The sequence below is a fragment of the Somniosus microcephalus genome, unplaced genomic scaffold, assembly GCF_052327205.1.
Source record: "Somniosus microcephalus isolate GS21.2 unplaced genomic scaffold, FLI_Smic_1.0 unresolved_chr1, whole genome shotgun sequence".
In the NCBI taxonomy this organism is placed as follows: domain Eukaryota; kingdom Metazoa; phylum Chordata; class Chondrichthyes; order Squaliformes; family Somniosidae; genus Somniosus; species Somniosus microcephalus.
This window is the reverse complement of record NW_028225179.1, coordinates 81,865,359-81,937,447: the sequence shown is the minus strand read 5'-3', so window position 1 is coordinate 81,937,447 and position 72,089 is coordinate 81,865,359. Positions and strand designations below refer to the sequence as shown.

Sequence of the window (72,089 nt, the reverse complement as noted above, 5' to 3'; positions counted from 1 at the left end):
CGGGACAGTCCGGGAGAGAGGCCGGGCGAGGTGAATGGACCGGGATACCCCGGGAGAGAGGCCGGGCGAGGTGAATGGACCGGGACAGCCCGGGAGAGAGGCCGGGCGAGGTGAATGGACTGGGACAGTCCGGGAGAGAGGCCGGGCGAGGTGAATGGACTGGGACAGTCCGGGAGAGAGGCCGGGCGAGGTGAATGGACCGGGACAGTCCGGGAGAGAGGCCGGGCGAGGTGAATGGACTCGGGACAGTCCGGGAGAGAGGCCGGGCGAGGTGAATGGACCGGGACACCCCGGGAGAGAGGCCGGGCGAGGTGAATGGACTGAGACAGTCCGGGAGAGAGGCCAGGCGAGGTGAATGGACTGGGACAGTCCGGGAGAGAGGCCGGGCGAGGTGAATGGACTGGGACAGTCCGGGAGAGAGGCCGGGCGAGGTGAATGGACCCGGGACACCCCGGGAGAGAGGCCGGGCGAGGTGAATGGACCCGGGACAGTCCGGGAGAGAGGCCGGGCGAGGTGAATGGACCCGGGACAGTCCGGGAGAGAGGCCGGGCGAGGTGAATGGACCGGGACACCCCGGGTGAGAGGCCGGGCGAGGTGAATGGACTGGGACAGTCCGGGAGAGAGGCCGGGCGAGGTGAATGGACTGGGACAGTCCGGGAGAGAGGCCGGGCGAGGTGAATGGACCGGGACAGTCCGGGAGAGAGGCCGGGCGAGGTGAATGGACTCGGGACAGTCCGGGAGAGAGGCCGGGTGAGGTGAATGGACCGGGACACCCCGGGACAGAGGCCGGGCGAGGTGAATGGACTGGGACAGTCCGGGAGAGAGGCCGGGCGAGGTGAATGGACCCGGGACACCCCGGGAGAGAGGCCGGGCGAGGTGAATGGACCCGGGACAGTTCGAGAGAGGGGCCAGGCCAGGTGAATGGAACTGGGACAGTCCAGGATGGGATGGGCGAGGTGAATGGACCCGGGACAGTCCGGGAGAGGAGCCGGGCGAGGTGAATGGACCGGGAGAGGGGCCAGGTGAGGTGAATGGACCGGGATAGCCCGGGAGAGGGGCCAGGCGAGGTGAATGGACCCGGTACAGTCCGGGAGAGGAGCCGGGCGAGGTGAATGGACCCGGGACAGTCCGGGGGGAGCCGGGCGAGGTGAATGGACCCGGGACAGTCCGGGAGAGAGGCCGGGCGAGGTGAATGGACCCGGGACAGTCCGGGAGAGGAGCCGGGTGAGGTGAATGGACCGGGATAGCCCGGGAGAGGGGCTAGGCGAGGTGAATGGACCGGGATAGCCCGGGAGAGGGGCCAGGCGAGGTGAATGGACCCGGGACAGTCCGGGAGAGGGGCTGGTTGAGGTGAATTGACCGGGATAGCACGGGAGAGAGGCTGGGCCAGGTGAATGGACCCGGGACAGTCCGGGAGAGGAGCTGCGCCAGGTGAATGGACCTGGGACAGTCCGGGAGAGGGGCCGAGCCAGGTGAATGGATCTGGGAGACGGGCCGGGCAGGTGCCCCTCGCTGCTGTGCACGTGCTGACCCACCACAGCACATCGTTTCTGCCGTGGGAACTGAGACACCAGCTGCAAGAAGTGAGCTTTTATTCAGGTGGGACAGTGACAAGTTTAAATACCCACCTGAACTGGGTCAAAGTCAGCTCTGATTCCCTGGGCAGTTTCCCGAGCCCCAGGAAACCCCTGCTGCTCATTAAAAGCTGGAGCCAATTTAAAAGCAATTAAAAAATACCTCATTAACATATCCTAAGGCGTTAAGTGCACCAATAAGCACCTGCCTGCATCCAATTCGGAAATCTCTGACTTCGGCGAGTAGTTTCTCGCCGGCATCCCAGCGCGCCTCCATTAAACTCGGAATTGGAGCCGGGTTGCCTCTCACTCTTAAAAAAATCATTCTTAAGCCCCACCCGCTACCAACCCACCCGTTCTTGCGGGGTTAAAATGCCCCTCAATGTGTGGCTGGGCCAGGAGACAGTCAATGGGAGAGTGAATCGGGCCCCACCTGGCCAGCATTTACCCTGCTGCAGCTTTAAGGGTTTCGCAGTGGCTGGTTCTGATCATTAAAAGTGTTCACTGTGGGAAGAGGAAGCCCTGCTCCCACCTCTGGGATTGGCTGAGCAGCCAATGACATGCTCAGTGTGGGTGGGGATTCAATGTATTGCAGCCCCTGATTGGCTGAGAGAGACGTCAGTCAGGGAGCCCACCCTCTCTGCCCATTCTCTCCTCCTCTTCCGCAGCTGGTTCATTTCCTGCTAGTGTCTGAAAACCAAGTGAGGAGACGGTGAGTGAGAAGGAGCAGGGTTTGTGCAGAGTGCATCCCATAATATCCACACTGATGTTCAGCTCTGAATATCCAGTCAGTGATGGAGCAGAGTTTGTGCAGAGTGCATCCCATAATATCCACACTGATGTTCAGCTCTGAATATCCAGTGAGGGAGCAGGGTTTGTGCAGAGTGCATCCCATAATACCCACACTGATGTTCAGCTCTGAATATCCAGTCAGTGAGGGAGCAGGGTTTGTGCAGAGTGAATCCTATAATATCCACACTGATGTTCAGCTCTGAATATCCAGTCAGTGAGGGAGCAGGGTTTGTGCAGAGTGCATCCCATAATACCCACACTGATGTTCAGCTCTGAATATCCAGTCAGTGAGGGAGCAGGGTTTGTGCAGAGTGTATCCCATAATATCCACACTGATGTTCAGCTCTGAATATCCAGTCAGTGAGGGAGCAGGGTTTGTGCAGAGTGTATCCCATAATATCCACACTGATGTTCAGCTCTGAATATCCAGTCAGTGAGGGAGCAGGGTTTGTGCAGAGTGCATCCCATAATATCCACACTGATGTTCAGCTCTGAATATCCAGTCAGTGAGGGAGCAGGGTTTGTGCAGAGTGCATCCCATAATACCCACACTGATGTTCAGCTCTGAATATCCAGTGAGAAGGAGCAGGGTTTGTGCAGAGTGCATCCCATAATATCCACACTGATGTTCAGCTCTGAATATCCAGTCAGTGATGGAGCAGAGTTTGTGCAGAGTGCATCCCATAATATCCACACTGATGTTCAGCTCTGAATATCCAGTGAGAAGGAGCAGGGTTTGTGCAGAGTGCATCCCATAATACCCACACTGATGTTCAGCTCTGAATATCCAGTCAGTGAGGGAGCAGGGTTTGTGCAGAGTGAATCCTATAATATCCACACTGATGTTCAGCTCTGAATATCCAGTCAGTGAGGGAGCAGGGTTTGTGCAGAGTGCATCCCATAATACCCACACTGATGTTCAGCTCTGAATATCCAGTCAGTGAGGGAGCAGGGTTTGTGCAGAGTGTATCCCATAATATCCACACTGATGTTCAGCTCTGAATATCCAGTCAGTGAGGGAGCAGGGTTTGTGCAGAGTGTATCCCATAATATCCACACTGATGTTCAGCTCTGAATATCCAGTCAGTGAGGGAGCAGGGTTTGTGCAGAGTGCATCCCATAATATCCACACTGATGTTCAGCTCTGAATATCCAGTCAGTGAGGGAGCAGGGTTTGTGCAGAGTGCATCCCATAATACCCACACTGATGTTCAGCTCTGAATATCCAGTGAGAAGGAGCAGGGTTTGTGCAGAGTGCATCCCATAATATCCACACTGATGTTCAGCTCTGAATATCCAGTGAGTGAGGGAGCAGGGTTTGTGCAGAGTGCATCCCATAATATCCACACTGATGTTCAGCTCTGAATATCCAGTCAGTGAGGGAGCAGGGTTTGTGCAGAGTGCATCCCATAATATCCACACTGATGTTCAGCTCTGAATATCCATGAGTGAGGGAGCAGGGTTTGTGCAGAGCGCATCCCATAATATCCACACTGATGTTCAGGAGAGTCTAAATATCCTTCCGCCCTACACAGACTTGAGCTCATCCTAAACTCTGCTGTCCGTATCCTAACTCGCACCAAGTCCCACTGGCTCCAGATCTGCCAACGCCTCAATTTTAAAATTCTCATCCTTGTTTTCAAATCCTTCCACAACCTCGCACGTCCCAATCTGTGCAACCATCCGAGATCTCTGCGCTTTTCCAATTCCAAATCCCTGATTTTAATCGCTCCACCATTGGCAGCCGAGCCTTCAGCTGCCTGGGTCCTCAGCTCTGGAATTTCCTCCCTAAACCTGTCCGCCTCTCTACCTCACTCTCCTTTAAGATGCCCCTTAAAACCTCTCCACAACCAATCTTTTGTTTATCTGTCCTAATATCTCCTTGTGGCTCGGTGTCAAATTTTGATTGATAACGCTCCTGTGAAGCACCTTGGGATATTTTATGATGTTAAAGGTGCTAGATCAATGCAAGTTGTTGTTGTGGGGATATCTGACCGTTACAGCAATATCAAGGAGCATAGAATCATACAGCACAGACGGAGGCCATTCAGCCCATTGTTCCTGTGTACTGGTGTCCCTGGTAAGCTCAGTGATACTGGTCACCAGGTGTGTACAGGTGTCCCTGGTACCCTCAGTGATACTGGTCACCAGGTGTGTACAGGTGTCCCTGGTACCCTCAGTGATACTGGTCACCAGGTGTGTAAAGATGTTCCTGGTACCCTCAGTGATACTGGTCACCAGGTGTGTACAGATGTTGTTGGTACCTTCAGTGATACTGGTCACTAGGTGTGTACAGGTGTCCCTGGTACCCTCAGTGATACCGGTCACCAGGTGTGTACAGGTGTTCTTGGTACCCTCAATGATACTGGTCACCAGGTGTGTACAGGTGTTCTTGGTACCCTCAGTGATACTGGTCACCAGGTGTGTACAGGTGTACCTGGTACCCTCAGTGATACTGGTCACCAGGTGTGTACAGATGTTGCTGGTACCTTCAGTGATACTGGTCACCAGGTGTGTACAGGTGTCCCTGGTACCCTCCGTGATACTGGTCACCAGGTGTGTACAGGTGTACCTGGTACCCTCCGTGATACTGGTCACCAGGTGTGTACAGGTGTACCTGGGACCCTCAGTGATACTGATCACCAGGTGTGTACAGGTGTCCCTGGTACCCTCAGTGATACTGGTCACCAGGTGTGTACAGGTGTTCCTGGTACTCCTCAGTGATAATGGTCACCAGGTGTGTACAGGTGTCCCTGGTACCCTCAGTGATACTGGTCACCAGGTGTGTAAAGATGTTCCTGGTACCCTCAGTGATACTGGTCACCAGGTGTGTACAAATGTTCCTGGTACCTTCAGAGATACTGGTCACCAGCTGTGTACAGGTGTCCCTGGTACCCTCAGTGATACTGGTCACCAGGTGTTTACAGATGTTCCTGGTACCCTCAGTGATACTGGTCACCAGGTGTTGCTGGTACGCTCAGTGATACTGGTCACCAGGTGTGTACAGGTGTTCCTGGTACCCTCAGTGATACTGGTCACCAGGTGTTTACAGGTGTTCCTGGCACCCTCAGTGATAATGGTCACCAGGTGTGTACAGGTTTTCCTGGTACCCTCAGTGATACTGGTCACCAGGTGTGTACACGTGTTCCTGGTACCTCTGAGTGATACTGGTCACCAGGTGTTTACAGTTGTTCCTGGTACCCTCAGTGATACTGTTCACCAGGTGTGTACAGGTGTTCCTGGTAACCTCAGTGATACTGGTCACCAGGTGTATACAGGGGAGTCTGGTAACCTCAGTGATACTGGTCACCAGGTGTGTACAGGAGTTCCTGGTACCCTCGGAGATACTGGTCACCAGGTGTGTACAGCTGTTCTTGGTACCCTCAGTGATACTGGTTCACCAGGTGTGTACAGGTGTCCCTGGTACCCTATGATACAGGTCACCAGGTGTGTACAGCTGTTCCTGGTACCCTCAGTGATGATTAGTCCAGAGTTTCCTGGGTGAATTTTACTGCTTTAAAGGACTTGCAACATCTGCCTTTCTCCTTTCCTCCAGCAGTTCTCCAGTAATGCGTGCGTTCTGGAAGATTTGTGCCAGAATTTGTGGAATTTTTTGAGGATGTAACTGGTAAAATAGATAAGGGAGAACCAGTGTATTTGGACTTTCAAAAGGCTTTCGATAAGGTCCCGCATAAGAGATTAGCGTGTGTTATGTTCATTAATAAATAGACATTCTTATTATGAACACAGCTAGCTTTTGCTAGTTACTTTATTGAGCACATGTGGACTTGTCCAGCATCTTGTAGAGGCTTCCATCTTGACTGCTGCCTTGTGGGTAGCCTAGCCTCATGGGTAATGTAATATATAGCTGGGTAGTGTAGTCTTATACATACAGCTATATACAGCTCTACGGCTCCACCTAGTGTCCACTATAGAATGACATGCTATTGATCACTACATCCCCCTTTCTTTGAGGTTTAACAAAATCAATATCAATCAACTTTCAAGAAAACAATAAAGATAATATCAGTAACACTTTTGTTAGTGCTCTATAAACATAAACATTTTCAAAACAGTCAACACATTTTCAAAGCTTTACATTGTACTCAAAGATTAAGTCTATCAGGCTCTTTTACTTCACGTGTGGATCTTCTCAACACGGGTAAGTCTGATGTTTCTTCATGAGATTGTTCTGGCGGTGAATGACAAGATGCAGTTGCGGCATTGTCATCAATCTGCTCTTGTATAGATCGAGGTCTCCTTGCGATCTTTGCTTGGAGAGGGTTTCAGTGTTTCCTTCACTCTTCATGCCATAACTCTCAATGTAGTCAATGCACTCTCGAAAAACTGCTGGCAGCTGGATCCCATCATACAGCATAGTCCTCTCTGCAGCCTCGGCTAATGGAACACCAAAGATTGGCCTGAGGGAAGAAGGAGTATCCACCGGAACTGCTTCCTGCTCTGGTGCAGGCTTCTTCTTTTTCTTTTTCTCTTTCCACTGCTTAACAACATCTGCTGCGGTTATATCTTTGGACTTTTTCTCCTTGTGTTTTTCCTCTTTGTGCTTTTCTTCCTTTGGCTTCTCTTCGACCTTAAAGTCTTTTTCTTTCTTCTTGGAGAAACTAGGCTTTTTGAAGACATGGATACCCTTTGGCCTTTTCATCCTTGAAGGGCTCTCTGCTTCATCACCTGAGTCATCTGGTCTGCTTATGGCACAGTTTATACAGTAGACTCTCTTGACCAGTTCTAAGTCTTCACAAGCTTTGTCACCTAGTATCGAATCAAGTCTTTCAGCCACAACAGAAAACATGAGATGATGCACTTTGTCTTTGACTGTCACTTTAAGTCTGCATACACCTAAGCTATCTATTTTCTGTCCATTATAGCTCTTCAGTAGTACTGACTTTTTCTGTATTTTGGGCTTTTCTTTCATATTGTTAATGTCACTCATACTGATTAAGTTTGCTTTTGCCCCAGTGTCCAGTTTCAATGTAACTAATGCTCCATTTATCTGCAGTGGGATCATCCATTTGTCCACTTTTACTGCATTGACTTTATGTTCAGCATTGTCCATTTCTGAGGGCTTCACATTTTCTGTATCTTTTTTGATATTGTCACATGACACCATTCCTACAAAAAATGTCTCACTTAAATCAGTGTCCTCAATCACATTAACTTGTTGCCCTTTCGTTGTTTTTACTTTCGAAAAGCATTGTTTGGCAAAGTGATTCTTTCCATTACACTTTGTGCACATTTTTCCAAACGCTGGGCATTGTCTTAACTGGTGTTTGTAACCACAGCGTTTACAATTAAAAATTTCATCCTCCGATTGCTTTTCATTTCTGTTCTGCCCACGTTTCTTCCCCTTGTAGGACACAGCACCGACAGCAGCATTTTCACTCATTATAATCGCATCATTATTGATTTCACTGAAAGTCTTCGCGTGCTTTCGAGCTAGCTCGCTGGCTTGGCATATTTTCACTGCATTTTCCAAATTTAGTTCGGTTTCTCTCAACAGACGTTCCCTGACTTTTTTATCATGAATACCAAACACAATCTGGCCACGAATCATGGATGCTTTGAGCTCAGAGAAATTACATGTCTGTGCTTTCAGTTTCAGATCAGTTATAAAGCTATCAAAAGTCTCATTTTGTTGCTGTGTCCGAGAACAGAAGATGTATCTTTCATACATCTCATTCTTTTTGGGAGAACAATGTGCATCAAACTTCTGTAGCACATCGTCTAATTTGTCTCTGTTCTCCGCTGGATTAAATACAAATGTATTAAATACCTCTATCGCCTGTGGGTCTGCAACCGTAAGCAGCAACGCTATCTTCCTTGCATCTGGCTTCGTACCGAACCCGATGGCTGCAATGTAGAGTTCGAATTGCTGTTTAAAAGTCTGCCAATTGTAGTCGATTTTTTCTGTAAGTTTCAAACGCTCTGGTGTCTTCAAATTCTCCATGTCGCTTTTCACAATTTTCAGCAGATCTTCACCACCCTGGTACCATGTTATGTTCATTAATAAATAGACATTCTTATTATGAGCACAGCTAGCTTTTGCTAGTTACTTTATTGAGCACATGTGGACTTGTCCAGCATCTTGTAGAGGCTTCCATCTTGACTGCTGCCTTGTGGGTAGCCTAGCCTCATGGGTAATGTAGTCTTAATATAATATATAGCTGGGTAGTGTAGTCTTATACATACAGCTATATACAGCTCTACAGCTCCACCTAGTGTCCACTATAGAATGACATGCTATTGATCACTACAGCGTGTAAAGTTAAGGCACATGGGATTGGGGGCAAGGTATTGACTTGGATAGAGAACTGGTTCGCAAACAGGAAGCAAAGAGTTGGAATAAACGGGTCTTTTTCCGAGTGGCAGGCAGTGACTAGTAGGGTACCGCAGGGATCGGTCCTTGGACCCCAGCTATTCACAATATATATTAATGATCTAGACAAGGGAACTAGATGTAATATCTCCAAGTTTGTAGACGACACAAAGCTGGGTGGGCGTGTGTGTTGTGAGGAGAATGCGGAGAAACTCCAGTATGATTTGGACAGGTTGGGTGATTGGGCAGAAGCATGGCAGATGCAATATAACGTGGCTAAATGCAAGGTTATCCACTTTGGTGTCAAAAACAGGAAGGCAGATTATTATCTGAATGGCAATAGATTGGGAGAAGGGGAAGTGCAACGAGACCTGGGTGTCCTTGTGCACCAGTCGCTGAAGGTAAGCATGCAGGTGCAGCAGGCAGTTAAGAAGGCAAATGGTATTTTGGCCTTCGTAGCGAGAGGGTTTGAGTACAGGAACAAGGATGTCTTGCTGCAGTCGTACAGGGCCTTGGTGAGACCACATCTTGAGTATTGTGTGCAGTTTTGGTCGCCTTATCCGAGGAAGGATGTTCTTGCCATGGAGGGAATGCAGCGAAGATTCACCAAGCTGATACCTGGGATGGCAGGAATGACGTATGAGGAGAGATTGTGTCGATTGGGCTTATACTCGCTGGAGTTTAGAAGAATGAGAGGGGATCACATTGAAACATAAAATTCTATCAGGACTAGACAGACTAGATGCAGGAAGGATGTTCCCGATGGTCGGGGAGGCCAGAACCAGGGGTCACAGTCTAAGGATAAGGGGTAAGCCATTTAGGACAGAGATGAGGAGGAATTTCTTCACCCAGAGAGTGGTGAACCTGTGGAATTCTCTACCACAGAAGGCAGTAGAGGCCAATTCATTAAATATATTCAAGAAGGAGTTGGATATATTTCTTAAGGCTAAAGGGATCAAGAGAGAAGGCAGAAACGTAGTACTGAATTTGGATGATCAGCCATGATCTCATTGGGGCAGAAATTCGAATCGGGGGCTTGCCGCGCATGCAAGCCCCCGATCTGCACTTACCCGACGCGCTGGCCGTTGAGCTTCAGGGACGCCTGGAATTCCTGTTTTAAAATGCTGACTCCCGGGCAGCGTCTGACATCACGCCGCCCAGGAGTGCAGCCAGCGCGAAGCCTGGAGCACGCAGTGCAAGTGAGACACGCCCCTTGAGGTCTCATTTTAAAAGGACACGCCCCCAATGTTTCTCAGAAGCTGCAAAGCATTTTTACATGTAGAGCAGCATTTTAAATAGGTTTTTGGTATTTTTAAGAAGCTTTTGGTAACTTTTATAAACTTTTAAAGACGTTTACATTATTTTGAAGAATCTGAAGTAGTTTTAAACAGAATTAAAGCGATTTAAAGACTTTTAAAAGCCCTGAAAGCATTTTTTTCATTCCATTTATTTAATTAGCAACGTCGTCGTCGTACGTGTCTTCACACTGTTCCCTTTTGGGAACTGTATGAAGTGGTGGAAGGATTTCTGGCCGTGATTAACGCTCCTTCCGTGACCGTAACCATCTTTGTACCAGCCATTAGGGTGGTTACTCCTATGGCGGGACGGTTTTACGGGCTCCCACAACCTATACGAGGGGGGGGCCACCCACACCCACAGACGCAAATATCCCACTGGATGTCTACCCAGAATTTAGAGCCGAAGCTCCGACTCCACTTGCCGGGACTGTCTGGAGCGGGGTTAGAAACCCTACGCCGTGTGGCCCAGCGGCGGGGATGCTACCGCTATGCCAAAGGCCCACTCAGATTAGCAACGTGAAATGGCTGGAATGAGCACAATTCACGGCATTAAAAGAACTCACAATTGAACTGATGATGACCTCAGCAATCTCCTCAACGAGGTGGAGGCGCAGCGCCTGCTCATCATTGGTAATGAGAAGTCCAAGGCGCCACAAAAAGGACAGATGATAGCTTGGTCTTTCAAGTGGCAGCATAGGGCTCCAGTCACGGGGAGGGAAAAGGCGCAGGAAACGTATGGGTATCACCTTTTGCGCGGAGTGGGCCTTTTGCGTAGCGGTAAGCATCCCCGCTGCTGGGCCAGAAGGAGTAGGGTTTCGAATCCCACTCCAGACAGTCCCGGCAAGTGGAGTCGGAGCTCCAACTATAAATTCTGGGTGGACATCCAGCAGGATACTTGCATCCGCGGGTGTGGGTGGCCCCCCCCGTCAGATGGGTTGTGGGAGCCCGTAAAACCCTCACGCCATAGGACTAACCACCCTAATGGCTGGTATGAAGATGGTTATGGTCACGGAAGGAGCGTTAACATGGCCAGAAATCCTTCCACCACTTCATACAGTTCCCGAAAGGGAACAGTGTGAGGATACGTACGACGATGACCTCTTGCGCAATGCACCTCCTTGGACCCTCAGTCGCAGATGCGAGGGGGCAAATTGTGCAATTGTTAAATTTTTCATTTTATTGACATGTAAAATGTTGGCCCAGTAATTCCGTTCCAAACGCGTGAGTACGGTCGGGGTACTCATGCGTCTGGCCGGAGGAAATGCCGGTTTTCAGCATGCACAGCGCATGCAGGGAAAACCGGCATTTCCTGTCCTCTGAACGAAAGGGTTCAGAGGCAGAATGCGTGCGACTGCACAGGCAGCGCGTGTGCAGTAAAATTCGCCGGTTTCATTCATGCTTTCAGTGAGGTTAAGTCCTTACAACTTACACATGAAAAAAGCATGAGTACAGTTGCTCCAGAGGCTGCGGAGGAAGATATATTTTATCGTGGAACTTCTGAAAGGCAATATTTTTGTTTGGGAAAGGGAGGAAAGTTATTTTAAGAAATGCTGAGGTAAGTTTTAAAGTTTATTTTTGTTTTTTAAAACGGGTTTTCAGTACTGTAGGTAGAAGGAGCAATTGTGGCTATGTGAATTGAATTTGCTGTGTTTATTAAATGTGAAAATGCCTCCAACATTTTTAAGAAAGAAACTTTTCATCAGTAATATATTCTTTTAAGTAATTATGTATGTATGTCTGTATATATTCCTTTGCGTATATGTATGTAATGTATATATTCCTTTACTTATGTGTATGAATGTATGTATTTAATTATGACTTTCAGAGAAAGTAACTTATTGGAAAATCATAATTAAATACATACATTCATACATATAAGTAAAGGAATATATACATATACGTAAAGGAATATATACAGACATACATATATAATTACTCAAAAGAATATATTACTGATGAAATGTTTCTTTCTTAAAAATGTTGGAAATGTTACATTACTCATTTTAGAACAGTCATTTTCACATTTAATAAACACAGCAAATTCAATTCACACAGCCACAATTGCTCCTTCTACCTACAGTACTGAAAACCCGTTTAAAAAAAAAAATTAAACTTTAAAACTTACCTCATCATTTCTTAAAATAACTTTCCTCCCTTTCCCAAACAAAAATATTGCCTTTCAGAAGCTCCACGATAAAATATATCTTCCTCCGCAGCCTCTGGAGCAACTTTACACATGCTTTTTTCATGTGTAAGTTGTAAAGACTTAACCTCAGTGAATCCATGAATGAAATCGACGAAGTTCACTGCGCACGCGCTGCCTGTGCAGTCGCACGTGCTGTGCCTCTGAACCCCTTCGCTCAGAGGACAGGAAATGCTGGTTTTCTCCGCATGCGCTGTGCATGCTGAAAACCAGCATTTCCTCCGGCCAGACGCGTGAGTACCCCGACCGTACTCACGCGTTTGTAACGGAATTACTGGGCCAATGAATGGCGGAGCAGGTTCAAGGGGCCGAATGGCCTACTCCTGCTCCTATCTTCTATGTTTCTATGAAATATTGACCTTAAATTTGCACCGCTGTTTGGTAACCATGCTGGTTGCAATGTGTGCACTCTCTCAAGTCACCTTTGCAACACCCTCGAGTTCACTTTCCACATCAAATAAGCCCCCTCCCTGGTAAAAACTGAGGATAATAACATATTTAGCATGTTTGCAGCCTGTGTACTATCAGTTGTCATGCCCTTACCCGATCCCAGTTTCAGTGGGCCCACTCCGTTTCCCAAGTCAGTTTTTCTCTCAATATAACCAAACTGCTTTCCTCACACATCTCCTGCTGTGTCGATCGGGGTCTGTTTGTTTGTGTGGTGTAGTGACCCATCAAGGGTTAACCAGCAGAAGTCTGCTCAGTATTTCACCCTGGAGTGGGGGAGGGGGGAGTGAGCTGGCTCTTCGCTTCGGCTCATTGGCTTAGAATGTGCTCAGCCTGTGTATGGTTTGCTTCTCTGTATGGCTGTGAGAGACGTCAGTCAGGGAGCCCACCCTCTCTGCCCATTCTCTCCTCCTCTTCCGCAGCTGGTTCATTTCCTGCCAGTGTCTGAAAACCAAGTGAGGAGACGGTGAGTGAGAAGGAGCAGGGTTTGTGCAGAGTGCATCCCATAATATCCACACTGATGTTCAGCTCTGAATATCCAGTCAGTGAGGGAGCAGGGTTTGTGCAGAGTGCATCCCATAATATCCACACTGATGTTCAGCTCTGAATATCCAGTGAGTGAGGGAGCAGGGTTTGTGCAGAGTGCATCCCATAATATCCACACAGATCTTCAGCTCTGAATATCCAGTCAGTGAGGGAGCAGGGTTTGGACAGAGTGCATCCCATAATATCCACACTGATTTTCAGCTCTGAATATCCAGTCAGTGAGGGAGCAGGGTTTGTGCAGAGGGAATCCCATAATATCCACACTGATGTTCAGCTCTGAATATCCAGTCAGTGAGGGAGCAGGGTTTGTACAGAGTGCATCCCATAATATCCACACTGATGTTCAGCTCTGAATATCCAGTCAGTGAGGGAGCAGGGTTTGTGCAGAGGGTATCCCATAATATCCACACTGATGTTCAGCTCTGAATATCCAGTCAGTGAGGTAGCAGGGTTTGTGCAGAGTGTATCCCATGATAGCCACACAAATGTTCAGCTCTGAATATCCAGTGAGGGAGCAGGGTTTGTGCAGAGTGCATCCCATAATATGCACACTGATGTTCAGCTCTGAATATCCAGTGAGAAGGAGCAGGGTTTGTGCAGAGTGCATCCCATAATACCCACACTGATGTTCAGCTCTGAATATCCAGTCAGTGACGGAGCAGGGTTTGTGCAGAGTGTATCCCATAACATCCACACTGATGTTCAGCTCTGAATATCCAGTCAGTGAGGGAGCAGGGTTTGTGCAGATTGCATCCCATAATATCCACACTGATGTTCAGCTCTGAATATCCAGTGAGAAGAAGCAGGGTTTGTGCAGAGTGCATCCCATAATATCCACACTGATGTTCAGCTCTGAATATCCAGTCAGTGAGAAGGAGCAGGGTTTGTGCAGAGTGCATCCCATAATACCCACACTGATGTTCAGCTCTGAATATCCAGGCAGTGAGGGAGCAGGGTTTGTGCAGTGTATCCCATAATATCCACACTGATGTTCAGCTCTGAATATCCAGTGAGAAGGAGCAGGGTTTGTACAGAGTGTATCCCATAATATCCACACTGATGTTCAGCTCTGAATATCCAGTCAGTGAGGGAGCAGGGTTTGTGCAGAGTGCATCCCATAATATCCACACTGATGTTCAGCTCTGAATATCCAGTGAGTGAGGGAGCAGGGTTTGTGCAGAGTGCATCCCATAATATCCACACAGATCTTCAGCTCTGAATATCCAGTCAGTGAGGGAGCAGGGTTTGGACAGAGTGCATCCCATAATATCCACACTGATTTTCAGCTCTGAATATCCAGTCAGTGAGGGAGCAGGGTTTGTGCAGAGGGAATCCCATAATATCCACACTGATGTTCAGCTCTGAATATCCAGTCAGTGAGGGAGCAGGGTTTGTACAGAGTGCATCCCATAATATCCACACTGATGTTCAGCTCTGAATATCCAGTCAGTGAGTGAGCAGGGTTTGTGCAGAGGGTATCCCATAATATCCACACTGATGTTCAGCTCTGAATATCCAGTGAGTGAGGGAGCAGGGTTTGTGCAGAGTGCATCCCATAATATCCACACAGATCTTCAGCTCTGAATATCCAGTCAGTGAGGGAGCAGGGTTTGGACAGAGTGCATCCCATAATATCCACACTGATTGTCAGCTCTGAATATCCAGTCAGTGAGGGAGCAGGGTTTGTGCAGAGGGAATCCCATAATATCCACACTGATGTTCAGCTCTGAATATCCAGTCAGTGAGGGAGCAGGGTTTGTACAGAGTGCATCCCATAATATCCACACTGATGTTCAGCTCTGAATATCCAGTCAGTGAGGGAGCAGGGTTTGTGCAGAGGGTATCCCATAATATCCACACTGATGTTCAGCTCTGAATATCCAGTCAGTGAGGTAGCAGGGTTTGTGCAGAGTGTATCCCATGATAGCCACACAAATGTTCAGCTCTGAATATCCAGTGAGGGAGCAGGGTTTGTGCAGAGTGCATCCCATAATATGCACACTGATGTTCAGCTCTGAATATCCAGTGAGAAGGAGCAGGGTTTGTGCAGAGTGCATCCCATAATACCCACACTGATGTTCAGCTCTGAATATCCAGTCAGTGACGGAGCAGGGTTTGTGCAGAGTGTATCCCATAACATCCACACTGATGTTCAGCTCTGAATATCCAGTCAGTGAGGGAGCAGGGTTTGTGCAGATTGCATCCCATAATATCCACACTGATGTTCAGCTCTGAATATCCAGTGAGAAGAAGCAGGGTTTGTGCAGAGTGCATCCCATAATATCCACACTGATGTTCAGCTCTGAATATCCAGTCAGTGAGAAGGAGCAGGGTTTGTGCAGAGTGCATCCCATAATACCCACACTGATGTTCAGCTCTGAATATCCAGGCAGTGAGGGAGCAGGGTTTGTGCAGAGTGTATCCCATAATATCCACACTGATGTTCAGCTCTGAATATCCAGTGAGAAGGAGCAGGGTTTGTACAGAGTGTATCCCATAATATCCACACTGATGTTCAGCTCTGAATATCCAGTCAGTGAGGGAGCAGGGTTTGTGCAGAGTGCATCCCATAATATCCACACTGATGTTCAGCTCTGAATATCCAGTGAGAAGGAGCAGGGTTTGTACAGAGTGTATCCCATAATATCCACACTGATGTTCAGCTCTGAATATCCAGTCAGTGAGGGAGCAGGGTTTGTGCAGAGTGCATCCCATAATATCCACACTGATGTTCAGCTCTGAATATCCAGTCAGTGAGGGAGCAGGGTTTGTGCAGAGTGCATCCCATAATATCCACACAGATCTTCAGCTCTGAATATCCAGTCAGTGAGGGAGCAGGGTTTGGACAGAGTGCATCCCATAATATCCACACTGATTTTCAGCTCTGAATATCCAGTCAGTGAGGGAGCAGGGTTTGTGCAGAGGGAATCCCATAATATCCACACTGATGTTCAGCTCTGAATATCCAGTCAGTGAGGGAGCAGGGTTTGTACAGAGTGCATCCCATAATATCCACACTGATGTTCAGCTCTGAATATCCAGTCAGTGAGGGAGCAGGGTTTGTGCAGAGGGTATCCCATAATATCCACACTGATGTTCAGCTCTGAATATCCAGTGAGTGAGGGAGCAGGGTTTGTGCAGAGTGCATCCCATAATATCCACACTGATGTTCAGCTCTGAATATCCAGTGAGTGAGGGAGCAGGGTTTGTGCAGAGTGCATCCCATAATATCCACACAGATCTTCAGCTCTGAATATCCAGTCAGTGAGGGAGCAGGGTTTGGACAGAGTGCATCCCATAATATCCACACTGATTTTCAGCTCTGAATATCCAGTCAGTGAGGGAGCAGGGTTTGTGCAGAGGGAATCCCATAATATCCACACTGATGTTCAGCTCTGAATATCCAGTCAGTGAGGGAGCAGGGTTTGTACAGAGTGCATCCCATAATATCCACACTGATGTTCAGCTCTGAATATCCAGTCAGTGAGGGAGCAGGGTTTGTGCAGAGGGTATCCCATAATATCCACACTGATGTTCAGCTCTGAATATCCAGTCAGTGAGGTAGCAGGGTTTGTGCAGAGTGTATCCCATGATAGCCACACAAATGTTCAGCTCTGAATATCCAGTGAGGGAGCAGGGTTTGTGCAGAGTGCATCCCATAATATGCACACTGATGTTCAGCTCTGAATATCCAGTGAGAAGGAGCAGGGTTTGTGCAGAGTGCATCCCATAATACCCACACTGATGTTCAGCTCTGAATATCCAGTCAGTGACGGAGCAGGGTTTGTGCAGAGTGTATCCCATAACATCCACACTGATGTTCAGCTCTGAATATCCAGTCAGTGAGGGAGCAGGGTTTGTGCAGATTGCATCCCATAATATCCACACTGATGTTCAGCTCTGAATATCCAGTGAGAAGAAGCAGGGTTTGTGCAGAGTGCATCCCATAATATCCACACTGATGTTCAGCTCTGAATATCCAGTCAGTGAGAAGGAGCAGGGTTTGTGCAGAGTGCATCCCATAATACCCACACTGATGTTCAGCTCTGAATATCCAGGCAGTGAGGGAGCAGGGTTTGTGCAGAGTGTATCCCATAATATCCACACTGATGTTCAGCTCTGAATATCCAGTGAGAAGGAGCAGGGTTTGTACAGAGTGTATCCCATAATATCCACACTGATGTTCAGCTCTGAATATCCAGTCAGTGAGGGAGCAGGGTTTGTGCAGAGTGTATCCCATAATATCCACACTGATGTTCAGCTCTGAATATCCAGTCAGTGAGAAGCAGCAGGGTTTGTGCAGAGTGCATCCCATAATACCCACACTGATGTTCAGCTCTGAATATCCAGTGAGTGAGGGAGCACGGTTTGTGCAGAGTGCATCCCATAATATCCACACTGATGTTCAGCTCTGAATATCCAGTCAGTGAGAAGCAGCAGGGTTTGTGCAGAGTGCATCCCATAATACCCACACTGATGTTCAGCTCTGAATATCCAGTGAGTGAGGGAGCACGGTTTGTGCAGAGTGCATCCCATAATATCCACACTGATGTTCAGCTCTGAATATCCAGTCAGTGAGGGAGCAGGGTTTGTGCAGAGTGTGCATCCAATAATATCCACACTGATGTTCAGCTCTGAATATCCAGTGAGTGAGGGAGCAGGGTTTATGCAGAGTGCATCCCATAATATCCACACTGATGTTCAGCTCTGAATATCCAGTGAGTGAGGGAGCAGGGTTTATGCAGAGTGCATCCCATAATATCCACACTGATGTTCAGCTCTGAATATCCAGTCAGTGAGGGAGCAGGGTTTGTGCAGAGTGCATCCCATAATATCCACACTGATGTTCAGCTCTGAATATCCAGTGAGAAGGAGCAGGGTTTGTACAGAGTGTATCCCATAATATCCACACTGATGTTCAGCTCTGAATATCCAGTCAGTGAGGGAGCAGGGTTTGTGCAGAGTGCATCCCATAATATCCACACTGATGTTCAGCTCTGAATATCCAGTCAGTGAGGGAGCAGGGTTTGTGCAGAGTGCATCCCATAATATCCACACAGATCTTCAGCTCTGAATATCCAGTCAGTGAGGGAGCAGGGTTTGGACAGAGTGCATCCCATAATATCCACACTGATTTTCAGCTCTGAATATCCAGTCAGTGAGGGAGCAGGGTTTGTGCAGAGGGAATCCCATAATATCCACACTGATGTTCAGCTCTGAATATCCAGTCAGTGAGGGAGCAGGGTTTGTACAGAGTGCATCCCATAATATCCACACTGATGTTCAGCTCTGAATATCCAGTCAGTGAGGGAGCAGGGTTTGTGCAGAGGGTATCCCATAATATCCACACTGATGTTCAGCTCTGAATATCCAGTGAGTGAGGGAGCAGGGTTTGTGCAGAGTGCATCCCATAATATCCACACTGATGTTCAGCTCTGAATATCCAGTGAGTGAGGGAGCAGGGTTTGTGCAGAGTGCATCCCATAATATCCACACAGATCTTCAGCTCTGAATATCCAGTCAGTGAGGGAGCAGGGTTTGGACAGAGTGCATCCCATAATATCCACACTGATTTTCAGCTCTGAATATCCAGTCAGTGAGGGAGCAGGGTTTGTGCAGAGGGAATCCCATAATATCCACACTGATGTTCAGCTCTGAATATCCAGTCAGTGAGGGAGCAGGGTTTGTACAGAGTGCATCCCATAATATCCACACTGATGTTCAGCTCTGAATATCCAGTCAGTGAGGGAGCAGGGTTTGTGCAGAGGGTATCCCATAATATCCACACTGATGTTCAGCTCTGAATATCCAGTCAGTGAGGTAGCAGGGTTTGTGCAGAGTGTATCCCATGATAGCCACACAAATGTTCAGCTCTGAATATCCAGTGAGGGAGCAGGGTTTGTGCAGAGTGCATCCCATAATATGCACACTGATGTTCAGCCCTGAATATCCAGTGAGAAGGAGCAGGGTTTGTGCAGAGTGCATCCCATAATACCCACACTGATGTTCAGCTCTGAATATCCAGTCAGTGACGGAGCAGGGTTTGTGCAGAGTGTATCCCATAACATCCACACTGATGTTCAGCTCTGAATATCCAGTCAGTGAGGGAGCAGGGTTTGTGCAGATTGCATCCCATAATATCCACACTGATGTTCAGCTCTGAATATCCAGTGAGAAGAAGCAGGGTTTGTGCAGAGTGCATCCCATAATATCCACACTGATGTTCAGCTCTGAATATCCAGTCAGTGAGAAGGAGCAGGGTTTGTGCAGAGTGCATCCCATAATACCCACACTGATGTTCAGCTCTGAATATCCAGGCAGTGAGGGAGCAGGGTTTGTGCAGAGTGTATCCCATAATATCCACACTGATGTTCAGCTCTGAATATCCAGTGAGAAGGAGCAGGGTTTGTACAGAGTGTATCCCATAATATCCACACTGATGTTCAGCTCTGAATATCCAGTCAGTGAGGGAGCAGGGTTTGTGCAGAGTGTATCCCATAATATCCACACTGATGTTCAGCTCTGAATATCCAGTCAGTGAGAAGCAGCAGGGTTTGTGCAGAGTGCATCCCATAATACCCACACTGATGTTCAGCTCTGAATATCCAGTGAGTGAGGGAGCACGGTTTGTGCAGAGTGCATCCCATAATATCCACACTGATGTTCAGCTCTGAATATCCAGTCAGTGAGAAGCAGCAGGGTTTGTGCAGAGTGCATCCCATAATACCCACACTGATGTTCAGCTCTGAATATCCAGTGAGTGAGGGAGCACGGTTTGTGCAGAGTGCATCCCATAATATCCACACTGATGTTCAGCTCTGAATATCCAGTCAGTGAGGGAGCAGGGTTTGTGCAGAGTGTGCATCCCATAATATCCACACTGATGTTCAGCTCTGAATATGCAGTGAGTGAGGGAGCAGGGTTTATGCAGAGTGCATCCCATAATATCCACACTGATGTTCAGCTCTGAATATCCAGTCAGTGAGGGAGCAGGGTTTGCACAGAGTGTATCCCATAATACCCCCACTGATGTTGAGCTCTGAATATCCAGTCAGTGAGGGAGCAGGGTTTATGCAGAGTGCATCCCATAATATCCACACTGATGTTCAGCTCTGAATATCCAGTCAGTGAGGGAGCAGGGTTTGTACAGATTGTATCCCATAATACCCACACTGATGTTCAGCTCTGAATATCCAGTCAGTGAGAAGGAGCAGGGTTTGTACAGAGTGCATCGCATAATACCCACACTGGTGTTCAGCTCTGAATATCCAGTCAGTGAGGTAGCAGGGATTGTGCAGAGTGTATCCCATAATATCCACACTGATATTCAGCTCTGAATATCCAGTCAGTGAGGGAGCAGGGTTTGTACAGAGTGCATCCCATAATATCCACACTGATGTTCAACTCTGAATATCCAGTCAGTGAGGGAGCAGGGTTTGTGCAGAGTGTATCCCATAATACCCACACTGATGTTCAGCTCTGAATATCCAGTCAGTGAGGGAGCAGGGTTTGTGCAGAGTGTATCCCATAATATCCACACTGATATTCAGCTCTGAATATCCAGTCAGTGAGGGAGCAGGGTTTGTACAGAGTGCATCCCATAATATCCACACTGATGTTCAACTCTGAATATCCAGTCAGTGAGGGAGCAGGGTTTGTACAGAGTGCATCCCATAATACCCACACTGATGTTCAGCTCTGAATATCCAGTCAGTGAGGGAGCAGGGTTTGTGCAGAGGGTATCCCATAATATCCACACTGATGTTCAGCTCTGAATATCCAGTCAGTGAAGTAGCAGGGTTTGTGCAGAGCGTATCCCATGATATCCACACAAATGTTCAGCTCTGAATATCCAGTGAGGGAGCAGGGTTTGTGCAGAGTGCATCCCATAATATGCACACTGATGTTCAGCTCTGAATATCCAGTGAGAAGGAGCAGGGTTTGTGCAGAGTGCATCCCATAATATCCACACTGATGTTCAGCTCTGAATATCCAGTCAGTGACGGAGCAGGGTTTGTGCAGAGTGTATCCCATAACATCCACACTGATGTTCAGCTCTGAATATCCAGTCAGTGAGGGAGCAGGGTTTGTGCAGATTGCATCCCATAATATCCACACTGATGTTCAGCTCTGAATATCCAGTGAGAAGAAGCAGGGTTTGTGCAGAGTGCATCCCATAATATCCACACTGATGTTCAGCTCTGAATATCCAGTCAGTGAGAAGGAGCAGGGTTTGTGCAGAGTGCATCCCATAATACCCACACTGATGTTCAGCTCTGAATATCCAGGCAGTGAGGGAGCAGGGTTTGTGCAGAGTGTATCCCATAATAACCACACTGATGTTCAGCTCTGAATATCCAGTGAGAAGGAGCAGGGTTTGTACAGAGTGTATCCCATAATATCCACACTGATGTTCAGCTCTGAATATCCAGTCAGTGAGGGAGCAGGGTTTGTGCAGAGTGTATCCCATAATATCCACACTGATGTTCAGCTCTGAATATCCAGTCAGTGAGAAGCAGCAGGGTTTGTGCAGAGTGCATCCCATAATATCCACACTGATGTTCAGCTCTGAATATCCAGTCAGTGAGAAGCAGCAGGGTTTGTGCAGAGTGCATCCCATAATACCCACACTGATGTTCAGCTCTGAATATCCAGTGAGTGAGGGAGCACGGTTTGTGCAGAGTGCATCCCATAATATCCACACTGATGTTCAGCTCTGAATATCCAGTCAGTGAGGGAGCAGGGTTTGTGCAGAGTGCATCCCATAATATCCACACTGATGTTCAGCTCTGAATATCCAGTGAGTGAGAAGAAGCAGGGTTTGTGCAGAGTGCATCCCATAATATCCACACTGATGTTCAGCTCTGAATATCCAGTCAGTGAGAAGGAGCAGGGTTTGTGCAGAGTGCATCCCATAATACCCACACTGATGTTCAGCTCTCAATATCCAGTCAGTGAGGGAGCAGGGTTTGTGCAGAGGGTATCCCATAATATCCACACTGATGTTCAGCTCTGAATATCCAGTCAGTGAGGTAGCAGGGTTTGTGCAGAGTGTATCCCATGATATCCACACAAATGTTCAGCTCTGAATATCCAGTGAGGGAGCAGGGTTTGTGCAGAGTGCATCCCATAATATGCACACTAATGTTCAGCTCTGAATATCCAGTGAGAAGCAGCAGGGTTTGTGCAGAGTGCATCCCATAATATCCACACTGATGTTCAGCTCTGAATATCCAGTCAGTGACGGAGCAGGGTTTGTGCAGAGTGTATCCCATAACATCCACACTGATGTTCAGCTCTGAATATCCAGTCAGTGAGGGAGCAGGGTTTGTGCAGAGTGTATCCCATAATATCCACACTGATGTTCAGCTCTGAATATCCAGTCAGTGAGGGAGCAGGGTTTGTGCAGAGTGTATCCCATAATATCCACACTGATGTTCAGCTCTGAATATCCAGTCAGTGAGAAGCAGCAGGGTTTGTGCAGAGTGCATCCCATAATATCCACACTGATGTTCAGCTCTGAATATCCAGTCAGTGAGAAGCAGCAGGGTTTGTGCAGAGTGCATCCCATAATACCCACACTGATGTTCAGCTCTGAATATCCAGTGAGTGAGGGAGCACGGTTTGTGCAGAGTGCATCCCATAATATCCACACTGATGTTCAGCTCTGAATATCCAGTCAGTGAGGGAGCAGGGTTTGTGCAGAGTGCATCCCATAATATCCACACTGATGTTCAGCTCTGAATATCCAGTGAGTGAGGGAGCAGGGTTTTTGCAGAGTGCATCCCATAATATCCACACTGATGTTCAGCTCTGAATATCCAGTCAGTGAGGGAGCAGGGTTTGTACAGAGTGTATCCCATAATACCCACACTGATGATCAGCTCTGAATATCCAGTGAGAAGGAGCAGGGTTTGTACAGAGTGTATCCCATAATATCCACACTGATGTTCAGCTCTGAATATCCAGTCAGTGAGGGAGCAGGGTTTGTGCAGAGTGTATCCCATAATATCCACACTGATGTTCAGCTCTGAATATCCAGTCAGTGAGAAGCAGCAGGGTTTGTGCAGAGTGCATCCCATAATACCCACACTGATGTTCAGCTCTGAATATCCAGTGAGTGAGGGAGCACGGTTTGTGCAGAGTGCATCCCATAATATCCACACTGATGTTCAGCTCTGAATATCCAGTCAGTGAGAAGCAGCAGGGTTTGTGCAGAGTGCATCCCATAATACCCACACTGATGTTCAGCTCTGAATATCCAGTGAGTGAGGGAGCACAGTTTGTGCAGAGTGCATCCCATAATATCCACACTGATGTTCAGCTCTGAATATCCAGTCAGTGAGGGAGCAGGGTTTGTGCAGAGAGTGCATCCCATAATATCCACACTGATGTTCAGCTCTGAATATCCAGTGAGTGAGGGAGCAGGGTTCATGCAGAGTGCATCCCATAATATCCACACTGTTGTTCAGCTCTGAATATCCAGTCAGTGAGGGAGCAGGGTTTGCACAGAGTGTATCCCATAATACCCACACTGATGTTGAGCTCTGAATATCCAGTCAGTGAGGGAGCAGGGTTTATGCAGAGTGCATCCCATAATATCCACACTGATGTTCAGCTCTGAATATCCAGTCAGTGAGGGAGCAGGGTTTGTACAGATTGCATCCCATAATATCCACACTGATGTTCAGCTCTGAATATCCAGTGAGAAGAAGCAGGGTTTGTGCAGAGTGCATCCCATAATATCCACACTGATGTTCAGCTCTGAATATCCAGTCAGTGAGAAGGAGCAGGGTTTGTGCAGAGTGCATCCCATAATACCCACACTGATGTTCAGCTCTGAATATCCAGGCAGTGAGGGAGCAGGGTTTGTGCAGAGTGTATCCCATAATAACCACACTGATGTTCAGCTCTGAATATCCAGTGAGAAGGAGCAGGGTTTGTACAGAGTGTATCCCATAATATCCACACTGATGTTCAGCTCTGAATATCCAGTCAGTGAGGGAGCAGGGTTTGTGCAGAGTGTATCCCATAATATCCACACTGATGTTCAGCTCTGAATATCCAGTCAGTGAGAAGCAGCAGGGTTTGTGCAGAGTGCATCCCATAATATCCACACTGATGTTCAGCTCTGAATATCCAGTCAGTGAGAAGCAGCAGGGTTTGTGCAGAGTGCATCCCATAATACCCACACTGATGTTCAGCTCTGAATATCCAGTGAGTGAGGGAGCACGGTTTGTGCAGAGTGCATCCCATAATATCCACACTGATGTTCAGCTCTGAATATCCAGTCAGTGAGGGAGCAGGGTTTGTGCAGAGTGCATCCCATAATATCCACACTGATGTTCAGCTCTGAATATCCAGTGAGTGAGAAGAAGCAGGGTTTGTGCAGAGTGCATCCCATAATATCCACACTGATGTTCAGCTCTGAATATCCAGTCAGTGAGAAGGAGCAGGGTTTGTGCAGAGTGCATCCCATAATACCCACACTGATGTTCAGCTCTGAATATCCAGGCAGTGAGGGAGCAGGGTTTGTGCAGAGTGTATCCCATAATATCCACACTGATGTTCAGCTCTCAATATCCAGTCAGTGAGGGAGCAGGGTTTGTGCAGAGGGTATCCCATAATATCCACACTGATGTTCAGCTCTGAATATCCAGTCAGTGAGGTAGCAGGGTTTGTGCAGAGTGTATCCCATGATATCCACACAAATGTTCAGCTCTGAATATCCAGTGAGGGAGCAGGGTTTGTGCAGAGTGCATCCCATAATATGCACACTAATGTTCAGCTCTGAATATCCAGTGAGAAGCAGCAGGGTTTGTGCAGAGTGCATCCCATAATATCCACACTGATGTTCAGCTCTGAATATCCAGTCAGTGAGAAGGAGCAGGGTTTGTGCAGAGTGCATCCCATAATACCCACACTGATGTTCAGCTCTGAATATCCAGGCAGTGAGGGAGCAGGGTTTGTGCAGAGTGTATCCCATAATAACCACACTGATGTTCAGCTCTGAATATCCAGTGAGAAGGAGCAGGGTTTGTACAGAGTGTATCCCATAATATCCACACTGATGTTCAGCTCTGAATATCCAGTCAGTGAGGGAGCAGGGTTTGTGCAGAGTGTATCCCATAATATCCACACTGATGTTCAGCTCTGAATATCCAGTCAGTGAGAAGCAGCAGGGTTTGTGCAGAGTGCATCCCATAATATCCACACTGATGTTCAGCTCTGAATATCCAGTCAGTGAGAAGCAGCAGGGTTTGTGCAGAGTGCATCCCATAATACCCACACTGATGTTCAGCTCTGAATATCCAGTGAGTGAGGGAGCACGGTTTGTGCAGAGTGCATCCCATAATATCCACACTGATGTTCAGCTCTGAATATCCAGTCAGTGAGGGAGCAGGGTTTGTGCAGAGTGCATCCCATAATATCCACACTGATGTTCAGCTCTGAATATCCAGTGAGTGAGAAGAAGCAGGGTTTGTGCAGAGTGCATCCCATAATATCCACACTGATGTTCAGCTCTGAATATCCAGTCAGTGAGAAGGAGCAGGGTTTGTGCAGAGTGCATCCCATAATACCCACACTGATGTTCAGCTCTGAATATCCAGGCAGTGAGGGAGCAGGGTTTGTGCAGAGTGTATCCCATAATATCCACACTGATGTTCAGCTCTCAATATCCAGTCAGTGAGGGAGCAGGGTTTGTGCAGAGGGTATCCCATAATATCCACACTGATGTTCAGCTCTGAATATCCAGTCAGTGAGGTAGCAGGGTTTGTGCAGAGTGTATCCCATGATATCCACACAAATGTTCAGCTCTGAATATCCAGTGAGGGAGCAGGGTTTGTGCAGAGTGCATCCCATAATATGCACACTAATGTTCAGCTCTGAATATCCAGTGAGAAGCAGCAGGGTTTGTGCAGAGTGCATCCCATAATATCCACACTGATGTTCAGCTCTGAATATCCAGTCAGTGACGGAGCAGGGTTTGTGCAGAGTGTATCCCATAACATCCACACTGATGTTCAGCTCTGAATATCCAGTCAGTGAGGGAGCAGGGTTTGTGCAGATTGCATCCCATAATATCCACACTGATGTTCAGCTCTGAATATCCAGGCAGTGAGGGAGCAGGGTTTGTGCAGAGTGTATCCCATAATATCCACACTGATGTTCAGCTCTGAATATCCAGTGAGAAGGAGCAGGGTTTGTACAGAGTGTATCCCATAATATCCACACTGATGTTCAGCTCTGAATATCCAGTCAGTGAGGGAGCAGGGTTTGTGCAGAGTGTATCCCATAATATCCACACTGATGTTCAGCTCTGAATATCCAGTCAGTGAGAAGCAGCAGGGTTTGTGCAGAGTGCATCCCATAATATCCACACTGATGTTCAGCTCTGAATATCCAGTCAGTGAGAAGCAGCAGGGTTTGTGCAGAGTGCATCCCATAATACCCACACTGATGTTCAGCTCTGAATATCCAGTGAGTGAGGGAGCACGGTTTGTGCAGAGTGCATCCCATAATATCCACACTGATGTTCAGCTCTGAATATCCAGTCAGTGAGGGAGCAGGGTTTGTGCAGAGTGCATCCCATAATATCCACACTGATGTTCAGCTCTGAATATCCAGTGAGTGAGGGAGCAGGGTTTTTGCAGAGTGCATCCCATAATATCCACACTGATGTTCAGCTCTGAATATCCAGTCAGTGAGGGAGCAGGGTTTGTACAGAGTGTATCCCATAATACCCACACTGATGATCAGCTCTGAATATCCAGTGAGAAGGAGCAGGGTTTGTACAGAGTGTATCCCATAATATCCACACTGATGTTCAGCTCTGAATATCCAGTCAGTGAGGGAGCAGGGTTTGTGCAGAGTGTATCCCATAATATCCACACTGATGTTCAGCTCTGAATATCCAGTCAGTGAGAAGCAGCAGGGTTTGTGCAGAGGGCATCCCATAATACCCACACTGATGTTCAGCTCTGAATATCCAGTGAGTGAGGGAGCACGGTTTGTGCAGAGTGCATCCCATAATATCCACACTGATGTTCAGCTCTGAATATCCAGTCAGTGAGAAGCAGCAGGGTTTGTGCAGAGTGCATCCCATAATACCCACACTGATGTTCAGCTCTGAATATCCAGTGAGTGAGGGAGCACAGTTTGTGCAGAGTGCATCCCATAATATCCACACTGATGTTCAGCTCTGAATATCCAGTCAGTGAGGGAGCAGGGTTTGTGCAGAGAGTGCATCCCATAATATCCACACTGATGTTCAGCTCTGAATATCCAGTGAGTGAGGGAGCAGGGTTTATGCAGAGTGCATCCCATAATATCCACACTGTTGTTCAGCTCTGAATATCCAGTCAGTGAGGGAGCAGGGTTTGCACAGAGTGTATCCCATAATACCCACACTGATGTTGAGCTCTGAATATCCAGTCAGTGAGGGAGCAGGGTTTATGCAGAGTGCATCCCATAATATCCACACTGATGTTCAGCTCTGAATATCCAGTCAGTGAGGGAGCAGGGTTTGTACAGATTGTATCCCATAATACCCACACTGATGTTCAGCTCTGAATATCCAGTCAGTGAGAAGGAGCAGGGTTTGTACAGAGTGCATCGCATAATACCCACACTGGTGTTCAGCTCTGAATATCCAGTCAGTGAGGGAGCAGGGATTGTGCAGAGTGTATCCCATAATATCCACACTGATATTCAGCTCTGAATATCCAGTCAGTGAGGGAGCAGGGTTTGTACAGAGTGCATCCCATAATATCCACACTGATGTTCAACTCTGAATATCCAGTCAGTGAGGGAGCAGGGTTTGTGCAGAGTGTATCCCATAATATCCACACTGATATTCAGCTCTGAATATCCAGTCAGTGAGGGAGCAGGGTTTGTACAGAGTGCATCCCATAATATCCACACTGATGTTCAACTCTGAATATCCAGTCAGTGAGGGAGCAGGGTTTGTGCAGAGGGTATCCCATAATATCCACACTGATGTTCAGCTCTGAATATCCAGTCAGTGAGGTCGCAGGGTTTGTGCAGAGTGTATCCCATGATATCCACACAAATGTTCAGCTCTGAATATCCAGTGAGGGAGCAGGGTTTGTGCAGAGTGCATCCCATAATATGCACACTGATGTTCAGCTCTGAATATCCAGTGAGAAGGAGCAGGGTTTGTGCAGAGTGCATCCCATAATATCCACACTGATGTTCAGCTCTGAATATCCAGTCAGTGACGGAGCAGGGTTTGTGCAGAGTGTATCCCATAACATCCACACTGATGTTCAGCTCTGAATATCCAGTCAGTGAGGGAGCAGGGTTTGTGCAGATTGCATCCCATAATATCCACACTGATGTTCAGCTCTGAATATCCAGTCAGTGAGAAGGAGCAGGGTTTGTGCAGAGTGCATCCCATAATACCCACACTGATGTTCAGCTCTGAATATCCAGGCAGTGAGGGAGCAGGGTTTGTGCAGAGTGTATCCCATAATATCCACACTGATGTTCAGCTCTGAATATCCAGTGAGAAGGAGCAGGGTTTGTACAGAGTGTATCCCATAATATCCACACTGATGTTCAGCTCTGAATATCCAGTCAGTGAGGGAGCAGGGTTTGTGCAGAGTGTATCCCATAATATCCACACTGATGTTCAGCTGTGAATATCCAGTCAGTGAGAAGCAGCAGGGTTTGTGCAGAGTGCATCCCATAATATCCACACTGATGTTCAGCTCTGAATATCCAGTCAGTGAGAAGCAGCAGGGTCTGTGCAGAGTGCATCCCATAATACCCACACTGATGTTCAGCTCTGAATATCCAGTGAGTGAGGGAGCACGGTTTGTGCAGAGTGCATCCCATAATATCCACACTGATGTTCAGCTCTGAATATCCAGTCAGTGAGGGAGCAGGGTTTGTGCAGAGTGCATCCCATAATATCCACACTGATGTTCAGCTCTGAATATCCAGTGAGTGAGGGAGCAGGGTTTATGCAGAGTGCATCCCATAATATCCACACTGATGTTCAGCTCTGAATATCCAGTCAGTGAGGGAGCAGGGTTTGTGCAGATTGCATCCCATAATATCCACACTGATGTTCAGCTCTGAATATCCAGTGAGAAGAAGCAGGGTTTGTGCAGAGTGCATCCCATAATATCCACACTGATGTTCAGCTCTGAATATCCAGTCAGTGAGAAGGAGCAGGGTTTGTGCAGAATGCATCCCATAATACCCACACTGATGTTCAGCTCTGAATATCCAGGCAGTGAGGGAGCAGGGTTTGTGCAGAGTGTATCCCATAATATCCACACTGATGTTCAGCTCTGAATATCCAGTGAGAAGGAGCAGGGTTTGTACAGAGTGTATCCCATAATATCCACACTGATGTTCAGCTCTGAATGTCCAGTCAGTGAGGGAGCAGGGTTTGTGCAGAGTGTATCCCATAATATCCACACTGATGTTCAGCTCTGAATATCCAGTCAGTGAGAAGCAGCAGGGTTTGTGCAGAGTGCATCCCATAATACCCACACAATGTTCAGCTCTGAATATCCAGTGAGTGAGGGAACAGGGTTTGTGCAGAGTGCATCCCATAATATCCACACTGATGTTCAGCTCTGAATATCCAGTCAGTGAGAAGGAGCAGGGTTTGTGCAGAGTGCATCCCATAATACCCACACTGATGTTCAGCTCTGAATATCCAGTCAGTGAGGGAGCAGGGTTTGTGCAGAGTGTATCCCATATTATCCACACTGATGTTCAGCTCTGAATATCCAGTCAGTGAGGGAGCAGGGTTTGTACAGAGTGTATCCCATAATATCCACACTGATGTTCAGCTCTGAATATCCAGTCAGTGAGGGAGCAGGGTTTGTTCTCGTGATGTGGGTATCACTGGCACAGTGCACTGCTGGTGGAGGGAGTGGATATTGAGTCTAATGGTCGTGGCTCTGATCAGGGAAGCTGCTGTGTGTTCTGGGTACTGTCAAGCTTCACAGAATCACAGAAACCCCACAGTGCAGATAGAGGCCATTTTGGCCCATCGAGCCTGCACCGACACATATCCCACCCGATCCCCGTAACCCCTACATCAACACATATCCCACCCTATCCCCGTAACCCCACGTATTTAATCCCCCTAACACGAAGGGTCAATTTATCATAGCCAATCAACCTAACCCGCACTTCAATGTTGTTTCAGGTGTACCCATCCAGGCGAGTTGAGAGTGTTCCATCACACTTCTGACTTGAGCCTCTCGATGGTGGAGAGGATTTGAGTGGTCTGGAGGGGAATGCTCCCAGCCTCTTCCTGCTCTTGTAGCTTTGGTGTTGATATGCCTGGTCCAGCTCAGCTTCTGGTCACTGATGATCCATAAGAAGGTGATGGAGATGTCTTGGTGATGATGGAGCCATTGAAAGTTAAGGGGAGGTGTCTGGGTTTTCTTTGTTCGTGATGGTCATTAACTGGCATGAATGCAGCACAAATGTTACTTGCAGCTTATCAGCCCAGTTTTGGATGTTGTCCAGGTCTTGCTGCATGCAGGCGTGTACTGCTTCATTAGCTGATGAAATGGGAATGGAACTGAACACTGCAATCAGCAGCGAACATCCCCACTCCTGCCCTTATGATGAGGGAAGGTCATTGATGAAGCAGCTGAACATAGTTGGGCCTAGGACACTGCCCTGAGGAACTCCTACAGTGATGTCCTGGGGCTGAGATGATTGGCCTCCAACAGCCATCTTCCTTTTTGCTATGTATGACTCCAGCCAGTGGAGAGTTTTCCCCCTGATCCCCATTGACTTCAGTTTTACTAGTGCTCCTTGGTGCCACACTCAGTCAAATGCTGCCTTGATGTCAAGGGCAGTCACTCTCACCTCACCTCTGGAATTCAGTTCTTTTGTCCATGTTTGGAGCAAGGCTGTAATGAGGTCTGGAGCCGAGTGGTTCTGGCGGAATCCAAACTGAGCATCAGTGAGCAGGTTATAGAATCATAGAATGATACAGCACAGAAGGTTTCCATTCGACCCATCGTGCCTGTACTGGGTCTTTGGTACAGCTATCCAAGTAATCTCATTCCCCTGCTCGTTCACCATAGCCCTGTACATTTTTTCCCCTCAAGTATTTATCGAATTCCCGTTTGAAAGTTACTCTTGAATCTGCTTCCACCTCCCTTTCAGGCAGTGCATTCCAGATCACAACAACCCCTCATGTTGCCTCTTGTTCTTTTGCCAATCACCTTAAATCTGTGTCCTCTGATCACAGACCCTTCTGCCACTGGAAAGTTTCTCCTTATTTACTCTAACAAAACAATTCATAATTTTGAACACCTCTGTCAAATCTTCTCTGAACCTTCTCTGCTCTAAGGAGAATAACCCCAGCTTCTCCAGTCTCTCCACGTAACTGAAGTCCCTCATCCCTGGAACCATTCTAGTAAATCTCTTCTGCACCCTCAAAGGCCTTGACATCCTTCCTAAAGTGTGGTGCCCAGAATTGAACACATTACTCCAGCTGAGGCCTAACCAGTATTTTATAAACGTTTAGCATAACCTCTTTACTTTTGTACTCAATGCCTCTGTTAATAAAGCCAAGGATCCTATTTGTTTTTTCACAACCTTCTCAATCTGCCCTGCCACCTTCAAAGACTTGTGCTAATATACCCCGAGGTCTCTCTGTTCATGCACCCGCTTTAACATTGTACCATTTAGTTTATGTTGCCGCCCGTCACTCTTCCTACCAAAATGTATCACTTCACACTTCTCTGCATTAAATTTCATCCGCCATGTGTCCGCCTGTCTATGTCCTCCTGATGTCTGTTAGTATCCTCCTCATTGTTTACTACATTTCCGAGTTTCGTGTCATCTGCAAACTTTGAAATTGTGCCCTGTATACCCAAGTCCAGATCATTAATCTATATCAAAAAGAGCAGTGGTCCTAATACCCTGCCACTGCCTCTTTAATCTGATGGGCTTTAATTTTGCCAACAAGTCTATTATGTGGTACTTTGTCATTTGCCTTTTGAAAGTCCATATACACATCAACTGCCCTACTCTCATCAACCCTCTCCATTACTTCAGCAAAGAAATTGATCGTTAGTCAAACATGATTCGCCTTTAACAAATCTGTGCTGACTTTCGTTTATTAGCCCGTACTGTTCCAAATGCCAATTAATTTTGTCCCGGATTATTTTCTCTAAAAATTTCCCCATCATCGACATTATGCTGACTGGTCTGTAGTTGCTGGGTTTATTCCTCTCCCCTTCCCCTATTACTTTCCTGGTTGTCCATCATTCTCGACTGCATGTGGTAGGACTTTGCTCTGATCTGTTGGCTGTGGGGCCGTTTAGCTCTGTCTATAACCTGCTGCTCTTGATGTTTAGCCTGCAGGTAGCCTTGTGTAGTATCTTCAGTGGGTTCATACCTGGACTCTAAGGTATACCTGGTGCTGTTCCTGGCATGCCTGTCTCCTGGTTTGATGGTAATCAAGGGGTGCGGGCTGTGAGATTGTGGTGGAATACATTGCTACTGCTGATGGCCCACTGCACCTCATGGCTGCCCAGTTTTGGGATCTGTCCTTAATCTAATTCCCAAGTGATGACCAACATAGAGGGGTACTGATTCATCAGTTGGGAGGGGGTGGGAGGTGGGGATCAGCGAGAGGTTTCCTTGAACTTGTTTGACCTGAAGCCATGAGGTTCCATGGGGTCCAGTATCAATGTTGAGGACTACCCCACATGCCGGTGGGATGGGACATACCCAGGGATGGTGATGGAGGAGTCTGGGATGTTGGCTGATAGATATGATTCAGTGAATATTACTGCTAGTTGAGCAGTCTGTGGGACAGCTCTCCCCACTTGGGTACGAGCCCTCAGACCTTTAATGAGGTCATTGGGCTGAGATCACCTTAGTCTTATTCTGACACAATGCTTGGGTTGTCTAGATCTGTCCGATTTTCTTATTATTATTATTGAACGGTGTAGCGATTGTTTATCAATGTTTGCTAGGCCACTTCAGAGGGCAGATAAGAGTCAACCATATTGTGTAGGACTGGAGTCACATGTAGGCCAGACCAGGTAAGGATGGCAGGTTCCTGTCGTGTATTGATTGCGAGTTTGACACCAGTCAATACGGTAATGTAATGTGCAGTGCATTATGGGAATTACCCGGGAAAGCAGCAGTCAGCCATTTTACCAATAAAGAGAACATTGTAGTTAGAAGCCTGTCTGCCTGGTTCTATGCTTTAATGCGTTCATACAACATTGGCGATGAGGATAACGAACGGAATCATTTAAAATAGGTAGTTGCCCAAGTTTTAGTTAGCTAGGATGGAGAAGACCGGCATTCAAAATTTTGCATGCTTCGCCGAGCCAGCCACGTTCGGTCCAAGATGGACGAGGTGGTTAACGTCTTTTGAGCTTTATGCCGACGGCAAAGGACTTATTATCGACGATGCCTCGACAGCTGCCACAAAGCAAAGGAGAAGAGTTCTACTTCTACACCTAGCAGGACCAGATGTCCAGGATATCTTTGACTCTACTGGACACAGGAGAGCCAGCAGACTACACGTCGGCGGTTAGTGCTTTGAATCACTACTTCGTGCCCCAGGTCAATGCAGCATTAGCTAGACAGACTTTTCATAAGTTGTCCCAGAAGACAGGTGAGACTGTGCAACAATTTGCTACTCGCTTGCGGCAGACTGCTAAAGACTGTGCTTTTGGGGGGGAATGCGGATAATCAAATAAGAGACGCTATCCTGAGTAGGTGCACGTCAGCCTATGTGCAGAGGAAGTTGCTAGAGGAAGGGCAAGGTCTAACGCTCACCCGCACGTTACAATTGGCCTCACAATGTGAAAACGTCGAGGAGCAGATCTCAGCCATGTCATGTACAGAGAAGGCGGAGATAGATAATGTTCGTCGTGTTACACAGAAAAGAGGGTATTATGCGAAAAGCTCGACAGAGAAACCAAAGGGAAATGGCAATAGGAACGAAAGGAAATGTTACAGATGTGGACACACAGACCACATGGGCAGAGATCCGAAATGCCCAGCACGCGGACAAACGTGTCATAAGTGCAAGGGAAAGGATCATTTCTCCAAAGTATGCCGCACAAAGGGTACAAAGAAACACAGTGTGAACAATGTAGAGGAACAAAATGACTTTGCATTTGCTGTTTCACTGGAAATAACGTGACAGAGAGACTTACCTTTTGTGTGGGGGGAGTAAACCTGAGAATGTTAATTGATTCAGGTGCAACTAGTAATATGATAGATGAGAATACATGAGAAGGATTAAAGTCAGAACACATTAAGTGTCAGTCACATGTCCCTAAGACAGAGAGAAAGTTATTCTCTTATGCTTCTAGCCGACCACTGTCAGTTAAAGGTGTATTCACATGTGGGATTACAATAGGTAAGAGAACTGAGCAGGCGGAGTTCATTGTGGTTAAAAGCCATGGAGAGCCGTTGCTAGGAAGGGAGACAGCCATGAAACTGGGAGTTTTAAAAATAGGCGCAGATGTCTCAGCTGTGGTAGATGTAAGACAGCTACTAGAACAGCGGTATCCAAAGGTGTTCCAGGAAGTAGGAAGGCTGAACACAAAACAGATCAGTTTGTATATTGACCCACAAGTGAAGCCTGTGGCCCAGCCACTCAGGCGTATACCATTCAACTTAAGGGGGGCAGTAGAGGCCAAAATAAAACAATTGAGGAACATGGACATTATCGAACCTGTAACTGGTCCCACCCCATGGGTAAATCCTGTGGTTATTGTACCAAAAGCGGATAAGGATGTAAGGTTATGCCTAGACATGAGACGAGCAAACCAGGCAATAGTGAGGGAATGATATCCAATCCCCACCGTTGATGAGATACTCCAAGGTATGAACGGCTCGACGGTGTTTAGTAAGCTAGACCTGAAATGGGGTTATCACCAGCTAGAACTAATCCCTGAGTCACGAGAAATCACAACGTTTGCAGTACATAACGGAGTATACAGGTACAAGAGGCTGATATTCGGTGTATCTTCAGCTAGTGAGCAATATCAGCACGAGATAGCTAATGCCTTAGCTGGAATAGAGGGTGTTGAAAACATCTCAGACGACATTATCGTGCATGCACACGACCAGGAAACGCACGACAGACGCCTGCACGCTGTCATGACCAGACTAATGGAAAGTGGACTGACACTAAACTCAGAGAAGTGCCAATTTAACATGGACTGATTGATTGATTTTCATGGGAATCCTGTTGTCTGAAAAGGGCATCGGACCAACAGCAGAGAGAGCGCAAGCGGTGGCATAAGCTCGGGAACCAGAGAATGCTACAGAGGTGAGGAGTTTCTTGGGACTCGTTGGGTACAGTAGCAGATTCATCCCGCAGTTTGCAACGCTATCAGAGCCACTGCGACGCCTGACGAGAAAAGACACACCATTTAAATTTGGATCACAACAGAGACAGTCATTCAGTGCACTCAAGGAAGAGTTGGCCAGAGCCGGCACTTTAGCATATTTTGATAAGGACGCACCAACCAAGGTGATAGCAGATGCCAGTCCTGTAGGTTTAGGTGCAGTACTAGTTCAGGACCAACAGGGACAATAGGTGCCAATATGCTATGTAAGTCGTAGTTTAACAGACTGAGAGAGGAAATACTCTCAAACAGAGAGAGAGGCCTTAGCTCTTTATGGGCTTGTGAGAGGCTGCATCCATATGTGTATGGCCGAAAATTTAACTTGGTAACTGACCATAAGCCATTACAAGTGATATACGGCCCACACTCTAAACCCTGTGCCCGTATAGGGAGATGGGTACTTAGATTACAGCCGTACGATTTTAAGGTGATACACATTCCATGCAAGCAAAATATTGCAGACCCACTGTCACGATTGCTGGGGGAGACAGCAAAACAGAAGAGGCATTCTCATGGCTCAGATGAAAACGTGAGATTTGTAGCTGTGAGTGCGACACCAAAAGCACTCTACTACAGAGGTGGAGGAAGCCTCTGCTACTGACCCAGAGCTGATTGAGGTACGGAAGGCAATCACAAACGGACATTTTGAGAACTGTAAAGCTTGTGCAGCAATTGCAAACGAGCTGTGCGTAGTGGGGTACCTAGTTCTTCGGGGAACACGCATTGTGCTACCCACAGTGCTACATGCATGAGCCCTGGTGTTAGCACATGAAGGACACTTGGGAATAGTTGGAACAAAGCAACATCTCAGAACCAAGGTTTGGTGGCCTGGCATGGACAAGGCAGCTGAAAAACACTGTAAAGCGTGCCACGGCTGTCAGGTAGTAGCCAGACCCGACCCACCTGAACCGTTGAGACCAATACCATTACCGGAGGGCCCCTGGCAGGATGTAGCTATAGACTTACTGGGACCCTTGCCATCCAACCACTCCATTCTTGTGGTAGTTGATTATTATAGTCGCTACTATGAATACGACATCATGACCTCCACAACAACAGAGAAGGTTATTGATAGTTTAGAGTCAATCTTCAGCCATCATGGTTTGCCAGTCACCTGCAAATCTGATAATGGTCCCCAATTCAGATCTGAATTATTCAAAGAATACTGTGAAAACAACGGGATCAAACACCTGAAAACGACAGCAAAATGGGCTCAGGCTAACGGAGAAGTCGAGCGCCAGAATGCATCGCTGATGAAGAGAATCAGAATTGCTCAGTCAGAAGGACTAGATTGGAAACGTGAACTTAGAAAATATGTGACTGTGTACAGGAGCATTGACCATGCCACGACAAGAAAGAGCCCGGCAGAGCTGCTCTTTAAACGGAAAATAAGAGGAAAGCTGCCAGACATCACAGAGTCGTGCGCAGCCATGGAAGTACGGTGGCATAGTGGGGCAGCACGGTGGCATAGTGGGGCAGCACGGTGGCATAGTGGTTAGCACTGTTGCCTCACAGCGCCAGGGACCCGGGTTCGAATCTGGCCTCGGGTGACTGTCTGTGTGGAGTTGGCACATTCTCCCCATGTTTGCGTGGGTTTCCTCCGGTGCTCCGGTTTCCTCCCACAGTCCAAAGATGTGCGGGTTAGGTTGATTGGCTATGATTAATTGACCCTTAGTGTTAGAGGGATTAAATACGTGGGGTTACGGGGATAGGGTGGGATATGTGTTGGTGTAGGGGTTACGGGGATCGGGTGGGATATGTGTCGGTGCAGGCTCGATGGGCCGAAATGGCCTCTATCTGCACTGTGGGGTTTCTGTGATTCTGTGATACGTGACTGGGATGCAGAACAAAAAGGCAGGTCCAAACTGTACGCAGATGAACAGCGGAGAACACAATACTCAGAGGTGGAAGTTGGCGACACGGTGCTGGTACGGCAGGACAAAGTGGACAAGTTCACCACTCCTTTTAATGCCACACCCCACAAAGTTTTGAGTAAAACGGGGAGTCAAGTAGTAGTAGAATCTCCAGACGGAGCACGCTACTCGAGAAACACTACGTTTGTGAAGAAATACAGAACCAATGGACCAAAGGAGACACTCCATGAGCAGGAGGAAACACAAGGGACTGAGGACAGTATAGTAGACCCTGACACACATACCACTGTGACACAGGCAATACCCACTAACACCAACATGTCAGACATACCCAATACAGCCAGACCTCAAAGGGTTAAAAGAAAACCCCAAAGACTGTCTGATTATGTCACAACATAAACTGTGCGAGAACTGCATGGGTGATGTTAAATGTTTAAACCTGGGAATTATTTAGTTGTGTGGTAAGACACAAGTTTGTAAAGTTTATAAACCAAATAAGTTATGCAGTGTTATTGTAAGCAACTGTTTGTAAACAGCAAGATTGTTTCCAAGGAAAAGGGGGATGTCGTGTATTGATTGCGAGTTTGACACCAGTCAATACGGTAATGAAATGATCAGCGAGAGGTTTCCTTGAACTTGTTTGACATGAAGCCATGAGGTTCCATGGGGTCCAGTATCAATGTTGAGGACTACCCCACATGCCAGTGGGATGGGACATACCCAGGGATGGTGATGGAGGAGTCTGGGATGTTGGCTGATAGATATGATTCAGTGAGTATTACTGCTAGTTGAGCAGTCTGTGGGACAGCTCTCCCCACTTGGGTACGAGCCCTCAGACCTTGGTAAGAAGGACTTTAATGAGGTCATTGGGCTGAGATCACCTTAGTCTTATTCTGACACAATGCTTGGGTTGTCTAGATCTGTCCGATTTTCTTATTATTATTATTGAACTGTGTAGCGATTGTTTATCAATGTTTGCTAGGCCACATCAGAGGGCAGATAAGAGTCAACCATATAGTGTAGGACTGGAGTCACATGTAGGCCAGACCAGGGAAGGATGGCAGGTTCCTGTCGTGTATTGATTGCGAGTTTGACACCAGTCAATACGGTAATGTAATGTGCAATGCATTATGGGAATTACCCGGGAAAGCAGCAGTCAGCCATTTTACCAATAAAGAGAACATCGTAGTTGGAAGCCTGTCTGCCTGGTTCTATGCTTTAATGCATTCATACAACAGTTCCCTTCCATGAAGGACACTATTTTGTTTTTACGACAATCTGAAAGTTTTCATTATTACCAGATTTTTTAAAATCAGTCTCACAAGTTTTCGTGGTTGGATTTGAACTCACGATCCTCTGGGTTGTTACTCCAGCTCTATAGGCTGCCATACCTGTAAACTTATCTATTGAAATGTCTTTTAATGCCTTAATTAAAGTTTTTACTTGAAGGCCTCAGCCTGTCCCAGAGGCCTGGGCTTGGATTTGATAGTTTTGCCCAGTGCTGGGACTGATAGCTGAATTTGGGTTGTGCAGTCCAAGCAAGTGCAGTGTATCTCATTTCCCAGGAGAAATCAGTACCCTTCAGTCGGCTACACTGAGGGAATATTTTCCTTAGCTTCTAGCACTTTCTGCTCAGTGGGTTTTCTTCTACAACACTGGCATCTACCCGACAAAAAGGAAAATTGTCCAGGTATGCCAGGGAAGATGGAGAGGGGGTGGAGTAAAGAAAGTAGCCACAGTGCCTGCTCCTGCTCACTATCCAGTGCCCCTGCTAGAAAGAGAGAGTGTGGGGCAGTCAAGTGAGGACAACATGGGGCTTGGATCTGATGCCGCCACAGTGGAATAGCAGACAGACACTCACTGTGGAACAGCCTCTAACTGAGGAGTCAGCACCTTCAGCAAAGGAGGAGAGGGAGTTGGAGGAAATCATGATTTATTTTACTGTTTTACAGAAGGATTGCATCATACTACACCAGAGAATACAGAGAGGATAGACTCCACAGATAGGTCCTGAGCATCACCCAAAGAACAACTCCACGGTGTCACCCGTGGGAAGACATTCAGTCCCTTCGCAGCATTGCTCGACACAGAGAGGGTTGGGCAGTAAAACCATCTTCTGGAAATCGACCTGGTCAGGGGAGCTTTGACATATCACCAGAACTGAAACTGGTCAGTGGTGTGGCGCCTTCCATCAGATACAACTTTTCCGGAGGTTCGGCTGTGGGAGATCGGTCAGCCCAGCGGGTGGAGGGAGCTGTAACGGGTGAGACTGGGAAGAAGTGTGAGGAGAACTTCGGGTGTGAGGAGAACTTCGAGTGTGAGAGAGCTTCGGGTGTGAGGAGAGCTTCGAGTGTGAGAGAGCTTCGGGTGTGAGGAGAGTGTCGGGTGTGAGAGAGCTTCGGGTGTGAGAAAGCTTCGGGTGTGAGAGAGCTTCGGGTGTGAGAGAGCTTCAGGTGTGAGAGAGCTTCGGGTGTGAGAGAGCTTCGGGTGTGAGAGAGCTTCAAGCGTGAGGAGAGCTTCAGGTGTGAGGAGAGCTTCGGGTGTGAGGAGAGCTTCGGGTGTGAGAGAGCTTCGGGTGTGAGGAGAGCTTCGGGCGTGAGAGAGATTCGAGTGTGAGGAGAGCTTCGGGTGTGAGAGAGCTTCGGGTGTGAGAGCTTCGAGTGCAAGGAGGGTTTAGAGTGTGAGGAGGGCTTTGAGTGTGAGGAGGGCTTTGAGTGCGAGGAGGGCTTTGAGTGCGAGGAGGGCTTTGAGTGCGACACATTCTTACAGGTGAGAGGCTGTTCAAGTGTGAGGTGTGTGAGGAGGGTTTCACAGGGTCATAAGACCTCTTAATACACAAGGTGCACTTGTTCTACCACCTGTAATACACGGGCAGCCAGATGGGAGAGAAACCATTCAAGTGTGAGGTGTGTGACAGGACCTTCGCACAGTCATCCACACTCGTGAATCACCGGCGCATCCACACGGGAGAGAAGCCGTTCAAGTGTGAGGTGTGTGACAAGGGCTTTGCACAATTATCGGGCCTGGTGAATCACCGGCGCATTCACACCGGCGAGAAACCATTCAAGTGTGAGGTGTGCGACAAATCATTCTCGCAGTCATCGTACCTCCGAGTACACCAGCGCATTCACACAGGTGAAAAACCGTTCAAGTGCGAGGTGTGTAACAAAGCTTTCACCCAGTCGTCGTACCTGCTGATCCACCAGAGGATCCACACAGGGGAGAAACCGTTCCGGTGCGATGTTTGTAACAAGGCCTTCATCCAGTCATCGTATCTCCTGAAACACCAGACCATCCACTGGTGAGAAACCCTTCAGGTGTGAGGTGTGCGACAAAGGCTTCACACAATCAGCGAACCTCCTGGTGCACCGGCGCACTCACACTGACGAGAAACCCTTCCGGTGTGAGTTCTGTAACAAAGCCTTCACGCAGTTGTCCGACCTCCTGGAACACCAACGAACCCACACAGGAGACAAACCCTTCCAGTGTGACCTGTGCCAGGACTGTTTCACCTACTCCTCCTCTCTGGCCATACACCAACGTCTCCACACCGGATAGAAACCCTCCCAGAGTGACCTGTGCCAGGACTATTTCACCTACTCCTCCTCTCTGGCCATAAACCAACGTCTCCACACCGGATAGAAACCCTCCCAGAGTGACCTGTGCCAGGACTGTTTCACCTACTCCTCCTCTCTGGCCATACACCAACGTCTCCACACCGGATAGAAACCCTCCCAGAGTGACCTGTGCTAGGACTGTTTCACCTGCTCCTCCTCTCTGGCCATACACCAACGTCTCCACACCGGCTTGGAGCCAGGTCACCTGCTTCAGTTGCAGTAAGAGCTGTCCATGTTGCTTACCCTCCAGTGCTCGCACAGGGGAGCTGCCGTTCCAATTCAACAGTTTCTGTCCCAGGAATGTCTCCATCCTCTCCCACCATCAGTCCAACAGTTTCAAGAAGACCGATTTGACCAGATCGCCAAACAGCAGCTCAAGAAGCCATCGATATGCAAAGAGGCTCCTGTAGAAGCTCGGCATTCTTTCAGTGCAACGTCAGGTACAAGACACTCACTGAATCTCCCTCTGGGCAAGAAGACAATCAGATGCTCGCTAGTTAGAACGGCTTCAGCTTCTGAGCCACCAGGACACCGGGGAGAGGCCATTCCTGGGGCAGTAGTGGAGGTACTTCAGTTAGCCTTAGTACCTCTGGTCTATGGAGCGGGAGAATCAGCCAGGGATCCCGCTCCGCATCACTGCCCAGTGACAGTCTCCATAATCTCGCAACACTCGCTGTCTGGGTCTACGCACGCGGAATGGCCACTTGAGCAGAGCAGTAGAGGCCAACAGTGCCCATAGTCTGTACTCCACGTCAGCACCTTCAGGAGCGGAGGGAACGCTAGAGGGGAAAGAGGGTGCCTGCCCTTCAACAACAACTCGCATTTATACAGCGCCTTTAACATAATAAAACATCCCAAGGCTCATCACACAGATGTAATCAGACAAAAATGGACACTGAGACAAAGAAGGAGATATTAGGAGGGGTTACCAAAAACTTGGTCAAAGAAGTGGGATTTAAGAAGGATCTTAATTGAGGATGGAGAGGTAGAGAGGCGGAGAGATTAGGAAGGGTGAAGGGAATGGACAAAAGGCCAGAATTGAAGGTGCGCAGAGATCTAGGAGGGTGATAGGGTTAGAGGTTACAGAAATAGGGAGGGGGCGAGGCCATGAAGCGATTTGAACACAAGGATGAGAATTTTAAATTGGAGGCATTGGGGAACCGGAAACTAGTGTAGGTCAGCGAGCTACAGGAGTGATAGGTGTGCGAGTTAGGATAGGGGCCACAGAGTTTCAGCTGACCTGAAGTTTATGGAGGGTGGGAAATGGGAAGCTGGCCAGGAGGGTAGTGGAATAGTCAAGTCGAGTCTAAAGATAACAACAACATGGAAGAGGATTTCAACAGAAGATGGGCTGAGGCAGGGGCAGAGATGGGCGATGTTACGGAGGTGGAAGTAGACGGTCTTTATCATTTAACCCTTTTAGCCCTGGTATCATTCTGGTCAATCTGAGCTGCACCCCCAAGTCCAATATATCCTTCCTGAGGTGCGGTGCCCAGTACTGAACACAGTGCTCCAGATGTGGACTAACCAGAGCTTTGTACAGTTGTAACATAACTTCCATAAGGAGACAGTTGGTTGTGGAGAAGAGAAGCCAGGGGTTATATTTGCTCTCTAGGATGGTCCTGGAGTAGTGAGCAGCTTTGGCAGAGGAGAGCAGGGTCCGATAGTGCTTGATGTGGCCCAGCCAGATCTGGCGATGGATGGCTAAACCTATTTTGCGGCAGATATGCTCAAGTCTTTGCCCCTTGGACTTGAAGATGGGAGCATGCCAGGGGGGATTGACCAGGAAGGAAATAGTAAACAAGGAGACAAGGGTATAGAAGGTGAACATGAGGGAGTGGTTAAATCAGATTGACAGTTGCAGAAGTATTGTGGTGAATGGAGGGTCAAAGGCCGGAGAGTTGGGATTTAGGACGTTCCATAGAAGTCACCTGGGGGGGGGGGGTGGGGAAGAGTGTCTTCCAGGAATGGACACTGATTGGTCCATGGGACCCATGTGACCATTGTAACCATTGGTGGGTTTTTATGACGGATACGAACTCCATCCTGTGCCATTAAAGTTGTGTCATTTTTGAACATTGGAATTTGGAGCCAGACCAAAGCACTGGGATTTTAAATAGAGCTTTATTCTGAGAGAGCTTCCCCTGATGTGAGGGTTTGTGTGTAAATAAACTGAGCCAGCTCTCAGGGGTGGGCACGGGGTAGAATCAGACCCTGCTTTAGTTGGTGGTGTGGATTATAGACAGGTCCCCATCAGGTGTGTGACTAATACCATGGGCAATGTTTGTCCGTTTAACCATTATCAGCATCAACACCCTGACCTGCAATAGGTGCCTGGGTCAGAGGGACAATGTCCCCCAAAGAAAATGCCTGTAACCTCCATGACAGTGTAGTTTATATCTGGGGGTGGGGCGGGGGGTGCGGTGCGTGGGAAGCCCGACACTCCTGAGTCTGGGGGCTGAGTAAGCATTACTCTCCTGAATTTGAGTGGGGGGCGGTGGGCCTACAGATCCGAGTTCCCTCAACCCGTCGTCCATCGATGTAATAATGGTGAGGGATGTTCGCCGTACGCTCTTCCATCCAGTTAGTGTGCTGGGAAAAGTCTCCAGTCATTTTCAAATGCTTTGTTATTGAAAGTTTTGGTGTAAGCAGAATATTGTGTTGCTGTTTGTCTGCTGATTTATCAATCTTCTGTATAAATTTACACCTCGCAATAAATTTAGTTTTTTTGTTTAACCCAAACTACCTGGTCTGTCATCATGGTGTGTTCCCAGCCACTGAAACACTCCGCAAGAGAGCTGTACACAATAAAATGGTCAATGACACTGCGAGCTGGTCTACTTTCTCCATCAATAGGTTTATAAATTCCAGTTCACAGGAAGTATGACGCTCCTCTTTGAAGCTGTATTATTCCACGCACATGAATTCAGGTTGTTGGCAGGACTGCACTAAGAATTCCTGAGGCTCTGGGTTCCCCGGACAACTCGCCCGCTAGCCATTGAAACACAAACCTGTGCAGTAAAATGCATGAAGAAATTGTCCTGTAGAATGTTTACACACTGCATTGATCATAAAGCCAATCATGCTTAAATAAAACTGCTATATTTTGTCACACACAATTTTTTTTTAAAGCTGTGTTGGCTTTAGTAAAACTGGTTACCAAACATGCAACAATCACAAATGCACAAGCTGTGGCCCAGAGTTTGCGTTGGTATAATCAGCGCAATCTGGCTGAAATCGGCCGAACCAGCGCAAAGGATCGGGGAAATTTTAAAAGGAAGTTAGATCGAGTGTAAATCGAGTTTCCGCGATCTTTAACGCTGGTTTAAAATCCATGGCGCTGGAAGCTGGCCCCGCTCACAAAACTGGCCATGGCCCCAGATGGAAGTAATGAGCGTGGCACGTTTCCGCCGATTGTGCCCGTTCGAGGAGGGTCTACAAATTACGCTCGGTTTTTGGAGCGTACAGGCACCAAGAGGCACTCATAGTCGTGACTCCAGCCTACCTGCAGTGAGCAGCGATCATTTCAGAAAGCTGCAAGCCTACAGATAATAGTTTATTTAAATTGAGTCAAATAAATCAATGAAATAGTGAAAACTAGTTTAATATATACATATTTACATTCGTACCTCTGTGGCGGATCGCCACCTAAACGGGCGCAATCCACTTTTCCGTCCATGGACAATAAATCGGGCACCTTGCCTTTAAGAAGCATGCTGCCTTTAAGGCATGACAAAGGAGCGGGCGTCGCCCTCAGTGTGTACACAAAAGCGCGGGCGTCGCCCCATTCGGGTTTCGGGTTTAGCAGAGAGAAGAGCTGAGGCAGCCATCTCTCAAGAGAATGTAATAAAAAGCCATGTGTTCCTCAGATCGGTTCGGCCTCCATTCGTGTTCCGCGGCAGCCTCAACATTGGTGACCCCGACGCTCAGAACGTATTCCGAGCATTGCAATGGCGGACACGAACGCAGTTTCCGTGAAACTGCCGGAGTTTTGGGAAAACCAGCCCGAAGCCTGGTTCCTCCAAGCTGAGTCCCGATTCCGGCTGCGACACATCACCACAGATGGGACAAAGTATGACTACCTCGTCGCATCACTCGGTAGCTCCACAGTCACGAAGGTCTGGATAGCGCTGCAGAACTCACCAGAGGAGGGCAAGTATGCACATCTTAAGGCCGCGCTCCTTAAAAAATTTACGACCTCGACATACCAACGAAACTGCCGCCTCCTCGACCTTCCAGGCCTCGGTGACGCCTCACCGTCAGACCTCCTCTCCCACATGCTCTCACTCACCGACGAGAACCCACCCGGGTCCCTCTTCCGCACGCTGTTCATCCGCCAGCTACCTCCCAGCATCCGCCCAGCGATCGTGGCGTCCGGCCTCACGGACCTAGAAGCACTGGCCGACGAGGCCGACAAGCTGCTGTCTGCTCACTCCAGCCGCGACGTCACAGAAATCACAGAAATCACAGAAACCCCCACAGTGCAGATAGAGGCCATTTCGGCCCATCGAGCCTGCACCGACACATATCCCACCCTATCCTCGTAACCCCACGTATTTAATCCCCCTAACACTAAGGGTAAATTTATCATAGCCAATCAACCTAACCCGCACATTTTTGGACTGTGGGAGGAAACCGGAGCACCCGGAGGAAACCCACGCAAACACGGGGAGAATGTGCAAACTCCACACAGACAGACTCCGGACCTGGCAGCCACAGCCTGGGCGCGCCCCTCACCGGCCACCACGCGGCCACAAGGCCCAGCCACGGGGCCCACGGGGCCTTCGCGCCCCACAAACCCGGGCTACTGTTACTACCACGCACGGTTCGGCGCCAGGGCACAACGGTGCACACCTCCCTGCTCCTTCAAGTCCGCCCCCGTACCAGCCCCCGCGATGGCCGTGGGCCACGCGGGCTCCCTGCTGTACGTCACGGATGACAAAACCGGCCGCCGGTTCCTGTGCGACACTGGAGCTCAGCACAGCATCATCCCGGCCTCCGCCCTCGACATCCAAAAGGGCGAACGAGGACAGGCGCTGGCTGCCACTAACGGCTCGGACATCCGGACGTACGGCACCCGCACAGTCACCCTCGACCTCGCTGGTCGCCGCTACCGATGGGAGTTCATCACTGCCAAGGTACTCTCCCCTCTCATCGGCGCAGATTTCCTGTGCACCCACGGCCTGCTGGTAGACATCCCTCGACACCGCCTCGTGGACATGAACACCATGTCCCCCGTCCTGGGTGCCATGGCCCCCCGTCAACCCGCCGACATGGCGTCACAGTGCCACGCCCGGGCCACGGATGACTACTCGGCACTCCTGGCCGAATTCCCGGCCCTCACCAACCCGACCTTCTCCGCGGAGGTCGCCAAACACGGGGTGGAACACTTCATCCCCACCACAGGCCCCCCAGTGTACGCCCACGCCCGCAGGCTGGACCCGGCCAAACTGGAGATCGCGCGGACCGAGTTTGCCACTATGGAACAGCTCGGCATCATCCACCGCTCCAACAGTCCCTGGGCCTCCCTACTCCACATCGCCCCCAAACCAGGCGGGGGTTGGCGCCCCTGCGGGGATTACCGCCGCCTCAACGACGCCACCACCCCTGATCGGTACCCCGTGCCGCACATTCAGGACTTCTCGGCTAGACTGGTCAGCCGCTCAGTCTTTTCAAAAGTCGACCTGGTGCGCGGCTACCACCAAGTCCCCGTCCACCCCGCGGACGTCCCCAAGACGGCCGTAATCACCCCCTTCGGGCTTTTCGAGTTCCTGCGGATGCCCTTCGGCCTCAAAAACGTGGCCCAGGCATTCCAACGGCTCATGGACTCGGTCCTTCGGGACCTGAAGTTCCTGTTCGTCTACCTGGACGACATCCTGGTAGCCAGTTCCTCCAAGCAGGAACACCTCGAACACCTTCGCATCCTGTTCGGGTGCCTCAGCGACCACGGGCTCATCCTCAGCCCAGCCAAGTGCCAGTTCGGCCTGGACAAGATCGACTTCCTCGGCCACCACATCACCCATGCTGGGGCCATTCCCCTGCCCACCAAGGTGCAGGCCGTCCAGCAATTTCCCCGCCCCACCACCATCAAAGGACTCCAGGAGTTCCTCGGGATGGTGAATTTCTACAACCGCTTCATCCCCAAAGCAGCGTCCCTCATGAGGCCCCTGTATGAAGCCCTCCGGGGCAGGAGCGGCAAGATGGCGGTCGAATGGACGGCAGATGTATCAGCCATCTTCAACTCCACCAAGACCGCGCTCGCCGACGCCACCCTGCTTGCGCACCCACGGCCCAATGCCAGAGTAGCGCTCATCACGGACGCCTCCGACCATGCGGTGGGCGCCATGTACGAGCAGTGGGTCGATGGCGCCTGGCAACCACTTGCCTTCTTCAGCCGCTAACTACGCCCCCCGGAGGTCAAGTACAGCACCTTCGACCGCGAGCTCCTCGCGCTGTACCTGGCGGTCTGCCATTTTCGGTTTTTGCTGGAGGGCCACCCCTTCACTGCGTTTGTCAACCACAAACCCCTGACATTCGCAATGGCAAAGACAACCGACCCCTGGTCCGCCAGGCAGCAGCGCCAGCTCGCGGCAGTGTCCGAGTTCACCACGGACATCCAACACGTCTTCGGCTGAGACAACGTGGTAGCCGACTGCCTCTCCCGCCCCGCCATCCACGCCGCACACCTGGCAGTCGACTACGCTCAACTCGCAGCAGACCAGCTCACGGACCCTGATCTGCTCTCCGCATCTACCAACCTACCAGGGCTACGCCTGGCCGACGTCGCCTGCGGCCCGACCGCAGTCACGGTCAAGTGCGACATATCCCTATCTCAACCTCGGCCCATCGTCCCAGCGTCCTGGCGCCGCCGGGTATTCGAGATTCTCCACAACCTCTCCCACCCCGGCGCCCGCGCATCCATCAAATTGGTAGCCAACCGCTTTGTCTGGCGCGGCCTTCGTAAGGATGTGCGTACTTGGGCCAACTCCTGCCTAGCCTGCCAATGGGCCAAGGTGCAGCAACACACGAAAGCACCCCTCGAGGAGTTCACCGTCCCTTCACGTAGATTCGACCACATCCACGTGGACATCGTCGGGCCCCTGCCACCGTCGCAAGGCCACACGCACTTGCTGACGATCGTTGACCGCACCACGCGCTGGCCCGAGGCAATTCCACTGACCTCTACCACCACCGTCGACATCGCCAGAGCCTTTGTCAGCACCTGGGTCGCACGGTTCGGCGTCCCCTCCGACATGACGTCGGACAGAGGTCCGCAATTTACCTCTGAACTCTGGACCACCATCGCACGCAATCTCAGGGTGACCATTCACCGCACCACAGCGTACCACCCCCAAGCCAATGGACTGTGTGAGCGGTTCCACAGATCCTTGAAGGCATCTCTTCGAGCCAGCCTCCAGGACGGCGCCTGGACCGACTGACTCCCGTGGGTCCTCCTCGGCCTGCGCTCCGCGGTTAAAGAAGACCTCCACGCATCGGCAGCAGAGCTCATGTACGGCCAGCCGCTGCATGTACCCGGCGAGTTCCTGGCCACCGCCATGACACCCTGGTCAGCCGACCAGCAACGCCACGACTTCGCCTCACCGGCGCTACAGTTCACCCCGGTCCATTGCCCGGCACGGCGAATCCACCTCACACGTCCCGCTAAGCCTGCACCAGGCATGGTTCGTTTTCATCCGGCACGACGCCCACCGCGGACCCCTTCAACCCCCGTACGACGGGCCCTACAAAGTGCTACAGGCTGGGGACAAATTTTTCGCCCTACAAGTGGGCGACAGGACTGAAAAAGTGTCGGTTGACTGACTCAAGCCAGCACACTCGGAGCTCGGTGAGCAGGTCCCAGTAGCTCGTCCACCGCCACGCGGCCGACCTGCCCTCAAGCCAGTACACCCGGCTGCTCCACGCCCGGCCGTTCCACGTCCACCGGCATCCTACAAGAGCCGCTCCGGTCGGCCCATCAGACCGCCGCACCGTCTCGTCCACACCTCCTAAGCGGATTCTGGGGGGAGCTGTGTGGCGGATCGCCACCTAAACGGGCGCAATCCACTTTTCCGTCCGTGGACAATAAATCGGGCACCTTGCCTTTAAGATGCATGCTGCCTTTAAGGCATGACAAAGGAGCGGGCGTCGCCCTCAGTGTGTACACAAAAGCGCGGGCATCGCCCCATTCGGGTTTCGGTTTTAGCAGAGAGAAGAGCTGAGGCAGCCATCTCTCAAGAGAATGTAATAAAAAGCCATGTGTTCCTCAGATCGGTTCGGCCTCCATTCGTGTTCCGCGGCAGCCTCAACACTTCATTCTATTGCTAGGAGTTTCCACATTGTTTATTTTTTAAATTTATAATCAAGAGTTTAAAAGGGCACACTTTCTCGCTATCCCTCTCGTCTTTTTAATGCTGGAGGAGGAGAGAAGTAGGAGAGAAGGTGGAGAGGAGCAGGAGAGAGAGGAGGAGGAGGAGAGAGAGGAGGAGGAGAGAGAGAGGAGGAGGAGAGAGAGAGGAGGAGAAGAGAGGAGAGAGAGGAGGAGGTGGAGAGGAGGAGGGGAGAGAGAGAGGAGGAGAGAGAGAGAGGTGGAGGAGGAGAGAGGAGGAGGAGAGAGAGAGAGGTGGAGGAGAGACGGCTGCAGAGGCACGAAGCCCATAGACTCGAGGCACAATGAGTGCACAGGCGGAGAGTTCACCCTACTCGCAGTTACTCCACCCGAGTGTACAGACCTTGCTTGAGTTACGAGGAGATGTCAGAGGAGCTGGTTCTGTGTTTCACCAAGGTAGCAATCGGCTGGCTCTGCAATTTACTGAGGGAGGGTCTGAGCCTTCGATCGACAGCCATCACTGTAGAGGCGAAGGTCAGAACAGCTTGAAATTTCCATGGAGTGACTCGTTCCAGGCATGACGGGGGACCTGATCCTGGATCAACCCATGATCAATTCTGGCAGGTGACAAGACACCCTGTTCCACAGGGTAAATGACTTTATTAAATTTGATGTAATACTCGAGGAGCAGTGGCCATGGTCACTTGAGTTTTATGGAATAGCTCCTTCCCAGCGGTGCTGGGAGCAATCAATGGCACCCACGTGGCATTGAAGTTCACTCATGAAGACTCAAATGTAGCTACCTGAACAGGAAGCGATTCCACTCCCTAATGTTCAGGTAGTGGGCAATGCCTGTCTGAGAATACTACATGTGAATACCACACATGATGTGTTTATAGTGAGAACCTCAGGCAAAGCCCACATATTCAAGAAAGTTGAGCGGCCTCATGCTTGGCTGGTTGGGAGCAAGGCCTACCCCCAGCTGTCGTGGCTCATGACACCATTTCGAGCACCACACACTGGGGTGGAGGTGAAATTTAATTAGGCCCATGTCTCCACCAGGCAGCTCCTGGAGAGAAGCCATTGAGGTGTAGAAGACCCACTTCAGGTGCTGGTCACACCTGGGGGCGAACCGCAGGATTCCCCAGAGAGAGAGTGATCAGGATCATCCTAGTGTGCTGCACCCTGCACAGTAGCTCTCTCCAGCAAGGTTTGTACTGGGATATCCCAGGAGAGGTGCCGGGCGAGGTGAATGGACCGGGACACCCCGGGAGAGAGGCCGGGCGAGGGGAATGGACCGGGACACCCCGGGAGAGAGGCCGGGCGAGGTGAATGCACCCGGGACAGACCGGGAGAGAGGCCGGGCGAGGTGAATGGACCAGGACACCCCGGGAGAGAGTCCGGGCGAGGTGAATGGACCCGGGACAGTCCGGGAGAGAGGCCGGGCGAGGTGAATGGACCCGGGACAGTCCGGGAGAGAAGCCGGGCGAGGTGAATGGACCCGGGACAGTCCAAGAGAGAGGCCGGGCCAGGTGAATGGACCGGGACAGACCAGGAGAGAGGCCGGGCCAGGTGAATGGACCGGGACAGTCCGGGAGAGGGGCCGGGCCAGGTGAATGGACCGGGACAGTCCGGGAGAGGGGCCGGGCCAGGTGAATGGACCCGGGACAGTCCGGGAGAGGGGCCGGGCCAGGTGAATGGACCGGGACAGTCCGGGAGAGAGGCCGGGCAAGGTGAATGGATCTGGGAGACGGGCCGGGCAGGTGCCCCTCGCTGCTGTGCACGTGCTGACCCACCACAGCACATCGTTTCTGCCGTGGGAACTGAGAAACCAGCTGCAAGAAGTGAGCTTTTATTCAGGTGGGACAGTGACAAGTTTAAATACCCACCTGAACTGGGTCAAAGTCAGCTCTGATTCCCTGGGCAGTTTCCCGAGCCCCGGGAAACCCCTGCTGCTCATTAAAATCTGGAGCCAAGTTAAAAGCAATTAAAAAATACCTCATTAACGTATCCTAAGGCGTTAAGTGCGCCAATAAGCACCTGCCTGCATCCAATTTGGAAATCCCTGACTTCGGCAAGTATTTTTTCGCTGACATCCCAGCGCGCCTCCATTAAACTCGGAATTGGAGCCGGGTTGCCTCTCACTCTTAAAAAAATCATTCTTAAGCCCCACCCGCTACCAACCCACCCGTTCTTGCGGGGTTAAAATGCCCCTCAATGTGTGGCTTGGCCAGGAGGCAGTCAGTGGGAGAGTGAATCGGGCCCCACCTGGCCAGCATTTACCCTGCTGCAGCTTTAAGGGTTTCGCCGTGGCTGGTTCTGATCATTAAAAGTGTTCACTGTGGGAAGAGGAAGCCCTGCTCCCACCTCTGGGATTGGCTGAGCAGCCAATGTCATGCTCAGTGTGGGTGGGGATTCAATGTATTGCAGACCCTGATTGTCTGAGAGAGACGTCAGTCAGGGAGCCCGCCCATTGACGATGCCGACAGGGTCGTGGAAAACACGGTTACTGAGTTGGTCATGCCGCAGGTAAGGGCTGCACAGGCAGAAGGGAAATGGATGACCATCAGGCAGAGCAGTAGAGGCAGGCAGGTAGTGCAGGGGACCCCTGTGGCCATCCCCCTCTCAAACAGGTATACCGATTTGGATACTGTTGAGGGGGATGACTTACCAGAGGAAGGCAGCAGCAGCCAACTTCCTGGAACCAGGGGTACTTCTGCTGCTCAGGAAGGGAAGAAAAAGAGTGGGAGAGCAATAGTGGTAGGGGATTCTATCGTAAGGGGAACAGATAGGCATTTCTGTGGCCGTAGTCGTGACTCCAGGATGGTTTGTTGCATCCCTGGTGCCAGGGTCAAGGATGTCACTGAACGGTTGCAGGGCATTCTGAAGGGGGAGGGTGAACAGTCAGAGGTTGTGGTTCACATTGGGACCAGTGACATGGGTAGGAAGAGGGATGAGGCCCTGCAGCAAGAATTTAGGGAGCTAGGTAGCAGATTAAAGAGCAGGACCTCAAATGTTGTAATCTCTGGATTACTCCCGGTGCCACATGCTAGTGAGTATAGGAATAGAAGGATAGAGCAGATGAATGCGTGGCTAAAGAGTTGGTGCAGGAGGGAGGGCTTTAGTTTTCTGGATCACTGGACCTGCTTCTGGGGAAGGTGGGACTTGTTCAAGTCGGACGGGTTGCACATGAACCAGAACAGGACAAATATCCTTGTGGGGAGGTTTGCTAGCACTGTTCGGGGGGGTTTCAACTAACTTGGCAGGGGGATGGGATACTGGGTAGAGCTGTAATAGGGGGTGATGTACAGCCAAATATAGAGGAAAAAACAAGTCAGACTGGAAGGCAGAGCAAATATGTAACGGCACAAGGGAGTAGGGCAAGGCTGAATGGCATTTATTTTAATGCAAAGAGTCTTACGAATAAGGTGGATGAACTGAAGTTATTGATGAACACATGGGAGTATGATATTGTTGCTATCATGGAGACATGGTTGAGGGAGGGGCAAGACTGGCAGCTCAATTTTCCGGGGTATAGAATATTCAGGCGTGACAGAGGGTGGGGGGGGGGATAAAAGAAGAGGGGGTGTCGCAATATTAATTAATGAGTCAATTACTGCTGTAAGGAGGGATGATATATATAACAGGTTCCTCTAATGAGGCCATATGGGTTGAACTTAAAAACAAAAAGGGGGCTAGCACTTTGCTGGGAGTGTACTATAGGCCCCCAAACAGTCAGGGGGAGATAGAGGAACAGATATGTAGGCAAATCTCAGAGAAGTGTGCAAATAATAGGGTAATAATAGTGGGGGATTTCAACTACCCCAATATTAACTTGGACAGTCAGAGTGTGAAAGGCTTAGAGGGTGCAGAATTCTTAAAGTGCATCCAGGAGAGCTTTTTGAGCCAGCATGTAGAAAGTCCTACAAGAGAGGGGGCGGTACTGGACCTAATTCTAGGGAATGTGGCCGGGCAAGTGGTAGAAGTGTTAATAGGTGAGCACTTTGGTGATAGTGACCATAACTCGGTGAGATTTAAGGTAGTCATGGAAAAGGACAAGGATGGACCGGAAATAAAGGTTCTAAATTGGGGGAAGGCCGCTTTTAATATGATAAGGCAGGATCTGGCCAATGTGGACTGGGATCAGCTACTTGAAGGAAAATCCACATCGGAGCAATGGGAGTCTTTCAGAAAGGAAATTGAGAGAGTACAATGGCAACATGTTCCCGTAAAGGTCAAGGGTGGACCAACAAGCCCAGGGAACCTTGGATGTCAAGGGATATACGAGAATGGATTTGGAAAAAAAGGGGGGCTTTTGGCAGATACAAAGGACTAAAGACAGGGGAAGCCCTAAAGGAGTATAAAAAGTGCTGGGGGATACTTAAAAAAGAAATTAGGAGAGCGCGGAGGGGCCATGAAATAACACTGGTGAGCAAAATAAAGGAAAATCCTAAGGTGTTTTATAAGTATATTAAGGATAAGAGGATAACTAGGGAAAGAGTAGGGCCCATTCGGGACCAGAGTGGCAAGCTGTGTGTAGAGCCAGATGATGTAGGTGGGGTTTTAAATGAATTTTTTGCATCTGTGTTCACGATGGTGAAGGACGATGTGGCCATAGAAATTGGGCAGGGGGACTGTGATATACTTGAACATATTAGCATCGAGAGGGAGGAAGTACTAGCGGTTTTAGCAGGCTTAAAAATTGGATAAATCCCCAGGACCGGACGAGATGTATCCCAGGCTATTATGTGAGGCAAAGGAGGAGATTGCAGGAGCTCTGACACAAATTTTCAGAACCTCTCTGGCCACAGGGGATGTGCCAGAGGACTGGAGAACAGCTAACGTAGTACCATTATTCAAGAAGGGTAGCAGGGATAAACCAGGGAATTACAGGCCAGTGAGCCTAACATCAGTGGTAGGGAAATTATTGGAAAAAATTCTGAGGGACAGAATTAGTCTCCACTTGGAGAGGCAAGGATTAATTAGGGATAGCCAGCATGGCTTTGTCAAGGGAAGATCATGTCTGACCAATTTGATTGAATTTTTCGAGGGGGTGACTAGGTGTGTGGATGAGGGTAGTGCAGTGGATGTGGTTTACATGGATTTCAGTAAGGCTTTTGATAAAGTCCCGCATAGGACACTGGTCAGGAAGGTAAGAGCCCATGGGATCCAGGGTGCCTTGGCACATTGGATCCAAAACTGGCTTAGTGGCAGAAGGCAGAGGGTGATGGTGGAAGGTTGTTTTTGTGACTGGAAGCCTGTGTCCAGTGGGGTACCGCAGGGATTGGTGATGGGTCCCTTGCTGTTTGTGGTCTACATTAATGATTTGAATGTGAATGTAAAAGGTATGATCAGTAAGTTCGCAGATGACACGAAAATTGGTGGGGTGGCAAATAGCGTGGAGGGAAGCCTCAGGCTACAGGACGATATAGATGGGTTGGTCAGATGGGCGGAGCAGTGGCAAATGGAATTTAACCCTGAAAAGTGTGAGGTGATGCATTTTGGACAGACTAACAAGGCAAGGGAGTGCACAATGAATGGTAAGACCCTAGGAAAGACAGAGGATCAGAGGGACCTTGGTGTGCATGTACATAGATCCCTGAAGGCAGCAGAACAGGTGGATAAGGTGGTTAAAAAGGCATATGGGATACTTGCCTTCATTAGCTGAGGCATAGAATATAAGAGCAGGGAGGTTATGATGGAGCTGTACAAAACGCTGGTAAGGCCACAGCTGGAGTACTGTGTGCAGTTCTGGTCGCCACAGGATGTGATTGCTATGGAGAGGATGCAGAGGAGATTTACCAGGATGTTACCTGGGCTGGAGCGCTTCAGCTATGAAGAAAGACTGGACAGGCTGGGGTTGTTTTCCTTGGAGCAGAGAAGGCTGAAGGGGGACCTGATTGAGGTGTACAAAATTATGAGGGGCATAGATAAGGTAGACAAAAGGGAACTTTTCCCCTTAGTAGAGGGGTCAATAACAAGGGGGCATAGATTCAAGGTAAGGGGCAGGAGGTTTAGAGGGGATTTGAGGAAAAACTTTTTCACACAGAGGGTGGTTGGAATCTGGAACTCACTGCCTGACAGGGTGGTAGAGGCAGGAAGCCTCACAACATTCAAGAAGCATTTGGATGAGCACTTGAAATGCCATAGCATACAAGGCTACGGACCAAATGCTGGAAAATGGGATTAGATTAGACAGGGCTTGATGGCCAGCGCGGACGCGATGGGCCGAAGGGCCTCTTTCTGTGCTGTAAAACTCTATGAATATCCAGTGAGTGAGGGAGCAGGTGTTTGTGCAGAGTGTATCCCATAATATCTACACTGATGTTCAGCTCTGAATATCCAGTGAGTGAGGGAGCAGGTATTTGTGCAGAGTGCATCCCATAATATCCACACTGATGTTCAGGAGAGTCTAAATATCCTCCCGCCCTACACAGACTTGAGCTCATCCTAAACTCTGCTGTCCGTATCTTGACTCGTACCAAGTCCCACTGGCTCCAGATCTGCCAACGCCTCAATTTTAAAATTCTCATCCTTGTTTTCAAATCCTTCCACGACCTCGCACGTCCCAATCTGTGCAACCCTCCGAGATCTCTGCGCTTTTCCAATTCCAAATCCCCGATTTTAATCGCTCCACCATTGGCAGCCGAGCCTTCAGCTGCCTGGGTCCTAAGCGCTGGAATTCCCTCCCTAAACCTGTCCGCCTCTCTACCTCACTCTCCTTTAAGGTGCCCCTTAAAACCTCTCCACAACCAATCTTTTGTTTATCTGTCCTAATATCTCCTTGTGGCTCGGTGTCAAATTTTGTTTGATAATGCTCCTGTGAAGCACCTTGGGACATTTTATGATGTTAAAGGTGCTAGATCAATGCAAGTTGTTGTTGTGGGGATATCTGACCGTTACAGCAATATCAAGGAGCATAGAATCATACAGCACAGACGGAGGCCATTCAGCCCATTGTTCCTGTGTACTGGTGTCCCTGGTAAGCTCAGTGATACTGGTCACCAGGTGTGTACAGTTGTTCCTGGTACCCTCAGTGATACTGGTCACCAGGTGTGTACAGGTGTTCCTGGTACACCTCAGTGATACTTGTAAAGTCTGTGGGTTGTGCAGTAAATAAATACACAGACTTTCGAAGTACAAACAAACAGGTCTTTACTATTCAGAGGTCAGGGCGAATCTGCCCCAGCAATCCTGCCACAACACTTATATACTGGTGTGGTCACTATCGGTATTACAGTATACAGACGCCAAACAAATAGTGCCACACCTAAAGTAGTTCTCTTAAAGGTGAACGGTTACATTCAATAGTTCCCTTAAAGGTAGATGGGTACATACACTACAATCCTCCCTTTTTAGCTTATTACTTACAGAGTCCCCGTTAAACATACATATCTTCAACTTCCTATAAAACAAATTACAGATATAATCTCGGTGGAGTCAACGTCATATAAAACAATTTACAGATATAATCTCGGTGGGAACAGTTCACAGGTTCAGTCTCTGCGGAAACAGTTCATAGATTCAGTCTCTGATCTTGACTCGTTCCGAACAACATTTCTTTGGTGTAGCCGGTTCACCTGGCTAGCGTGACTCCCCATAGCCTTTTTCTTGACGTAACAGCTTGAACTTTCGTCCTGTTGAACCAACAGTGCGGACTTTTACAACCAACTGGCTATCTTGACATTTTCCAGTTTTTCAACTAATTTAGATCCTTTCGTAGTGTCCCGCCTGAGATGGTAGAAGTGCTAATATTTTAGACAGTTATTATCTTCTGCTTCTTCTTTTTCTTTTCTGCCTTTTTGAAACTCTCGGAGCTCCTTTCTCGGCTGCCAGCTGTAGCGCCACCAACTCTCTATGTTCCTTAGACCTTAAGTGCTTCATCCGGATTTCAGCACTTTGGGAGTTTTCATCACAAACTGGGCAGACCACATCCTCGTAATATTCAGTGTCACTCAAAAGGTCATGGTAATATTCGGGTTCGTCCTGAGTTAGGCCAGCGAGAGAGCCTTCTTCTTCCTCCTCACCCATCTGGACGTTAGCTGACGGTGGTTCCTTCCCTAGACATCTTTCTTGAAAAGCCTTCTTCATGCATTCATATTCATCCCGCTCTTCCTGGGTTATCTGCCATTCCTTCACGACGGACCTCATTTGTGAGTTCAATACCTTCCCTTCCATCGGGAATTGCGTTATCAGGCTATTTGATCCTTCTACTGAAGTAACGGGTTCCACATTCTTCTGTTCACCTTGACGTGATTCAACGTACTTTTGGCATCCTTGTAAAATCTGTGTTGCCACCTCAGCTATCTCCGTGACTTTTGGGAGCTCTGAACTCCTTCCCCCTGAAGATTGAAGCTCGTGTTCAAATTGTTCCCCTTGCAGAGTCTTGTCCTTCAGCATATGAAGAAGTTGGCTGACCGTTAACTCTTCCCTGGGAACACGGTGGATCAGAGTCTTCTCCATTTCATCCACCTTGTTCTCCAATGCTTTCACCTTCGCTTCCTCTTGTACTTTGGCTTCCAGTGCTCGGAGAAGTTGCGCCTTGATGCTCTCTTGCTCATGTTCAGGGCCCATTCTTACAGTCTCGGTGTTTCTCACAGTTTCCTTTTTTTTTTACTGAAAGGATTCCCAGTTGAATCTGTTCTTCAAGTCGTTGAACCTCGGTCATTGCCGCCTCATATTTGTCTTGGGTTTCCTTCAATATTATTATGAGTTCTTGGACATCTTGTCTTTCATGTTCTGCCATGTCTTTCACCTCTACTTTCTCATCGATGAATGGAACCTCTACCGATGAGTCTGTCTTGGCCTTGAGCTCATCCAGAATTTCCTGCAGCCTTTGGACTTCCTGCTCATGTTCAACCTTTAGTTGTTCATATGCTTCTACTGAAACTAGCTTTTCGGAGGTTGCTGAGTTAACCCCTTCCAGAATGGTAGTCTGGACCAGTTCATACTGTTCTTTCAACTTGTTACACTCTGCTTGCAACGAGTCGTAGAGATGAACTGGGATAAAATCCTGGCTTCCTGAAGATTCCTCTTCCTTTGGTTCGTTCTGTAAATATTCTAGTTTCTGAACAGCATCAGGGGAATGTGATTGGTATTTGGCCACGATGGCTCTATGGTCGCTCTCTGCTTGAGCTAGCTGTCTCTGTTGTCTTTCCAGGTTCTCCCATTCGGTGTCCCAGAACTTTTGCATATTTTTCATCTCTTGTATGAGACGGTCACTCAACTGTTCTAATTGTTGTCGTACTTTGACATAAGTTTGAGTCCGAACTCGGTGTTCTTCCGTCGTGGATGAATCCTTTGCTTGAACAGGCTCAGAATTCTCTGTCAACCTGGAGTTCTGCTCTGCAGCTTTATTCTTCTTGGTAACATAAGTCCTTCTGCATGTCTTCGTTTCCTTCCCCATCGTCGGCAAGTCCCTTTTAGCCTTGTCTTCCATATTTGCATTGGTCTTATCGTCATCCATTTCAGAATCTGAGCTGATAGCTTGCACCGAGTCCTCCCTCATTATGGCTTTTAGGTAGTGCCATTCCATATCTATTTTCTTAATCCACTCCCGTCCTAGAAGTGGTGGTCCTCCTTCAGGTAATACGTACAAATTCATTCTTGGGTGTTCTTTACCTCTATCTCTCACCTTGACTCTTATTTTCCCCATGGGGTATACGTTATGCCCCGTGTATGTCTGTAATACGAACTTGGTATTTCTTAAAGGTATGTGAGAGAATAGCCGGTGGTAGTCCCTTCGGTTGATGACTGATAGAGCTGATCCAGTGTCCAGCTCCATTCTTACTTGGACTCCAGCTATTTTTAGTACGACCCAGATCGTTTGTAGATCAGTTTCTTTCCCCACATTGTGGATTCTCAGACTACCCAGCTCCTGGTTGTTTGGGTCTGAGTCTGAATTCTGTTCGTCTGAACTCTTCTCAGCCACCTGATGTACCTTGTTGTACTTTTCTTGTGGTGGCTTCCGTTGATTGTTGGTCTTCTTCCCGGACCGGCATACCTTCGCGATGTGACCCAGTTTGCCACATTTCCTAGACTCTTGGTTCTTAAACCAGCATTGATTCTGGTCGTGCGTTGTCTTCCCACAACGGTAGCATTTTGTTGTGCTCGCAGTAATTTGGTCCACCCCGAGTGCCGCCGCCTTTAGCTGCATTTCCGCCGTCCCTTTCGCTGCGGCTTCGTGTGATGCAGCTATGAGGACAGCCCTGTCCAGTGTGAGGTCATTTTCTTCCAGTAGTCGCTTCTGCGTTCCTTCTTTGGACAATCCGCATACGAACTTGTCCCGCAGTGCCCCTGTCAGATTCCCTCCGAACTGGCAGTATTTCGCCAGCCTACGCAGCTCGACCAAGTATTCCGCATTGCTTTCGTCTTTCCTCTGCGTTCTTGCGTAGAATTTGAATCGTTCAGCCAGCATCAATGGTGTGGGGTTCAAGTGGTCCTTCAGCACAGCCACAATCTCTTCGAAGGTCTGATCCGCTGGTTTAGCTGGTGCTATTAGATGCTTCAAGAGCCCGTATGTTTTTGCCCCCATCGAATTTAGCAATGTTATCGCCTTGTCGTCTTCCTCTATTTTGTTGGCTTCGCAATAGATCTCTATGCGTTCCACGTACGTGGCCCAGTCTTCTATTTCAGAATTAAAATTGTTAATATTCCCTCGCTTAGGCATCTTTCTTTCTTTGAAGCAGCACAGTATTTCTTTAAGTATTATTTATTATCTTTTTTTTTTCTAAAATGGTGGTTTTCCTGCGAAAATGGCGGTTTCCCGCTCTTCCCTTCTCTCTCTCTCTCTCTGCCCACTTCAATGGCAGTTAAGATGGCGGTTTTTCCCGCGAAAATGGCGGTTTCCCGCTCTTCCTTTCTCTCCCCGCCTACTTCAATGGCGGTTTCCCGCCTCTGTCGTCTTCTCCGCCTAATGGCGGCTTTCCGCGTTTCTCCCTGGTGTAAGGGGTACGCTTTCCCCACAGCGGACAGGTTCAGCCGCTGGGCTGGCTCTCGCACAGCTCCCCTTACTCGGCTCTGTCTTTTCCTCCCGCCCGCACGGCTCTACCGGCGCTGGGTACGCCCCGTTAACGGAGGACAGTTCAGCCGCTGGACTGGCTCTCGCGCAGTCTCTCTCTCCCCGTGCTCGGCTCTGTCTCTCCCTCTCCCGCACGTTCGGTTCTACCGGCTCTGGGTACCCCGTAGGTGGAGAACAGTTCAGCCGCTGGACTGGCTCTCGCGCAGTCTCTCTCCCCGTTCTCGGCTCCTGTTCGCTCTCCCACTCCCGCACGTTCGGTTTTGCCGGCTCTGAGTACCCCGTTGGTGGAGAACAGCTCAGCCGCTGGACCGGCTCCTCGCAGTCTCTCTCTCCGCACCCGGCTCTCACCTGCATGGTTCCCGTTCGCCTCCCCAGCCCTCTCGCAGACCAGTGTTTCCCTCCCCGGCTGCGGCTGGGTTTCTCTTCCCACGCCTACTCGCAGGCTCAGCGCTTCGTGGCTGCGGTCGCTGCCCGGATTTTTCCCGCCGATCGCGGTCCGGCAGTCACCCGACGCCGTTGGACCCGACTTTTGGCCGGTACAGCTCCCCCTCGACCGAGGTCGAGTGCTCTGCCCTTATCCTCCGGATACTTCTACACCTTCCCCTACTCACAGTCTCTTCGGCCGCCTTGTTTCTTGCTGGTCGGCTCACTCCGCACCGTGGCAGAAGGGTAGTCAGTGCCTGTTGCTGATACAGCTTTTGTTGCTAGTCTTCCTGCTTTCTGTTGTTGCAGCCTCGCGTTTTCTTTCGGTAGCACGACGAGGGCGGTTGCCTCTCTTCGATGCTCCTCGTTGCTTTGGTAATCTTGCCGCAGGGTACGATCAGACTCGTCGCCACTGTAAAGTCTGTGGGTTGTGCAGTAAATAAATACACAGACTTTCGAAGTACAAACAAACAGGTCCTTACTATTCAGAGGTCAGGGCGAATCTGCCCCAGCAATCCTGCCACAACACTTATATACTGGTGTGGTCACTATCGGTATTACAGTACACAGACGCCAAACAAATAGTGCCACACCTAAAGTAGTTCTCTCAAAGGTGAACGGTTACATTCAATAGTTCCCTTAAAGGTAGACGGGTACATACACTACAGTACTGGTCACCAGGTGTGTACAGGTGTCCCTGGTACCCTCAGTGATACTGGTCACCAGGTGTGTACAGGTGTTCCTGGTACCCTCAGTGATACTGTTCACCAGGTGTGTACAGATGTTCCTGGTACTCTCAGTGATACTGGTTACCAGATGTTCCTCATACCCTCAGTGATACTGGTTACCAGGTGTGTACAGGTGTCCCTGGTACCCCTCAGTGATACTGGTCACCAGGTGTGTACAGGTGTCCCTGGTACACCTCAGTGATATAGGTCACCAGGTGTGTACAGGTGTACCTTGGACCCTCAGTGATACTGGTCACAAGGTGTGTGCAGGTGTTCCTGGTACACCTCAGTGATACTGGTCACTAGGTGTGTACAGCTGTCCCTGGTACCCTCAGTGATACTGGTCACAAGGTGTGTACAGGTGTCCCTCATACCCACAGCGATACTGGTCACCATGTGTGTACAGGTGTTCCTGGTACCCTCAGCGATACTGGTCACCAGGTGTGTACAGATGCTCCTGGTACCATCAGTCATATTGGTTGAAGGTGTGTACAGGTGTTCCCAGCATAACTCAGTGATAATTGTCACCAGGTGTGTACAGGTGTTCCTGGTACACCTCAGTGATACTGGTCACCAGCTGTGTACAGGTGTCCCTAGTACAACTCAGTGATAATGGTCACCAGTTGTGTACAGGTGTTCCTGGTACACCTCAGTGATACTGGTCACCAGCTGTGTACAGGTGTTCCTTGTACCCTCAGTGATACTGGTCACCAGGTGTGTACAGGTGTTCCTGGTGCCCTCAGTGATACTGGTCAGCAGCTGTGTACAGGTGTTTCTGGCACCCTCTGTGATACTGGTCACCAGGTGTGTTCAGGTGTCCCTGGTACCCCTCAGTGATACTGGTCACCAGGTATGTACAAGTGTTCCTCGTGCCCTCAGAGGTACTTGTCACCAGCTGTGTACAAGATTTCCTGGTGCCCTCAGTGATACTGGTCACCAGGTGTGTACAGGTGTCCCTGGTACCCTTCAGTGATCCTGGTCACCAGGTGTGTACAAGTGTTCCTGGTACCCTCAGAGATACTGGTCACCAGGTGTGTACAGGTGTCCCTGGTACCCCTCAGTTATACTGGCCACCTGCTGTGTACAGGTGTCCCTAGTACAACTCAGTGATAATGGTCACCAGTTGTGCACAGGTGTTCCTGGTACACCTCAGTGATATTGGTCACCAGCTGTGTACAGGTGTCCCTGGTACCCTCAGTGATACTGGTCACCAGGTGTGTACAGGTGTTCCTGGTGCCCTCAGTGATACTGGTCAACAGGTGTGTACAAGTGTTCCTGGTACCCTCAGTGATACTGGTCACCAGGTGTGTACATGTGTCCCTGGTACCACTCAGTGATACTGGTACCCTCAGTGATACTGGTCACCAGATGTGTACAGGTGTTCCTGGTACCCTCAGTGATACTGGTCACCAGGCGTGTACAGGTGTCCCTGGTACCCTTCAGTGATACTGGTCACCAGGTGTGTACAAGTGTTCCTGGTACCCTCAGAGATACTGGTCACCAGGTGTGTACAGGTGTTCCTGGTACACCTCAGTGATACTGGTCACCTGCTGTGTACAGCTGTCCCTAGTACAACTCAGTGATAATGGTCACCAGTTGTGTACAGGTGTTCCTGGTACACCTCAGTGATACTGGTCACCAGCTGTGTACAGGTGTCCCTGGTACCCTCAGTGATACTGGTCACCAGGTGTGTACAGGTGTTCCTGGTGCCCTCAGTGATACTGGTCAACAGGTGTGTACAGCTGTCCCCGGTACCACTCAGTGATACTGGTACCCTCAGTGATACCAGTCACCAGATGTGTACAGGTGTTCCTGGTACCCTCAGTGATAATGCTCACCAGGTGTGTACAGGTGTACCTGGTGCCCTCAGTGATTCTGGTCATCAGCTGTGTACAGGTGTTTGTGGTACCCTCAGTGATACTGGTCACCAGATGTGTACAGCTGTCCCTAGTACACCTCAGTGATACTGGTCACCAGGTGCGTACAGGTGTTCCTGGTACCCTCAGTGGTACTGCTCACCAGGTGTGTACAGCTGTCCCTGGTACCCTCAGTGATACTGGTCACAAGGTGTGTAGAGGTGTCCCTCATACCCACAGCGATACTGGTCACCAGGTGTGCCCAGGTGTTCCTGGTACCCTCAGTGATACTGGTCACCAGGTGTGTACATATCTTCCTGGTACCCTCAGTGATATTGGTCACCAGGTGTGTACAGGTGTTCCTTGTACATCTCAGTGATACTGGTCACCAGCTGTGTACAGGTGTCCCTAGTACAACTCAGTGATAATGGTCACCAGGTGTGTACAGGTGTTCCCGGTACACCTCAGTGATACTGGTCACCAGCTGTGTACAGGTGTCCCTGGTACCCCTCAGTGATACTGGTCACCAGGTGTGTACAGGTGTCCCTGGTACCCTCAGTGATACTGGTCACCAGGTATGTACAAGTGTTCCTCGTGCCCTCAGTGGTACTTGTCACCAGCTGTGTACAAGGGTTCCTGGTGCCCTCAGTGATACTAGTCACCAGGTGTGTACAAGTGTTCCTGGTACCCTCAGTGATACTGGTCACCAGGTGTGTACAGCTGTCCCTGGTAACCCTCAGTGATACTGGTACCCTCAGTGATACTGGTCACCAGATGTGTACAGGTGTTCCTGGTACCCTCAGTGATACTGGTCACCAGGTGTGCACAGATGTTCCTGGTACCCTCAGTGATAATGGTCACCAGATGTTTACAGGTTTCCTTGGTACCCTCAGTGATACTGGTCACCAGGTGTGTACAGGTGTTCCTTGTACCCTCAGTGATACTGGTCACCAGGTGTGTACAGGTGTGCTTGGTACACCTCAGTGATACTGTTCACCAGGTGTTTACAGATGTTCCTTGTACCATCAGTGAAACGGGTCACCAGGTGTGTACAGGTGTTCCTGGTACCCTCAGTGATACTGGTCACCAGGTGTGTACAGGTGCTCCTGGAACCCTCAGTGATACTGGTCACCAGGTGTGTACAGGTGTCCATGGTACACCTCAGTGATATGGGTCACCAGATGTGTACAGGTTTTCCTGGTACACCTCAGTGATACTGGTCATCAGCTGTGTACAGGTGTTCCTGGTACCCTCAGTGATACTGGTCACAAGGTGTGTGCAGGTGTTCCTGGTACACCTCAGTGATACTGGTCACTAGGTGTGTACAGGTTTTCCTGGTACCCTCAGTGATACTGATCACCTGGTGTGTACATGTGTCCCTCGTACACCTCAGTGATACTGGTCACCAGATGTGTACAGGTGTTCATGGTACCCTCAGTGATACTGGTCACCAGGTGTGTACAGCTGTTCCTGGTACCCTCAGTGATACTGGTCACCGTGTGTGCAGGTGTTCCTGGTACCCTCAGTGATACTGGTCACCAGGTGTGTAGATGTGTTCCTGGTACCCTCAGTGATACTGCCCAGCAGGTGTGTACAGGTGTTCCTTGTGCCCTCAGTGATACTGGTCACCAGATGTGTACAGCTGTCCCTAGTACACCTCAGTGATACTGGTCACCAGGTGCGTACAGGTGTTCCTGGTACCCTCAGTGGTACTGCTCACCACGTGTGTACAGCTGTCCCTGGTACCCTCAGTGATACTGGTCACAAGGTGTGTACAGGTGTCCCCCATACCCACAGCGATACTGGTCACCAGGTGTGTACAGGTGTTCCTGGTACCCTCAGCGATACTGGTCACCAGGTGTGTACAGATGCTCCTGGTACCCCTCAGTGATATTGGTCGAAGGTGTGTCCAGGTGTCCCTAGTACAACTCAGTGATAATGGTCACCAGGTGTGTACAGGTGTTCCTGGTACACCTCAGTGATACTGGCCACCTGCTGTGTACAGGTGTCCCTAGTACAACTCAGTGATAATTGTCACCAGTTGTGTAGAGGTGTTCCTGGTACACCTCAGTGATACTGGTCACCAGCTGTGTACAGGTGTCCCTGTTACCCTCAGTGATACTGGTCACCAGGTGTGTACAGGTGTTCCTGGTGCCCTCAGTGATACTGGTCAGCAGCTGTGTACAGGTGTTTCTGTCACCCTCAGTGATACTGGTCACCAGGTGTCTTCAGGTGTCCCTGGTACCCTTCAGTGATACTGGTCACCAGGTATGTACAAGTGTTCCTCGTGCCCTCAGTGGTACTTGTCACCAGCTGTGTACAAGGGTTCCTGGTGCCCTCAGTGATACTGGTCACCAGGTGTGTACAGGTGTCCCTGGTACCCTTCAGTGATACTGGTCACCAGGTGTGTAAAAGTGTTCCTGGTACCCTCAGAGATACTGGTCACCAGGTGTGTACAGGTGTCCCTGGTGCCCCTCAGTTATACTGGTCACCAGGTGTTTACAGGTGTCCCTGGTACCCCTCAGTGATACTGGTACCCTCAGTGATACTGGTCACCAGATGTGTAGATGTTTCTGGTACCCTCAGTGATACTGGTCACCAGGTGTGTACAGATGTTCCTGGTACCCTCAGTGATACTGGTCACCAGGTGTGTACAGATGTTCCTGGTACAACTCAGTGATACTGGTCACCAGGTGTGTACATGTGTTCCTGGTACCCTCAGTGATACTGGTCACCAGGTGTGTACATGTGTTCCTGGTACCCTCAGTGATATTGGTCACCAGCTGTGTACAGGTGTTCCTTGTACCCTCAGTGATACTGGTCACCAGGTGTGTACAGGTGTTCCTTGTACCCTCAGTGATACTGGTCACCAGGTGTGTACAGGTGTGCTTGGTACACCTCAGTGATACTGGTCACCAGGTGTTTACAGATGTTCCTTGTACCATCAGTGATACGGGTCACCAGGTGTGTACAGGTGTCCCTGGTACCTCAGTGATACTGGTCACCAGCTGTGTACAGGTGCTCCTGGTGCCCTCAGTGATACTGGTCACCAGGTGTGTACAGGTGTCCCTGGTACCCTTCAGTGATACTGGTCACCAGGTGTGTACAGGTTTCCCTGGTACCACTCAGTGATATTGGTACCCTCAGTGATACTGGTCACCAGGTGTGTATAGATATTCCTGGTACCCTCAGTGATAATGGTCACCAGGTGTTTACAGGTGTCCTTGGTACACTCAGTGATAAGGGTCACCAGGTGTGTACAGGTGTTCCTGCTGCCCTCAGTGATACTGGTCACCAGATGTGTACAGCTGCCCCTAGTACACCTCAGTGCTACTGGTCACCAGGTGTGTACAGGTGTCCCTGGTACTCAGTGATACTGGTCACCAGGTGCGTACAGGTGTTCCTGGTACCCTCAGTGGTACTGCTCACCACGTGTGTACAGCTGTCCCTGGTACCCTCAGTGATACTGGTCACAAGGTGTGTACAGGTGTCCCTCATACCCACAGCGATACTGGTCACCAGGTGTGTACAGGTGTTCCTGGTACCCTCAGTGATATTGGTTGAAGGTGTGTACAGGTGTTCCTAGTACAACTCAGTGATAATGGTCACCAGGTGTGTACAGATGTTCCTGGTACACCTCAGTGATACTGGTCACCAGCTGTGTACAGGTGTTCCTGGTACCCTCAGCGATACTGGTCACCAGGTGTGTACAGATGCTCCTGGTACCCTCAGTGATATTGGTTGAAGGTGTGTACAGGTGTTCCTAGTATAACTCAGTGATAATTGTCACCAGGTGTGTACAGGTGTTCCTGGTACACCTCAGTGATACTGGTCACCAGCTGTGTACAGGTGTCCCTAGTACAACTCAGTGATAATGGTCACCAGTTGTGTACAGGTGTTCCTGGTACACCTCAGTGATACTGGTCACCAGCTGTGTACAGGTGTTCCTTGTACCCTCAGTGATACTGGTCACCAGGTGTGTACAGGTGTTCCTGGTGCCCTCAGTGATACTGGTCAGCAGCTGTGTACAGGTGTTTCTGGCACCCTCTGTGATACTGGTCACCAGGTGTGTTCAGGTGTCCCTGGTACCCCTCAGTGATACTGGTCACCAGGTATGTACAAGTGTTCCTCGTGCCCTCAGAGGTACTTGTCACCAGCTGTGTACAAGATTTCCTGGTGCCCTCAGTGATACTGGTCACCAGGTGTGTACAGGTGTCCCTGGTACCCTTCAGTGATCCTGGTCACCAGGTGTGTACAAGTGTTCCTGGTTCCCTCAGAGATACTGGTCACCAGGTGTGTACAGGTGTCCCTGGTACCCCTCAGTTATACTGGTCACCTGCTGTGTACAGGTGTCCCTAGTACAACTCAGTGATAATGGTCACCAGTTGTGTACAGGTGTCCCTGGTACCCTTCAGTGATACTGGTCACCAGGTATGTACAAGTGTTCCTGGTACCCTCAGAGATACTGGTCACCAGGTGTGTACAGGTGTTCCTGGAACACCTCAGTGATACTGGTCACCTGCTGTGTACAGGTGTCCCGAGTACAACTCAGTGATAATGGTCACCAGTTGTGCACAGGTGTTCCTGGTACACCTCAGTGATATTGGTCACCAGCTGTGTACAGGTGTCCCTGGTACCCTCAGTGATACTGGTCACCAGGTGTGTACAGGTGTTCCTGGTGCCCTCAGTGATACTGGTCAACAGGTGTGTACAAGTGTTCCTGGTACCCTCAGTGATACTGGTCACCAGGTGTGTACATGTGTCCCTGGTACCACTCAGTGATACTGGTACCCTCAGTGATACTGGTCACCAGATGTGTACAGGTGTTCCTGGTACCCTCAGTGATACTGGTCACCAGGTGTGTACAGGTGTCCCTGGTACCCTTCAGTGATACTGGTCACCAGGTGTGTACAAGTGTTCCTGGTACCCTCAGAGATACTGGTCACCAGGTGTGTACAGGTGTTCCTGGTACACCTCAGTGATACTGGTCACCTGCTGTGTACAGCTGTCCCTAGTACAACTCAGTGATAATGGTCACCAGTTGTGTACAGGTGTTCCTGGTACACCTCAGTGATACTGGTCACCAGCTGTGTACAGGTGTCCCTGGTACCCTCAGTGACACTGGTCACCAGGTGTGTACAGGTGTTCCTGGTGCCCTCAGTGATACTGGTCAACAGGTGTGTACAGCTGTCCCCGGTACCACTCAGTGATACTGGTACCCTCAGTGATACCAGTCACCAGATGTGTACAGGTGTTCCTGGTACCCTCAGTGATACTGGTCACCAGGTGTGTACAGGTGTTCCTGGTGCCCTCAGTGATACTGGTCAACAGGTGTGTACAGCTGTCCCCGGTACCACTCAGTGATACTGGTACCCTCAGTGATACCAGTCACCAGATGTGTACAGGTGTTCCTGGTACCCTCAGTGATACTGGTCACCAGATGTGTACAGCTGTCCCTAGTACACCTCAGTGATACTGTTCACCAGGTGCGTACAGGTGTTCCTGGTACCCTCAGTGGTACTGCTCACCAGGTGTGTACAGCTGTCCCTGGTACCCTCAGTGATACTGGTCACAAGGTGTGTGGAGGTGTCCCTCATACCCACAGCGATACTGGTCACCAGGTGTGTACAGGTGTTCCTGGTACCCTCAGTGATACTGGTCACCAGGTGTGTACATATCTTCCTGGTACCCTCAGTGATATTGGTCACCAGGTATGTACAGGTGTCCCTAGTACAACTCAGTGATAATGGTCACCAGGTGTGTACAGGTGTTCCCGGTACACCTCAGTGATACTGGTCACCAGCTGTGTACAGGTGTCCCTGGTACACCTCAGTGATACTGGTCACCAGGTGTGTACAGGTGTCCCTGGTACCCTCAGTGATACTGGTCACCAGGTATGTACAAGTGTTCCTGGTACCCTCAGTGATACTGCTCACCAGGTGTGTACAGGTGTCCCTGGTACCCTTCAGTGATACTAGTCACCAGGTGTGTCCAAGTGTTCCTGGTACCCTCAGTGATACTGGTCACCAGGTGTGTACAGCTGTCCCTGGTAACCCTCAGTGATACTGGTACCCTCAGTGATACTGGTCACCAGATGTGTACAGGTGTTCCTGGTACCCTCAGTGATACTGGTCACCAGGCGTGTACAGGTGTCCCTGGTACCCTCAGTGATAATGGTCACCAGATGTTTACAGGTTTCCTTGGTACCCTCAGTGATACTGGTCACCAGGTGTGTACAGGTGTTCCTTGTACCCTCAGTGATACTGGTCACCAGGTGTGTACAGGTGTGCTTGGTACACCTCAGTGATACTGTTCACCAGGTGTTTACAGATGTTCCTTGTACCATCAGTGAAACGGGTCACCAGGTGTGTACAGGTGTTCCTGGTACCCTCAGTGATACTGGTCACCAGGTGTGTACAGGTGCTCCTGGAACCCTCAGTGATACTGGTCACCAGGTGTGTACAGGTGTCCATGGTACACCTCAGCGATATGGGTCACCAGATGTGTACAGGTTTTCCTGGTACACCTCAGTGATACTGGTCATCAGCTGTGTGCAGGTGCTCCTGGTACCCTCAGTGATACTGGTCACAAGGTGTGTGCAGGTGTTCCTGGTACACCTCAGTGATACTGGTCACTAGGTGTATACAGGTTTTCCTGGTACCCTCAGTGATACTGATCACCTGGTGTGTACATGTGTCCCTCGTACACCTCAGTGATACTGGTCACCAGATGTGTACAGGTGTTCATGGTACCCTCAGTGATACTGGTCACCAGGTGTGTACAGCTGTTCCTGGTACCCTCAGTGATACTGGTCACCGTGTGTGCAGGTGTTCCTGGTACCCTCAGTGATACTGGTCACCAGGTGTGTAGATGTGTTCCTGGTACCCTCAGTGATACTGCCCAGCAGGTGTGTACAGGTGTTCCTTGTGCCCTCAGTGATACTGGTCACCAGATGTGTACAGCTGTCCCTAGTACGCCTCAGTGATACTGGTCACCAGGTGCGTACAGGTGTTCCTGGTACCCTCAGTGGTACTGCTCACCACGTGTGTACAGCTGTCCCTGGTACCCTCAGTGATACTGGTCACAAGGTGTGTACAGGTGTCCCCCATACCCACAGCGATACTGGTCACCAGGTGTGTACAGGTGTTCCTGGTACCCTCAGCGATACTGGTCACCAGGTGTGTACAGATGCTCCTGGTACCCCTCAGTGATATTGGTCGAAGGTGTGTCCAGGTGTCCCTAGTACAACTCAGTGATAATGGTCAACAGGTGTGTACAGGTGTTCCTGGTACACCTCAGTGATACTGGCCACCTGCTGTGTACAGGTGTCCCTAGTACAACTCAGTGATAATGGTCACCAGTTGTGTAGAGGTGTTCCTGGTACACCTCAGTGATACTGGTCACCAGCTGTGTACAGGTGTCCCTGTTACCCTCAGTGATACTGGTCACCAGGTGTGTACAGGTGTTCCTGGTGCCCTCAGTGATACTGGTCAGCAGCTGTGTACAGGTGTTTCTGTCACCCTCAGTGATACTGGTCACCAGGTGTCTTCAGGTGTCCCTGGTACCCTTCAGTGATACTGGTCACCAGGTATGTACAAGTGTTCCTCGTGCCCTCAGTGGTACTTGTCACCAGCTGTGTACAAGGGTTCCTGGTGCCCTCAGTGATACTGGTCACCAGGTGTGTACAGGTGTCCCTGGTACCCTTCAGTGATACTGGTCACCAGGTGTGTAAAAGTGTTCCTGGTACCGTCAGAGATACTGGTCACCAGGTGTGTACAGGTGTCCCTGGTGCCCCTCAGTTATACTGGTCACCAGGTGTTTACAGGTGTCCCTGGTACCCCTCAGTGATACTGGTACCCTCAGTGATACTGGTCACCAGATGTGTAGATGTTTCTGGTACCCTCAGTGATACTGGTCACCAGGTGTGTACAGATGTTCCTGGTACCCTCAGTGATACTGGTCACCAGGGGTGTACAGATGTTCCTGGTACAACTCAGTGATACTGGTCACCAGGTGTGTACATGTGTTCCTGGTACCCTCAGTGATATTGGTCACCAGCTGTGTACAGGTGTTCCTTGTACCCTCAGTGATACTGGTCACCAGGTGTGTACAGGTGTTACTTGTACCCTCAGTGATACTGGTCACCAGGTGTGTACAAGTGTGCTTGGTACACCTCAGTGATTCTGGTCACCAGGTGTTTACAGATGTTCCTTGTACCATCAGTGATACGGGTCACCAGGTGTGTACAGGTGTCCCTGGTACCTCAGTGATACTGGTCACCAGCTGTGTACAGGTGCTCCTGGTGCCCTCAGTGATACTGGTCACCAGGTGTGTACAGGTGTCCCTGGTACCCTTCAGTGATACTGGTCAACAGGTGTGTACAAGTGTTCCTGGTACCCTCAGTGATACTGGTCACCAGGTGTGTACAGGTTTCCCTGGTACCACTCAGTGATATTGGTACCCTCAGTGATACTGGTCACCAGGTGTGTATAGATATTCCTGGTACCCTCAGTGATAATGGTCACCAGGTGTTTACAGGTGTCCTTGGTACACTCAGTGATAAGGGTCACCAGGTGTGTACAGGTGTTCCTGCTGCCCTCAGTGATACTGGTCACCAGATGTGTACAGCTGTCCCTCGTACACCTCAGTGCTAC

General features: G+C 49.5%; 1 pseudogene; it reads left to right on the top strand.

The window, feature by feature from the left end:
- The first annotated feature begins 37,344 nt into the window (after window positions 1–37,344).
- Window positions 37,345–43,519, top strand: LOC147095535 (uncharacterized; annotated as a pseudogene).
- The last annotated feature ends 28,570 nt before the right edge of the window (window positions 43,520–72,089 follow it).